This window comes from Pelodiscus sinensis, chromosome 6 (genome assembly GCF_052426305.1).
Source record: "Pelodiscus sinensis isolate ZL-2025 chromosome 6, ASM5242630v1, whole genome shotgun sequence".
Classification (NCBI taxonomy): domain Eukaryota; kingdom Metazoa; phylum Chordata; order Testudines; family Trionychidae; genus Pelodiscus; species Pelodiscus sinensis.
In genome coordinates, this window is record NC_143057.1 from 39,611,537 (window position 1) to 39,683,625 (window position 72,089).

Consider the following 72,089-nt stretch of genomic DNA (forward strand, 5'->3'; position numbering starts at 1 on the left):
AAGAAATGGATTGTGCAGATCAATGGGCAGGACTGAAAGGACAAACAAGTATGATGGCTAAAGCAGATGAGAGCTAGACTCTCTCACAAGAGAAGGTAAACCTACCAGACTTTTTGTTGCATTGACAAACCACGTGAGTTCGAATTTGGCAATTTTACATTTGTCTTCATTATAATCACATCTGAGGAAAGAAAGGGAAAGAGATATTTAAAACAAGAACTATTACTAGATTTCATGTGACTAGTCATCAAAAATGCAGGTGGGAAGCCACTGTCCGTATTTGGAAACAAAAAGAAAACACACTACCCTTCCAAATCACTGAGTAGTGGAACCGGAAAAGAAGAATCCTTTGTTGCACTAAGTTTTCACATAATGCAAGTTCTGATAAAGTTACTGCTGAGTCAGTTTATTTGTCTCCAAAACCTACCACATGTAGTCTCTACAAAAAGTTATATTTTGAGGTCTAATCTATACGGATAACAGATAGAAAGGTCACAAAGTAAAATTCTTGAAATATTTCTCTCTCATTTCTTCCTTCTTGTAGCAAAATCTTTACAAAAAGATCCTATAATGCTTAAAAAGGCCCTACAATTGCCCAAGTTTTCTATTAGATCATAGATATGACTACTTTGATGCAGATTTAAAGTGTCTAAAAATAACAGCAAACACAACCTTGACTAATATGCTTGGCTAGATGACATAATATGTGGTCAACACAATCAGAAGCAGATATAGCATCAAAAGATTAGCTAACGGATGGAAGAAAAATGTTTTGGTCCCCTACTAGACTATATCCTCAGGGACACAGCAGACAAAACAAAAAACATACCACCACAGGGAACAGAAATGCAAAGGTTAGTGAAGGAAATATAAATATGTCAAAAAAATACACTGCACAAAACTCAGATCATCTCAAGAAGCCAGATTGTGTCACTGCTAAAAATGAAAGCAATATAGTCATTGAAACTAAAGAACATAAGAATAACAGTAGATCCAAAGGTCCATCTACACCAGTATGCTGTTCTCTCACAGCTGCCAATGCCTGATGCATCAGGGGGAATGAACAGAACAGCTGCTCCATTCCCTATCCCCCATTCCCAGTTTCTGGAGGCAAGCAGAAGCTAGAGACACCATCCCTGCCCACCCTGGCTAACAGCCATTGGTGGACTTTTCCTCCATGAATTTCATAGGGTTCAAAAAAGAACTAGATATAGTCTTGGCCTTCACAATATGCCTATCTTACACAAAAGTCAGATAGGTGCCAAAGCAAAACTTCTACTATGATGGCATCATCCAAACATGATTGATTCCTTGCCTTTTTAGGTTAGTTGAGATCTTCATGCCTGTATGTAAATAACAGAGAGAAGATTATAAAAACAATTGCTGAGGTTGGCAACAAATGAGTTTTGATCTCCTGAAAATATGGTTTGTCATAAATGACATCTTTACTAGAGATTAACTGAATTCTGATACAATGAAACTCAAAACACTTCAGCAGATTTGAAAAAAAAAACAGGTAACTTTTGTGTGTGTGTCAATATTCTTCTTGTGGCATTATCTCTGCTGCACTTAACTTGGAATATATGTGGCAATAGAGCAAGAATCTCCCTCTTTGTGGTATCTGGCACAGCAAGAACAATGAAAAGCTGGATGTCTCTTGAATCACATGTGCCTGTGAGGTGCTGAGTATCATATTGTAAACAGCTTCGTGCTCTCACTTATGAAAGAGAAAGGTAGGTTTGATGGTATTGGAGATAGCTGGAGAAATACAAATGGATAAGACTTTGGGGTTTTTCTTTATGTTATGAAGTTGGTTTTGCAGAGGGTTTGGAATCAGGTCCCATTTTAACTTATCACCAAAGATCTGGGAGTTTTCTTCTAATCACTGAGTCCAATATTTGCAAAACTCTGTAGGATGTTGCATTTGTGCTGATGAGAGCTACTTAAGATAGCCTGTCAGAGGCAAGAATGTTAAGTAATGGTTAATTGACTAGTCAAGTAGTCGATGGATGGGCACTGCCATATTCCTCCTTTGAAATATGCAAGAGTCCCCGCTGAGGCTCTTGTACATTTCAAAGGATGCACACAGAGTTCCGCATTCCACCCAGGGCCAGCGAGAAGTCCTGTTAACTCCAGGCTGCAAGTGGATGCCACCTTTGAACTGTACAAGTATCCCCAGTGGGGGATCTTGTGCATTTCAAAGTGGCAGCGCAGCAGGAAGCCTGGGGATAGCAGGGGGGCTCCATGCTGCACTGCCGATTTGAAAAGCCATGCAGAACTGGGGTCAGCTGGGGACTCCCCAGTGGAACCCGGGATCAGATGGGGACCCCCCCAAGTTGACTGCAGATTCCAGGCAGCATTCACGCAGAACCCGGGGTCAGCTGGGGACTCCCCAGCTGATCCCGGGTTCCATGGAAATGCTGCACTGGAGTACGGGATCAGCTGGGCACTCCCCAGTTGATCCTGGGATGAGCTGTGCAGCACTGCTGCTTTGGAGTACCCCTCTTCCCCTCGCTTTGCTGCCTCTAATAGAGGCAGCAAAGGGGGGGGGGGGGAAATCAACTAGTCAGCAGCCCTAGTCAGAGGCAATATATATATCATCTGTTTTTCTGAACTTTCATTTACTATGCCCATAACACGTTCTCCACTAATAGGCAACAACTTATAATGGTCTTCAGTGGTTTAAATGCATAAACTACCATACTGTAATTTGCATTTTACTATAGGACACTTATTTCCCATTCAGACAAGATCTCATACTACACACACAAAATGGAGGATACTGGCAGCATTTTAAAGTCACTCAATGAAAGCTCATTAAAGTCTCTTACAGCTTAGTTAAAAAAAATCAAATTTGCATCTAGTTAATATTTACTCTGTGGTTGAATTATTGATCAAGGGTATCACTAAATGCACCACATTACATGACAGAGAGGGTATTCTTTCTTCTATCCAGTGGAGTATGCTGGCACGCCTGTAAGATTACCACTTTGGAACATAGTATTAAGAAATCATCCCAAAAGCAGTGTATCATTTATATAGCTTTTGGGGCAGGAAAGGAGACGACAATCTGGGAAAAATAAACAAACGGATACCTTTTAAAGTATCTTCCTTTAAACAAGATATGGGATGAATATAAAATTTCGCACCTACAGTAAATTTTCAGTGAATATTTCCAAACAGAATATGCACTTGGTCTCAAAAGACTGAGACTTCAGATAGGCAACCTGTCTTTGAGGTCCATTGTATTCGCCTGTCTCCAGAACAGATATCCAAGTCACACAACTTTAACTTAATGTGAATGATACTATAACAATTCACTCCCATACTATAACAATTCACTCCTGCTACCCAGAGTGTCTCACCTACCAACAGATAAAGAAAGTTAAAAATACGATGTCAGTTTTGGAAAAGCATGTACCGCCGCCCCCAAATCAGTATTGAAGGGTTGATTACAGAATGAGAGAATCAGCATTCTGGTAAACAATAATTCACAGACACTACAGCTTATATTTATTTTTCATTGAATTGAACAGTAGGCCCAATAGATTTAAAAAGTTTATCTAAAACTCCTATGAGCCACTTGCTAGAGAATGAGGGACCTGGCGCCAGGAAGCCTGAACTATCACTTCTTCACTGTTTTTTGGTTTTGATTAAGTGCTTTAATGAATCTATTTTTGGGTTGGAGCACATCACAACCATATTTAGTTGGCACTCTCTTGAAGTTCCTGAAGCTTCATGCCAGGTAAAGATGCATCATGAAACTCATTTGTGAAGTCTTCGGGTGAAAAAACAAACAAACAAAAAAAAACAATAAATGGCCATTCCTATGTTCTGTGATCAAAATGAAATACCCACAGGAAATCCTGAAAGGCTTAGGTAAAACGTGGAGTTCTCTTTCCATCTCCTGTCAGCCTAACAATACCACCTCCATGAACTGTGGCAGCAGGAGAAACTTTCCCGCTGACATGGCACTGTCCCACTAAGATAACATTGTCCACCTTAGCACACATATCAGTGTAACTTATGCCACTCTCGGAGTGATTTATTTACACTCCCGAGCAATACAGTTTATGGCGGCGTAAACTGTGATGTAGAGACAGCTCTCACTTCTCCAGAGGCAGACTAGCCTTCAGTCAGTTCAGCCTAGAGCACTGCAAAATTAACCTCAGGGAAGACATAGCCTGAGGAAAAGGTCCCATAGTGTTGGGGCTCCTTCGCTGAACTGCAATCATAACAGACCACTATTTAGCTGTTAACAGTCTCCAGCACTTAAGTTACTATTGTAAACATACTTCTGGAGACCATAACAGGCTGGACTTCTGATATCCTTAAGAAATCAAGCATGTTGGAGTATTCTCAGAGGGGCAGAGACCACAGAGGCACAGCAGGACAGAGCTTCAAAATATCAGATCCTCCACTGGTGTAAGGTCTCCCAGACTCATGAATTAGGACTGTTCAATTGCATTTTACACTTGTACTGGAACATGGTGGTCCAGTAACAGGGCACTGCAGCCTCCTGCTCACACTGAACTCTCTTACCAGCCTTTCTAAGCTCCTTGTAGAAAAATAAAATCAAACCTAATGTCTTGATTAGAAACCAAATGACGAACCTTCCCCAGAAAGTTAGAGAGATCGAAGTGTGAACCTGCCATTTTACGCTGCAAAAGGAGCGTAAAACATTCCCCTCCTGAGTTAATTGTGTTTAAACCCACTTTGCACTGCAAGGTGCAAGACTAAGGAACACCAGCTCTCTCTTACTACTGTGATTTCCTCCTCCAGTCCCCCTCAAACTTCTTTATCCAAATCTAAAGTTTTTCCTTCCACCCTGTCCACTCCATGCATTGACTCAGGGCAGAGGAGTTAAAGGGAGAATAAAACCAGGCAATCAAGGAGAGAATCTGTCAGTGAAAGCATGTAAATGCCTTATGACCCTTGCCTGCCCCAAACAGCCACTGACAGCTCCCAATGCCTGCCCCTTTCACCTCCCAGCAAAGGTGGTGGAGAGATGCAATTAAATAGTTACTGAATACCCATAGTAGCCTTGAATTAATGTGATTTGGTTAAGCTTTGCTGACAGATGTGTTTCGTCTGGGCAACAAGCTATATACTCAGAGTTTGTGACATAAAATGGACAAAATAAACTGCCAGCTAATTGATTGAAATATTCATCGAGAAATAGGATTCAGAAGAGAAAGGTTCAAGAAGAGCCCTGATTGAATTTGTGTTAGCATTTCCATTCATTCATAATCCCCCGGAGGCAATATTCCTAGTGACGAATGACATCCGCATTAGGAATGAAACCAGAAGGCTATTATATTGGTTAGCTGCGTTTAGAGAATAGCTTTTAGTTCTATAATTGGGGGTTATGAGCATTTGACACTGTTCTGGGATAAGAGGAATCCATGCAACCCAGCTACTGTATAATATACCTGTCAATCCACTGGTCATTTTGCACCCTATATTTTCTTCTCTGTACTTTGTCTAATCCTTTTATAAAAGGGTATGCTTCTTATAGGCTTGCAGGGATGGAAAAGGGTTTGTTTTGGGGTGGATGACTGGCTTAGGTGCCTATTGAACCTATTAATAATGCTGAGATTTAATTATGTTTAACAGCATGATAAGGCACATAAAGGACTTCAACAAACATTTTATGGTTATTTATCTCTAAATAAATACAAATAAAAGTAGAGTCGTAATTGCAACTTCCTTGCCACCTGGGACACCCAACCTGAAAGAGCATTGACACAGGCAGATTCCTGCCCACTAGGTGCTTGTAGCTGACAGGCCTCTGCACAGGTTCAGAGGTCTGTCTGTATGATGAGAGTTTCAGGGTCAGTGTCAGCTAGTCTATTCAGTAAGAGAATTACTACCTTGGAGGTGAAAGTTCATGTGTAATTTCCCCCACCCATTACTATTCATTCAGAGGAATTAACCCTCTCTCCACATATTTTGCTTTTGAGAGACAGCAAGAGTGATTCTCCTCCTCCCTCCCCCGCCCATTAAACCAGATGCTAAATTAAACACTCACAAAACACGCCCTTATTAAAAATTACAATAAAGAAAGTTGAGTCCCTTAAGCTCTAGTTTCATACTCACACTGGCTGGCTTTCACACCACCTTGCATTTTTTAGCACTTCTTAATTGTTATATGGGTACAAATTCTGGTGCCTTGACTCACACTGAACAGTATCTTCCTCCACTCACAGGCATTACAGATGAAAGGGAAGTGGGGGGAAAGGAAGGACAGCGGATGGGGGAAAAGATGGTAGACAGTGGAAGGAAGAATCTCTGCATGCAGAATCCTCTCTACCGCAGCTAGGGCTCTCCTGTTAAGCTGGCCCAAACCCTGCCTGCATTGGCAGTCAATCTCCAGAATCCTTCAAATACCCCCCTCTAGCATCTCCCACATCTCCCTCCCAATACAAACAAGCAGCCCTCAAACTCACAAAATACTCCTTTCAGCTCCTCCTACCCCAAACAATGTCCTCAGGCTGGGAACTTGAAATATGGTAACCCCAGATCAATGATTAGCCCAAGCTGAAAGCAAGTGGAAAAAACAAAACCCAAAGCTGCCCCACTGAAACCATAGAGACCTTGAAACCACTTTAAGATTCCTCCATTTCTAAAGCAGTATATGAAAGACCATTTATCTACACCACCTTTTTGTTCGTTTGGATTAGGCTGTAGTGTCATTTCTGAAGCAGAGGTAGGAACCTGGCAAGATTTCAACACAGACATAAAAAAAAAAGAAGCTTCAGGGAGTAGCCGAGTTAGTCTGTTACAGAAAAAAAACCCAACCCCCCCCCAATGTACCTCAGGAAGGTATCTTTGCACTATGTATGCTAGTATCACATTTTGAAGCATTTCTTTGCAATTGTAACATACTTCATTTATTTAAAAACATGAGCTGAGACTGGAGAGCAATTCAAAAGACCATCTCCATAGCGACTTTCTGTACGTTTTGCACAAAGTGTGACACATGTTTGCATACACCTCTTTATTATGAATAATACTCTTGGTACACTGAAGTAGTTTGTTCATAAAAGTGCTTGAACTCTTTTTTTGATACAGAAAAAAACAACAAATGGTCTGGGGGTTTTGGGGGGGGGGTTGGGTTTTTTTATTCATATATCTAAAGACTGAAAAGATTGAAGCAGGAACCAGTCATAAGAGAGGGATATTATGAGACCCTGATTCCCAAATTCACAAGGGTATTTTAATCAGAATACAAAGAGAGAGTTAATTATATTTGATATCGCATCAACCTATTATATATTTTAGACATATGCTTCTCTCTCCATACATCTGTGAATCCATTTGTTCAAGCACTCCTCCAAAACGGTAAGAGGTAGGACCACTTCATTTGGTGTTCAGCTTCCTCTGATCAGAACTTAAATTAAGATCAAGCTTTGGTTGTGCTAGGACAATGGGATGTGCCTGGAATTCAAAAATGGGAAGGGGTGGGAGGTCTGGCAGAAGGGGCAGTTACGCTGCAGAATGGCATGGGGAAAGAGCAACAAGGGGCCAGAGATTGGGACTAGGACAGCTATAACCCCATTTGGCCAGCAGGGGGCAGGAGTGGAGAAAGGGACAGCTATCTACTATCTATTCAGTTTGTCTGTGTGTATATCCCCTGGCTGGCAGACATGCACCCCTCCCTCAGCTGTGCCTACTGCAACTGCAGTGGCCACGGACAAGCATCTCTCACCAAGCCACCATTCCACAGCCCCACCCCAGAACAATAATTTAAATGAAGTAAAATAATCTTGGAGGTAAGGACCAGAGTAACACTAGTTAAATCTTCTAGTATGTGATATATTACGCTTGTGCTCTATTAATAAGGAGGCAGCATAATTTTCAGCCTAGATAAAGCATAACACATTAGATTCACAACTGCCAGTAACATAACCAAAGCCACACAATTTCTAATGAAAGTTCTGACAAAGAAGCTTTACTCCAACATTATTCGGGGTGAAATTCTGGCTTCTTTACTCACACTGGTATCTTTGGTCACACTATGCTAAAAACTGAGTCCTTGCAGGGACATGGTAGACTGGGACAAGAAAAGGAGCTCCGGTGTAGGTGGTTTCATGGAAGACAGGCAAGAGTGGGTGAAGGTCACAGACAGACTAGTAAAACAGACTGCTTGGATGGAGGTAAGGGCGAGCAAAAGGAAATGAGAAATAGCCAGGAGCTAATCTGTGCAGGGCCTAGAATCCAAGGACAGGGGCAGATTTATACCTGTGTGGGAACAGCTGTGAGCACAATGGCAGAGGAGAGGCAATTTATCTTATCAGGGGCTTTCAAGAGCCAGAACCGTAAGTTACAACTCTACTTCCATGGTCCTGCTAACCACTGCAGGGTCACCAACCCTGTTCCACTACTTCCTTCTCCTTCCTTTAGCCAGCCCCTCCCCTCATATGTACTTACTCTGCAGGCCCTTTGCACCAGTACAAAGTAGTCATAGTGCAAAGACAAATCAGGCACTCAAAGTTTAAATTAGATGCAGAAGGCCAGTGAAGAGATTTTAAGAGGAGCCCTCTTAATTGTGCAGCAACACAATCAACCTTCTGTTGTTCACATTTGTACTTAATTTGTATTTAATTTGAGAACAGTAGGTGGAAATTGGGAGCTTACAGGCTTTAGGTTCTTCCCAACCCATGGCATATTTTAGCTAGGAAGATTATTATCCAAAAATGACAGGGCCTTGCACAGCTCAAGTTTGTTGTTTTGTTTTTGTTTTTAAATAAAGATGCTGAGGGAGATACCCATGTTTTCCCATAGATACCTTTACAACATTGTGATGCCGGCTGCTCTAGTATGCTGATCTGAATAGGCTCTCATTGGAAAGCTTTCAAGCATTCTTTTAATACAGTGGTCTCCAACCTTTTTAAGCACAAGATCACTTTTTTAATTTAAGTACAATCCATGATCTACCTCAAACCCAAATGACTTGCCTCACCTCCTCCGTGCCCCTGCCTCTATTCACTTTGTTCTCTCTCCCTTTCACCAGGCAGGAACAGAGGTTTGGGGCACAGGATCTCGTCTTGAGCTAAGGAATCTGGAGTGAGAGAGAGGCTGTGAGCTGAGCCTGGGGCAAAGAGTTGGGGTGTAGGAGGGGGCTCAGAGTACAGGCTCTATAAAGGAGTTTGTATCCAGGGGGCTCAGGGCTAGGACAGGGGATTGAGGTATCAGAGGGGGTTCATGATTGGGGCATGAGTTTGGAGCTGGCTCCAGCTGGGCACTGCTTTCCGCAGATGGCTCTTGGGTGGTGGTGCAGTGGGGCTAAGGCAGGCTCACCCCTAACCTGGCCCTGCACTACTCCCAAAATCAGCCAGCAAACTCCCTCCATCCCAAGCCCTGTTGTATGTCTTCCCCCTCCCCCCCACTGTTCTGTGGAGATAGAATACAGGGTGGAAGGGGGCACCTTACATCAGCACCCCCTCCTCTCCCTGCACAGCAAGCAGAAGGCCGGGGGTGGGTGGTGAGGAGGCGGCAACTCTGTGGCAATGGGTAGGAGGTATGTCACAGTGAGGGAAAAGGCAGCTGAAGTGCTGTGCTTTGTAGCCCCTTGGCCAAACCAGTCAGGATGACCTGTCAGAGGCCCCAAGATCTACTGGTTGGTGACCACTGTTAACATGATCTGCCAGATAACATGGTGAACTTTCAGTGCTTAGAAAACGGGAGAACTGATAACACAGGAATTAGTAATTTGTACAAGTTACCTTCCCCATACTAAAAACAACCTCCCCCCCCCCCCCCCCCCGCAACTTACTTCAGCTCTTTTACTAATTCTAGGCAATTTGTTTATTACATTTCCTTTCAGCTGAAAGGAAATGTAAGTGATGAGCTGAGCTGACAGCCTTGCCAGCTCATTCTTGAGGACAGATTAAAGCTTACACATACTGACTTCCTCCTCCCTCCCCCATATTCCAAAAGCCTTCTTTGGAAGAGCCACCAGACTTTATGCCCATTCAGTCCTTGAATTCTTAATGGGATTGCTAACAAGGGTGCCAAATCTAGAGCCAGTTTCAAAGCCATCAGCAAATATTCAAATACAACTGAAGTACCCCTTTACCTAGGTTTTTATGCACATGTGATTAAGTTTATACTTCACTTAATCAACAGGTGTGTTCAGGCAGGCAAATCCCTAAATAACTCACTTTTGTTCTTAAAGATAGTCTGAAAGGAGCTTTTAAAAAAAGTCATGAACTTTTATGCCTTTTAATCATTTTTACAGGGAGCCTCAAAGGTGTGTTTGTGGGAGGAAAGAGGTTTAGTTTGCTTTACCACCTTCAAACTATCAGGAACATTTGCTTTAGTCTTCACTTTTTCTGGAAGATTTCTGGAAAGTCTCAGGAATGTTTTTCTGAACTCTGATACCTTAGGGCTACGTCTAGACTGGCCACATAAGACGGAATAGGCATGCAAAGCAGGCAAGTCAGAATAGGGAAATCCACGAGGGATTTAAATATCCCCTGCGGGATTTAAATAAACATGGCCGCCGCTTTTTTTCCGGCTTGGGGAAAAGCCGGAAAAGAACATCTAGACTGGCGCGATACTCCGGAATAAAGCCCTTTTCCGGAGGACCTCTTACTTGCAAGCAGGAATAAGAGATCCTCCGGAAAAGGGCTTTATTCCGGAGGATCGCGCCAGTCTAGACACTCTTTTCCGGCTTTTCCCCAAGCCGGAAAAAAAGCGGCGGCCATGTTTATTTAAATCCCGCGGGGGATATTTAAATCCCCCGCGGATTTCCCTATTCTGACTTGCCTGCTTTGCATGCCTATTCCGTCTTATGTGGCCAGTCTAGACGTAGCCTAGCTGTCCCTATCAGGGTGCTGACTTTTAAAAATCAATCTACTCACAAAGTTCATTAGTCATTACCGTAAAATACAGTAGAAGTTCATTTAAGACAGAAGTAGATGCAAACAATCCAACCAAAAATTGCTTTGGATCTCCCTTTGTTGCTGAGGGCTCGATAGTGCTTTACCCCAAGCACAGGAAAGTGCATTACTAGAGCAAACTGGAAAAGAGTAATGCTCTGCCTTCACAGACCCAATGTCTCTTAAGATGTATACCTAGCATAGCGTACTTCCTCTGGCATGCTAAGGTAGCTACAGTTGCTGGTGCTTTGAGGACTGCAGATCCAAGATTTTACCCACTTCCTTCCCCACCAACTCTTGTAAACATGCACTGTTAGAGGTGAGGGTTGTAGGCCCAGGAAGGCTGATTTCCTCCATTGCTCCTCACAACACATGCAGTTTCTACAAGTGACCACACTGTGTTGTCACACCAGCCAGGCCAAAATCCAGCACTAATTTTTTCCACTCTGTGGGCTCTTTTGGTGTAACCATTTTACTATTTCTCTAGTCACCAGTGTCTCCCAGCATGGAAAGGAGTTGTATTTCTAAGTTTAAAAACAAAGGAATAGAGAAATGGAGAAGAGAACAACCTTAAAACTCCACAACCTTCTAGATCTTTGTACAGTGTAAAGAAACAAAAACAGGCACAAGCTTCATTCCCACGCACATCACAGGTCACCTGTAAGAAATTAACAATAAACATGTATCTTGACATATAAGGGTTTTCCAATTGAAGAAAATTCTAACACTACCAGAAACAAAAAGAAATGGCTGTCTGGAACTAATTTATTAACTTCCCCTCTCTCCCCTGGCCCAGAAAAAACCATTTTGGAGCTGGTTTAAAGGTGACAAAAGTTAGCCCTCAAGTAATTTCTTTACATGGTCATAAAAGGGTGTGTGGGTTGGGTGAAGCACATAGAATGGAATAGCTCTGGTTTGTCACCTTCCCTTACTGTTCTCCCACATAAGAACAGTTGAGAACATTTTAGTGTACAGTTAAATGAAATCATTTTTAAACAACTGGTCCAAGTTTTAGTCTCTGTAGTCAAAATGTATCTGTAGAAATATATTCTATTCAAAAGCTTTGTTAATAGAAAGTTAAAGAAATAAGGGCAGTTTTAAAGTAGTAAGTCCAGAGTTTCATTAAGACTATTCTGGCCTTATACATACAAGCTCTAGGGCTTTTAAGGAGTCTAAGAGTGCTAGGAACCTACATCCAATTTTTTCAATTTTTTTTTTGTCACCTCACTCCTTTTTGTTGTTGACAGCAGAAGCAGCAAGAAGTGCATTTGTTTGGTATTTAAACTAAGTGGTTTTTTCCCTTCTATTTATTTGTGTCCATGGGTCATGAGATCAGATTGTAAAGTCTGACTCAGTGGTCAGTGCAAGAGTCAGTCCCAGAGTCAAATTCAAATACCAGAATCAAGGCTAAAGGAAGAGTCAAAGCCAGGAATCAGAGCCAAGGCTCATAATGGGATTACCTGGAGTCAAGGAAGGCAGGAGTAGAACTGGTTTTAGGACAGGACTGGAACAAAGATAGAGATAGGGCAGGAAGTGAGTTTGAAATGAAGCAACTCCAGGCCAACACAGAATCAAAAAAGACAGGCACTGATCTGCTGCAGCTGCTGAGATTTAAGAGCAAGCCACCTGACTGCCTTAGCTAATCAGATAGTTCTGCTGTGGCCCAGCTGCACTTATTTGCTGCCTGGCAACTGGACAGGCCCAGCTGCAGGCTTTGGTTCCTGACACAATGAGATAATGAGCCCAATTGAAATTTCATACTGGGTTTCTCTCCATCTAACTGCATTTACTGGCAAGGACAGACTCTGGTGTAATTAGATGCAGAATCAGGCCCTCAGAAAGTGGTGTGCTGGGAATAAAGAAAAAATGCATTTGAAGCAAAGTTAATTTTTATTCCTTCACTCATTCTGATTGTCTTCCTTGAAAAAGGAAGATGAGGATGGTCCCCTATTACATGGGAACTTGTGTTCAAGGTGGAAAACAAACAGCTCTGACTTTGAACTAGTAATTAACTAATTGTATCCATCCATGTATTTGGTGATGCTTTTCAGTTAAGATCTTCTTTAATCAACTGATCCTACAAGCTGCTACATTTGCTTTCCAGATAGACAACTTCCATAAGGCAACCTAATTTTGTTAATAAGATATCAGTTTCCCATAGCGAGTCCACTGGAAAGAAAACATTTTAGTTTCAAGATTAATTTGAGTTTTGGCAAAAGAAAATCATTTTTAAAATTTATGTTGAGATGACAAGCCTTCAGGAGAACAGAAATAATTTGTTTTAAGCAGAAAAGACTAATTTCCAAGCACCAAGTGTTTATAATGTTATTATCTGCTGCCCAGTCCATTGTAAAATAATATATCTCATGACATGCAACATTCATTCTGAAATGGCTTTATAATAACAATTTGTGTTTTTTTATGTGGAACATTTAAACCATAAATCACAAAGCACTTTACAAAGGAAAATAAATATGATTTTTTCCCATTTTACAGATGGGAAATTGGAGCACTGAGAGGAGCCCAAACCACTGAGAGGAGAAATGAGCTGCACCTCCACGTGCCTCTCAAAGAGGCCAGCTGCTGGGGCCAACATGTGCATCTTTGCACTGTGTGGGCCCATTGAGGGGAGAAGAGGCTCCATGTGCTGCCTATTGGCAACAAAAATCCTTATAGCCCCTATTGACTGGAAACTAACTAATGGGGGCTTCCTGGGCCATGCTTGCAGGCATAAGCAGCCTGCAGAGCCCCTCTGAGGGTGTGGTACACAGAGATAGAGACGCAAATGCTGGCCGCAGATGGACACTTTCAGTGGCACGTGGGGGCACGGCAGACAAGGGGCCTGCCCAAAGATCCCACTGGGCTGCCGGCCATGGGACAGTAAGCACCTCCCTGCCAGAGCCTAAAGTGGTACCTGACCCTCTCCCACATCCCAGCTCTCTGCTCCAGGTCACAGCCCAAACCACCTGGACACTGTTCTCCCAGGTCACAACTCCTTCCCAGGTCAGAATCACCTGCCCTGGGGTCAGAATCTGCTCTTGAACTCATGCCCCTCTCAAACCCTGCACCCTGCTCCTGCAAATTCTTGAAATGCTGCCCATCAAAAAGTATTGTCTCCTCACCCCACTCTAAGGCTACGTTTAGAGTGCAAGCCTCTTTTGAAAGAGGCTTTTATGAAAGAAACTTTCGAAAAAGAGCGTCTAGACTACAACCAGTACTTTTGAAAAAGCAAGCCGCTTTTTCAAAAGAGAAAATCCAGGTAGTCTGGATGCTCTCTTTTGAAAAAGCATAGTTTGCATTACATAGCTGCCTTTTTTCGAAAGAGCACTTTCGAAAAAAGGCGTTCTTCCTCGTAAAACAAGGTTTTCCGTGGTAAAAAAGCTGCTGCATTCTTTTGATTTACTTTCGAAAGTACACGGCAGCAGTCTAGATGCAGGAGACTTTTTTTTAAAAAAAGGCTACTTTTTCGACATCCCCCCTATAGTCTAGACAAACCCTAAATCATGCAGCAGATCAATAGCAAGCCAGGAATAAAACCTGTCTAGTGCCTTATTTTTGGCATCCCCAGTGCTTCTTCCACAACTTTCAACAAAGGGGGTTATTTAAATGTTGGTAAATTATTATGATTGCATATACATTTAAGGTGTGCCCTCTGGCCACATTTTACATAATTTAGAAATACACCAATTCATCACAAAATAGGGCTGAGATACTATTTTTCTTCCCATCATCCAGCAGAGGCTGCTTTCTTAACAAAGGAACATAGCCAGGTGGTTCCAACATCACTGTGCACTTAGAGGAAGAGTAGACAAAGGAGAGGAGACTTGAATTGTATCCTAAAATGAGAAGATTCAGGGGTAGGCAGAATTTCACAGATGAACATCTTCTATTTCTTCTTGTGTCCTTGTCACAGACCACACGTTTTTCCAAGGAGTTGGTAAATGAACAGGTGCTCCATGATCTGCATTTCGCCATCGTTAAATGTATTTGTGTCATTAGAGTAGCCCTATCTGATCAACCAGTTTGTGTATGTGGGCAAATCAGACATCGTCACTTCAACCAATCCATATTGGCTCTTCTGGGAAGGTCTTCCTGGGATTCCAAATCTATTTCACTGTGTCCAACCACAAGTTGCTTCTCATTCCATATTCTCAGTAATGCCTTACCAAATGCACAACTCTGGTTTTAAAACTCTTTCATAACTGAAGGCACTTGGTTATTCTTACGTGACCATATAATGGATGCCTTATGTCTTCCACTGAGAAAACCCTGCCCTCTATTCCCACATGGCCCACTCTATAGACAGAGAGCCTAAGCATTCTAATTTATCACTACAGATGATTTGGGATGCTGTTAACGAGAAAGAGCATGAACATCATGGGCACTAGTCTACAGAGGGCTTCACATATAAGGACCAGGACCTAGAAGTGGACATGGAATTGTCTGGAACCAGATCTTATTTTCCCAGCATTAAGGAAGACTGGATAGAAAAAATTATCCAAGCTCCATCTGCTAGGACCAAAATTCTACTTTAGCATTAAAATATCCTGGCACTACTTTTCAGGGTGATTATTGCACTTCTTGGGTAGTTGAAATGTCTTGGCCTCAGGCTTTGCCTTTTATGACACCACCTGAGAAATAATATAACAATCAAAAATATAGTTGGTCATGTCAAAGTGTTTAAGTATTCCAATAAGATATATGATCTCATTATCAAATCAGATTTCTTTTTAGCTTTCCTTTATTGTCTTAAAAATATTGCATTTAACACATTTCGGAATGTGTGACAGACATTGGTCATCATTAACAAATATATTAAATTAGTCCAGAAAAGAAAAAGAATAAAAACAAAAAATGGGCCACATCCCCAGTATATTGGCATATCACTATTAATATCAGTTGTCTTAGGCTATTTTACACTAGCTGGAGATCTGGTCCATTTTGCAAAGATTACTATCCAGGCATCCATCAGTGCAAACTATAAACTAAATTCTGGCTTCTCCTTGAGGGTTCACTAGGCAGAGATGGGCAGCAGTACAGAGAGAAGTTCTTTTGCTCCTTCCCTCACATCAGTCCACAAACACACAAGACAAGTATAATGCACCAAACATTGGACTAGCCAGTATACCTGCTTCAGCATTATTGCATAGAGGGGGCTTGGACAGTCTCCCAGTATTGATCTTCCACTCTCTCTCTATGCACAATCTAGGGTCTGGTGGAACATACTTAGGGAAGTATGCAACAAGTCTAAGAAACTCTATAGTGTTCCTCACCCCACCTCTCACCTTTACCATTCTTGAGATCACCCTGAGACAATCTGTATTTTTCAGCCCTATATAATGACTCAGAGCCCCTTGTCAGAGCTGCTACAGCATTTCATCTTCTCCTTAGAACAGTGTTTCTTAAATTTTTTAAGACTGAGGAACACCAACCAAAAAAATTTTTTTTGAGGAACACCAAGGATTTTTTGTTTTCAGGGGGAAATTATTGAGGGGAAAAAAAGGTTGCCTGCCCCTTTAAGGATGGCCATTTTGAATTCTCTTGTTCTCCATGGCACACCGGTGTGCCGCGGAACACAGTTCAAGAAACGCTGCCTTAGATGCAACACTGTGATGAGGATCAGGGGAAAATACTTACCATAAACCTCAGAATTAAACACACTGGGATTAACCTTTTAGTCTAGATTACTATAACTAGTCACCAAGGTATAGCCAAAACCATTCAATAATATTAATATTTAGCAGAGAGCCCCAGCCAGCCACGCACTTCCTGGTGCAGCCACCTCCCTGTGGTCACTCTGTAGTATAACTGTCCCTGGCACTCGCTGCCTCCTGTGGACATTGCGGAGCATAGCTTTCCCTCTTATCAGACCCTCACTTTCCATGTTATGGAAAAAATCAAATTCCAAGCACACTCCATTTTCCTGCAACAATCAAACCCTGACCTTCGATTAAGTTAGGATAAGTGGAAGTTGCATACCAAATGTGGAGGTCTTAGAATTTACCGTTTAGGAGGAGTTCTTGAACAAACAGACTCACAGATAGATGCACAAACTCTCTAAAATATATATTTAGATCATGGCACTGCCCCAAAATTCTCTTTGAACATTTCAACCTTAGAATCTCAGAAATGTGTTCCAAACTACTTGAGCGAAACACCTTGAGCCAAAATCTTACTAGTGCACTTTAACTCCACTGGAACCATAGTTACATCAGTATAAAACTAGAGTAGTGCAATGGTGAATGAGAACACCTGTTTCCTCCTTTGAAAATCAAGCCTGGACAGTTCAGTCAGGAGATTCTTGGAAACTTCACACTGAAGAAAGGATGGTCCAAAGTACCACAGCTCAATCGTTCCTCATTGTAAGTGGCACACCAAGTTAAAACGTATACATGACTGTCCCTAAAATGTCCAGTATTTCAAAATGACTAAAGATTGAAGGGCAGTTAATAATGGAAACTGGGGATAGGGGAGAACGTACTGAACCCTAATGGTGTCTGTATCAGTCTTGTAGTTTGCATATCAAGCCCTCTCAGTCACTCATTTAAAAAAAATCTGAAAAGAAATGTTGGGATTGATTACTAAAAACTGTAAGGTAACAAGCAAATCAACTAATCGGGATCTGCATCACAATCCACATTCCCCTCAAACCAACTGGAAAGTTCACATCAGAAAATCATTGTCTCTTTCTGTGTTGACAATACCATTAAGAAACATCTCTCAGATTCCTTCATTTCTTTCCCATGTGCAATATAATACCTATCAACAGCCCTGCTTCTAAATAAACATAGCAATGTGTGGCCTCAACGTGGGAGCCATTCATTGCTTTGAATGCAGCATCAATTATTGTTCAAATATTCAAGACCAGATCTACATCCTAACAGTTAGCAACAGTATTTTTACTTTACTATTTCCTTTTGTGTAATCTAGGGCTATGTCTATACTGCAGGCTTTTTGCACAAGAATGGCCATTCTTATGCAAAAACTTGCCGAGCGTCTACACTACACGCTCGTTCTCGCACAAGTAAATTTACAGGGAAGTGTCAGAAAAGAGGGCTTCTTGTGCAAGAGTTATTTCTATCCCCACAAGGAATAAGCCCTCTTGCGCAAGAGCTCTTAGTGCACATACTTGGTCTAGATCATGACTAGGGCTGATCAGAAAATAAACAATTTTGAAGTTTTGGAATTTTGTTTTAATCCTTATCTGAATAAAACCAAACACCTTTCAACATTTTTCAGGGGGAAAAAAAAGAAAAGAAAAGCCACAAATTTTGTGCTCAGAGCAGCTACATAGGATGACCAAAGTTCAAGTCCCCACTGAGCCCGATTTAGAGATGGGATAAAAAACTGCTATTTTTCTTAGTGAGGAGCACCTGACTGTAGAATTTTCTTCAAACTTCTGTTCATTAAGGCTTGAATCTATTGACCTTCAAGTTGCAAGGCTCACATCTTCTCTTAGATGCTATATGTAGAGCAGAATGGGAAGGGGAGAGAGTTTTGTGAAAGATCCACTTGGACTTGGGAGCGGAGAAGGCTTAGGGCATTTGTCCGACCCCAGGCCCTAATTGGCCTGGGGGGGGGGGGGGCACCGGAGCTGCAAAAAGTTGTGAGCAGGAAGTTACAAACACCTCTAGGCTATGTCTACACTGCAGGCTTCTTGCACAAGAACTGTTTTGCGCAAGAGTTCTTGCACAAAAGTACTTGCGCAAGAGTGCGTCCACACTGCCATGTGCTTTTGCGCAAGAGATGTTGTAGCCAGACATGAACCCCATCTTGTTTCCCCCCCCCCCCCCAGAGAGCAAGAGAAAGGCAGTCAGCCTTTGATGCCCTGGGAACGCAGGTGTGCTGCCTGTCCCTGACTCTACCTTAAACAGAAACCAAACAGTAAATGGGCTAGCTGACAACTCGGGGCCTCCTGTCGCCCTGATGGCTAGTACCAGTAATTGATACGCCTGTACTGTCCCAGGAGAGGAATCTTTGCCCATCACATACCAGAGGTGCCCATTGTCTGCATTTTCCCAGGTGTGAATTATGCTTTGCACCCTTCGTGGGAAACTTGGCATTCAAAGCCATTTTTCCTAATTGGCCACTTGAGACCAGGAAGAAGCCTACATGACCCAAGAGGTATAAAGAGGGGTTTAGTAGCCCATCCCATTTGAGCTCCAATCATCTATACCTGCTAGCAGGTATTGATTGTCTCCCGAGGTCTGTGGGATGCCCAACCTCGCCCTACTTCTTCCCGAGGGATTGAGAGAAAGACGCTGGCCATGCCAAGACTGGAACGCAGGGGTGAGAATATATACCTGCTAAGTGTCTATTTTGCATGCATTTAATAAGAGCTCAGAGAACCAAAAGGGTTTCATGGTACCTGTAAGTGACTTATTAGTGTAATTTCTGTCCTGTCCTTTGTAGTGGCTGTGTTATCTGTAACACAGCAGTAGCATTTAACAGCTAAGTTTACCCTGTAACAATAAAATAGTAACTGTTTAAGCTTTAACCTGACTCCTTCAGTTGCTGTAACAGAACCAAGCACAATTTAAAAGAACTTCAGCCGGTCATAAGGAACAGGTATAGGAAGAGCTTGGGCATTTTGGATTGTGTCAGTCCCAGGTGACAGATCCATTGAGGCATCTCTCAGTCTTTCCCAGACTGCCCGCTGCGAAGGGATTTCTGTATCCTAGCAGCTAAAATCTTAGGTGTAATAAGCTCTTCCTATAAACTCGGGGCGTCTGAGAGCCTGTTGGCTGCCCTCTGCGACAGGACCCTGGTCCTAGCAGTAAAGTCACAGACGTTAAACTATTTTTCAGGGCGCCCTCCAGCCTCCTAGGCTGCCCACTGCAACGAGGCTTTGCGTCTCAGCAGTTGAAGACGGGTGTAACACACGCAACACCCTGCCCTGACCGTCAGCTGACAGATGTGCTTTTGCGCAAGAGCATCCATGGTAGTGTGGACACTCTCTTACGCAAGAGAGCTCTGATGGCCATTTTAGCCAGACGGGCTTCTTATGCAAGAAACCCCTGTTGCCCTCCACATTGCCTTCTTGCGCAAGAGCTCTTCATGCGCAAGAGACGGCAATGTGGATGGGCAACAGGTGTCTCTTGTGTAAGAACCCTTTTTGGCTAAAATGGCCATCAGAGCTTTCTTGCTCAAGAGAGTCTCCACACTGCCATGGATGCTCTTGCACAAAAGCACATGGCAGTGTGGACACGCTCTTGTGCAAAACAGTTGTTGCTCAAGAAGCCTGCAGTGTACAGGTAGCCTAAACTCTGTCCCCTTTCCATTCCCCATTCTGCTCTACATATAGCATCTAAGAGAAAATGTGAGCCTTGCAACTTGAAGGTCAATAGATTCAAGCCTTAATGAACAGAAGTTTGAAGAAAATTCTACAGTCAGGTGCTCCTCACTAAGAAAAATAGCAGTTTTTTATCCCAGCTCTAAATCGGGCTGAGTGGGGACTTGAACTTGGGTCATCTGCATCCTATGTAGCTGCTCTAAGCACAAAGCTTGTGGCTTTTCTTTTCTTCTTCCTGAAAAATGTTGAAAGGTGTTTGGTTTTATTCAGATAAGGATTAAAACAAAATTCCAAAACCTCAAAATTGTTTATTTTCTGATCAGCCCTAGTCATGATCTGGACCAAGTACATGTGAGTCAAGTGATTAAAGCACTTCATGACTCAATCCCTGTTTACTTGAAGACTTGGGAAAGTGTATTTGTCCTCATCTGCAGCTTCTGCTCAAATTTCTGATTTATATCTTAGTCCATTATGGCCATTCGCTGTTTAAGGATCATGGATTTTATCATCTGGTTCTGATTTTCTCTCATATGAGAGCTGAACAGCTAATTCTTTTGAATTCTGACTTGAAAGTTTCTTTCATTCTATACATTGTTTTCATTCAACTGTATCTTCCATCTTTATTAAGAAATATCATGTAATGTATTGTTTATTAATTTGTTTTAGTGTTATGCTGCAAAGCACTGATGTTTAAAAAAGGTGGTCTGTAGATCAATTATACTATAGTAATACTTGACACTTAAATAGGTTTTTATTTTCAATCTTCAATACACTTTGCAATAATTAATCCTGATTAAGTAATGATAATTAGTAGGCAAATAAGAAAGCGTCAATATTCCCTAGGCAAGTCAGAGGGAACCGAAATTCTGTCAGGTTAGCAGGACTACTTGCTGAATGTAGCTTATGAAGGAATAAACAATAGTTGGTTTCTGAATCATACCGTGTACACTGAAATACTTACAATGTAAGATCTTGTTTACGCTTGGAACGATAACGCAGCACAGCTTCATTGCTGCAGCTGTATTGCTGTAGCATTTAAGTGTAGATAGGATCTATGCCAAGAGGAGGAATTTTCCTATTGGCATGGGTAATTCACCTCCCCAAGAATCAGTAATTAGGTTGATGAAAGTATACTTCCATCAGTCTAGTGCTGTGTGAATCCAGGGTTGGGTTGATTTACCTACCTTGCTTAAGGATATGCCTGAACTAGCTGAGTCAAACCTAACTTGTAGATCACGCCTTAGTTTAGCTGGTATGAGTGTCATCTTCAACATGGAGAACAATTTTTATCCAGATACTAAACATTTCTTACTCACATATCTATTCTAAGCGAGCTGCATTCCTCTGCATCAACCAAAATTTACAACAACAGAAAATTCAAAAGTCAATGCATTATAATTACTGAATGTTTGGCATAGCTCTTTTCATGTTTTATTCAACCCTACCAATTTTCACAAGTGATGTCTAGACTTCTGTTATTTCAAAAATGTTCTTTGTAATCTCTGTTCATATCCTTTCATCCCCAGCCCTGAGTAAACTTGCCATTATCATCTGAAATGAAAGAAAAATCTGTAAATAAAGCTGTATGGGAATTTTTCTCCAAAGCATTGAAAAATGCTGATTTGTTGAAACTGGTGATGAAATAGTGTCAGATACAATGAATCCCAAAGAATGTTAAAAAAAAATGAAATTATTGAAATTGAAGATAATTATATGGGGGGAAGATGCACAAATAAAACAGATCAAAATCAAATTAGAACATTTTAAATAATCAAAATGAGACATTTTCATTGATCCAAATTTAAAATAATTTCTTTCCGTTTGGGAAAATGTTCAATATTGACTTTTTGTCCCAACTTGAGATGGGAAAAATGGTCAGACTCTCAAAACCATTATGACAAAAACCGTACCAGTATAACTGTATGGTAAACATGCCAAGTGTAATTGTAGCTCATGCTGACAAACAAGTGGTTTTGCCAACATAATTTATACCAGTTCCCTGAGCAGAAAAAAAAAATATCAGCAAAAGGACTTCAATGCTAGTTTAACCACAAGGGGTTGCCAGTACAGAAATGTAGAAAAATTAACTGCTCATTTCTAAGCAACATACTGTACCCAAAAAAAGTATCTAAAGTAGACCAAAAGCGGTGAGGAGTCCTGCGGTACCTTATAGACTAACTGACGTGTTGGAGCAGAAGCTTTTGTGGGCAAAGACCCACTTCGTCAGATGCATGTAGTGAAAATTTCCAGAGGCAGGTATAAATATGCAGGCCAGAATCAGGCTGGAGATGACAAGGTGGATCCAATGAAGGAGGATGAGGCCCACTTCTAGTAGCTGATCTGGAGGTGTGAATTCGAAGAGAGGAGAAGCTGCTTTTGTAGTTAGCAAGCCATTCACAGTCTTTGTTTAATCCAGAGTTGATTGTGTCAAACTTAAAGATGAACTGTAGCTCAGCAGTTTCTCTTTGAAGTCTGGTCCTGAAGTTTTTCTGCTGCAGGATGGCTACCTTTAGATCTGCAATTGTGTTACCAGGAAGATTGAAGTGTTCCCCTACAGGTTTTTGTATGTTGCCATTCCTAATATCTGATTTGTGTCCATTGATTCTTTTACATAGGGACTATCCAGTTTGGCCGACATATACAGCAGTGGGGCATTGTTGGCACATGATGGCATATATTACGTTAGTAGATGTGCAGGAGAATGAACCAGTGACAGTATGGCTGATCTGGTTAGGTCCTGTGATGGTGTTGCTGGTGGGTTGCAGATCACTAATGATGCGTTGGAGAGGTTTTCTTTCTTGGGCTTGCCCAAGAAAGAAACAAACAGAACACCACTGGCCATCACCTACAGTCCTCAGCTGAAACCTCTCCAAAGCATCATTAGTGATCTACAACCCATCCTGGACAATGATCCCTCACTTTCACAGGCCTTGAGAGGTAGGCCAGTCCTTGCCCATGGACAACCTGCCAACTTGAAGCATATTCTCACCGGCAACTACACACTGCACCATAATAACTCTAACTCAGGAACCAATCCATGCAACAAACCTCGGTGCCAACTCTGCCCACATATATACACCAGCAACACCATCACAGGACCTAACCAGGACCTAAAGTAGACCAGGCAGTCAGATTCTTGAGCAAAATATGCTTATAACTACAAAATATCATTATGCTATCTTCCTTAGTTAAAGTTTGTTCTTAGTACTATGTGCTATTGAATTTCCCTCACATTTTTGAACTGGTGCTACTGTATTTCAGATTGATTATTAGGGTATTCTGATGGATACATGTGGGGACGGTTCCTGGGATCCCTCTAATCTTAGCTGGCCAGTGTCCATCCTTCTTTACTTCCTCATTACTGCTTTCAAGTGAGCTCACTTTTTTTTTCAACTAATCACACTTCTGATATAAATATTTCCACATAGCTCTATTTACAGGGAAACAGTAACATTCTCTGTGTGGCAATTCAGTTAGCTGCATTTCAGAAAGATTCTACATTAATCCACCATGACCGCCCTTGCCTCCCTACAACAAAACAAGAACCAGACATTCTTGGGGAACAAAAGAACTGACCTTTTTTGCAGAACTTTCTTTTGTAAAGTTACTTTCCATGGCCTAAAGAATAGAGCATAGTGAAAATAAATCTTCAGATATCAGCTAGATCCAGGTTTAACAATGTGTTACCACAACTTAGTGCATGCCTGTTTTGAATGCACATGTACAGCACATTCCAATCCACATCCATTGTGGTTCTATACCACATGCTCACTATTAAGCACAGCCAGAAAGTCAATTCGCTAGCTTGCAGGCTCACTGTGGGTAGTGATAGTGATTAAGGCTGTCAAAAGAGCCCTGATCCCATCAAGTCTAGCCAAACATACGACAGATCTTCAACAAGACCCGGAGGGAGGAAACATTTTGTGCATGCATGTGTGTTTCCATAGCATCCCACCCACTGAGCCAGAGAATGAACAATTTGTACAACTCTGTCTTGGCTTTGCCATTCCAAAGGAGGCGATGACCACAACATGAAAGCATGGCCCAGATATGAAACATTAATGCCGTAAATTCCTGAGTGAAGCACTATTAAAAATTTCCAGCTCTATAAACGCTGCTATTAATCACTCCCAAATTAACCTTATGCAAGTTAAATTATTTTGAGTTCCTGTGTAAATTAAATCGTTATTAGTTCCAGGCCTGTTCTCCTTGATACAGGCAGTCGCACTCAGAAAGGGGATCTGTAGAAGCCTACTGGTTTCAATTTACAGGGGAGGTTTTGAACAAAACATTTTTTTTACTTGATTACAAGAGCAAAGCCACTTCAGAGCATTATATCACAGTAATGGTAGCCATATATCATAACCTGTCACAACTCCAGGACAACGGCCTTTCATCTGTAAATAGCCAAAAACACATAAGAAGGTAAGCAGTGAGGTCATGGAATTTTTCCCCATATTCCACTAGAGAGCAGTATTCTTTTGTACAAAGCAGGTAGGTTATTCTCTGCAAGAGAACCTGTGAGGAAAATCTCCTGCTAAAAAAGAAACAACAAGGAGTCCGGTGGCACTTTAAAGGCTAACACATTTCCTAGGGTATTAGGGCATAAAGTTTATGCCCCAATTCCTTAATAAATGTGTTAGTCTTTAACATTCCATCAGACTCCTTGTTGTTTTTGCTGAAACAGACTAACACAGCTACCTCTCTGAAACTTTCTAAAGAGGGTTTATGTGGCAAATTAAAAAGCTCATTCTTTATAGTATGGTTCTTCAAACAAGAGACAGAGACAATGTTTGCAGTAATGGTCTCCATTACATGTGCTACCTCGGGTTAGACTTTTTTTTAACAGCCACGCTGAAAAAAGCATCCAATATAAAACAATCAGATGCAAATCCTTTCCAGATAAGTGAATCTATAACATAGGTAGCCCCAGTCCCCCACAATTCCTAAGGATCCCCTCATTTTATATATAAACCATAAAGAAGTTACAGTAACATCTAATTGCTAAACTAGCTGGATTAATAGTGTGATTTCTAAAGATTTTAAACTCCTTTACCTGTACCACATTTTTAAAGATTAATTTTCACATCTGTTTATTTGGGAGAAAAGGGGTGGCTGCAGTCTTTGGACTATAAACAAAGATCTAAGGCAGAATTCTAGCTGCACTAAAATATAGAACCACAGGCAATTTGTTAGTATCTGTTTTACAGATCACTTGGCATTACAAGAAGCAGAGAGAGAGAGAGAGAGAGAGCTCTCTGTTTTGAATGTCTGAAGGTTACAAACGCTTTTGTTATATAAATGCGCTTCTAACGTTATGTCCTGATCACATATAAACAGAAATGGAAAAACAAATGGTTTTGGCTACCCTAGTGGTTTGATAAGCATAAAACTCCTGGGGAATCCATTTATTTTTTCCCCCAAGAAGGAAATGAATATGCCTGTCAAACAGCTGGGTTCAATAGAGATTCCTTTTTCAGGATAAAGAGTTGTTTCTGGTGCCAATCAGCAACAACTGAAGTGTTTTCCCCCCTCAGGGATCACAATACCACTTTTATCCAATTATTCTTAGGGATCACACGCACACACATGCACACACTTCATCCCACTGTTGCTTTGTTTTTCTTAAGATGTTGAACTGAAGATGCAGGCAATAAACAACAATGGAGAGAAAAAAAGAGATAGGCTGATGATAATGTGACGGTGAAAGAAAATTTACTTCAGTGCTCAGCTGGGTCACATCTAGGAATGCACTAAAGATTTTATTTGTTGTACATTTTGATGCATACCAATTTATATTTTTTCACTAGTTCTCTGGAACATTTTCTGGTGAGCTCTGAGACTGCGCAGCAGCTGTGTGAGGTAATAAAACTAGATTTTCTTTCACAAACAGCCCAAGCTTCCAATGGAGGAATCATAGCCAGGCATCTAGAAACTCAGTAAATAAAAGGTTATGGTTCCTAAACAAATGCAAGGGTGTGATTTAGGTGCCTGCACAGAGCCATGTATTTCGGAGACAGGAAGGGGGCTGCTTTGTAAAGTCTCTACCCCTCAAAAACAGTTTTGAGACTGCTAAGTAAAAACCTACCAGCCCCCTCATCAGTAATGACATTCATCCTGAACCTCTTTTCCAGTTTCTTAATCTTTCTCTCTCATCCCTCTAATGACTCACACAGCTACAAAGTTCTCTCATTTCCAGATGTGCACAGCACATGGAAGTATGCATCTCCACCATATCTTCTTCTCCAAAACCTAGACCGTAACTCATAGACTCATAGACTTTAAGGTCAGAAGGGACCATTATGATCATCTAGTCTGACCCCCTGCACAGTGCAGGCCACAGAATCTCAACCACCCCTGTTAGAATAATCCTCTCACCTATATCAAAGATATTGAAGCATTCAAATACTTTGAAGGACCCAACATGCAGAGAGTCCTTCAGCTGTGATCTGTGCCCAATGCTACAGAGGAAGGCAAAAAACCTCCAGGGCCTCTGCCAATCTACCCTGCAGGAAAATTCCTTCCCCACCCCAAATATGGCGATCAGCTAAACCCTGAGCATGTGGGCAAGACTCACCAGCCAGACACCCAGAAAGTTCCCTATAGCAACTCCTATCATCCCTCCATTGACCTATTTCCAACTGATAATGAATGGTCAATTAGTTACCAAGATCCTCTTATTTCATCCAACCATCCCCTTATCATAGAATCATAGAACTGGAAGAGACCCCAGAAGGTTGTCAAGTCCAGCCCCCCGCTCTAGGCAGGACCAATCCCATCTAAATCAACCCGGCCAGGGCTTTGTCAAGCCGAGACTTAAATACCTCTAGGGATGGAGACTCCACTACTTCCCTAGGTAACCCATTCCAATGATTCACTACCCTTCTAGTAAAATAGTTTTTCCTAATATCCAATCTGGACCTCTCCCACCACAACTTGAGACCATTGCTCCTTGTTCTGCCATCTGTCACTACTGAGAACAGCCTCTCTCCATCCTCTTTGGAACCTCCCTTCAGGAAGTTGAAGGCTGCTATCAAATCCCCCTGTACACCTAGCTGGGTAAGCATGTCTGAATTCAAAACATATAAAAATGAGTAAAAGATTTGGGGGGAGGACAAAACTCAAATCAAAGAAAAAGCCCACACTAACTCTATATCCTTACTTAGCACAGCACCCCCCACCACCACAACCTCAGTGTAGCCCTGATAAGAAACCTTCTCATCCAAAGATGAGACAATTAGATTACAAAGGGATACAAGTTACTATTAGCAATTGCTTTTTGTCTGAATCCCAGCCTCCACAATCAAGCCCAGGTTTAAGAGCACTGCCTATAAATGCCTGGGGCATGAGAAGGCAGCCTCTCACTTTATGATCCGTGTTTACTAAACTGGGATCCCTTGCTTTTTGGTAAGGCAACATCAGGATTTATAGCTGCACCTTCTTCAACTGAAGTTCCATAAACATTATCTGTTATTTCTGGTTGGATATGACTGAAGTTTTGGGTTGGCTCGATACGTAGGGGATACTTAACTTTATTTTCTCCTTAACCTTTTGCCCACTAAACTACTTTCTCTAGCCCATGACTTGGCTCCCTGTCAAAAGGACTGGAGCATAACACACTGAATGGAATCAATTTCTCATGTTTACTCACCAGGCCAGTTAAAAATGGGAACTGCCTGTCCAAATACACACAGCAAATTTCCATTGCTTTAAGGGTGAATAAAAACATTTCCTTTTCCATTCAGATCCCATAGCTGATCTTTTTATGGGTTTCTGACTCACAGTATCAGTTCTTCAGAAGGGAGGATGCTTATAGTTGTAGAAGGACACTTGGCATGTGTGTGTGTGTGACTATATGTGTGTTCGTTTTCTTTTTCCTGTCTTACTAATGGAAGTTGAATGGGGTATTTTTTCCATTATAAATTACAAAAGCTTTATATCTTTTGGATCCCATTCATGGTGAAAATTTGCACATAACTTGATAGAGCTGCTAGTAATTTTCCAAAAATGCCGTGTTTCTTTAGCCAAGACTGATCTGAAGGCTTTTGCCTTGCTGATGTAAGTTTGCCGAGTCTATGGTCTACTCTGATCAGGACCAGCTGTTTATGTTCTGGTTCTGCACATCAGATTTTAAATGAAGGAGAAAGGCCAATGGTCTGCAAAGCAGGCACCCAGGCTTGTGAGAAAGGGAAGAAATAAGGCCACAGCTAAAAGAGAGGCATGCCTTTCAATTCTGGTAAGCTCTTTTTTTGATCAGCAAAGCCAGTTGACTGCACCCTAATGTCAGTGTAAAATCCCATTCACTCACATATTACTCAGACCAGAGAAAGAATGTGTCTAGTGCACGATAAGCATAAATCTTTAAGTAATAAGGTTTGTTTAACAGTTTCCCTAGGTTTTGCCCAGAAGAAGGGTTTTTTTTAAAGAAACATATTGATTAGCTTTCTCTGACTTTTGGGTCCTAAAGATTATCTAAAAAATATTCATCTGCCTATTGACGCCCATTTCTTAAATTAACAAAAGGAAAGACAGAGGCAGAGAGAAAGCAGACAATCTTTCAAGGAATATTATTATTATAGACAGTGCTATGCTTCTGACAGAGCCTGGGCCCTAATTCAGCAAGACGTTTAAGTGTGTGTTTATTTTTAAGCATTCAAACAGCTCCAGTATCTTCACTGGAACATACTTAAGCACATACTCGTATTTAAGTATCTTGCCAATGGGGTATCTTACTGCATTTACTCACTGTAAACTTCCCTTGCCACTCCTTGCCACTCTGACTGCACAGGTCTAACTATCAAATTGTGCAGATAAATGAAAGAAACAGCAGCTATCTTCAGGGCTGGACAAGTTATGGCATCGAAGTTTATATTATATAAAAAAAAGGAAGTAACAAGACTCTTACTAAAACTTTCCATTTAAAGAAAGAGTTGGCATTATGTTAAGCCTATGAAGTTTAATAAGGACAAATGCAAAGTACTCCACTTAGGAAGGAACAGTCAGTTTCACACATACAGAATGGGAAATGACTGTGTAGGAGGGAGTATTGCAGAAAAGGATTTAGGAGTCATAGTAGACAACAAGCTAAATATGAGTCAACAATGTGACACTGTTGCAAAAAAAGCATGCATGATTCTGGGATGTATTAGCAGGATTGTTGTCAGCAAGACATGAGAAGTCATTCTGCTCTACACAGCACTGATTAGGCCTCAGTTGAAGTACTGTGTCCAGTCCTGGGCACACCATTTACAGAAAGATATGGAAAAATTGGAGAGGGTCCAGAGAAGAGCAACAAAAATGATTAAAGGCCTAGAAAACATGAGCTATGAGGGAAGACTGAAAGAATTGGGCTTGTTTAGTTTAGAAAAAAAAAGATTGAGAGGGGACATGATAGCAGTTTCCACATATCTAAAAGGGTGTTATAAGGAGGAGGGAGAAAAATTGTTCTCCTTAGCCTCTGAGATAGGACAAGAAGCAATGGGCTTAAAGTGCAGCAAGGGAGGTTTAGGTTGGACATTAGGAAACTCTCAGGGAGGTTAAACACTGGAATAAATTGCCCAGGGAGGCTGTGGAATCTCCATCACTGGAGATATTTAAGAGCGGGTTAGACAGACATCTATCAGGGATGATCTAGATGGTGCTTGGTTCTGCCATGAGGGCAGAGGACTAGACTTGATGATCTCTCGACATCCCTTGAGTTTTAGCATTCTATGATTCTACACTAGAGACTATACTTTCATAGCCCCTTTGTGCAGATGGTACTTGGTCCTGCTGTGAAGGCAGTGGACTAGACTTGATGACCTCTCAAGGTTCCTTCCAGTTCTATGAGATAGGATAGGTATAAATAACTGTGATGGGGCGCCGGGCTCCGCCGACACGGAGCACCTGGCACTCCGCACTCTCCAGCATGCCGAGGGCAAGAGGGGCACCGGTGGGGATACCGCGTGGCCTCCCGCGGTTGCAGAAGGTGCCGGGAGTGGGAGACGTGGCAGGGCGCAGACGGCCCTCCGGCTCACGTGCGGCACCTGCACGGGAGTGGCTGATGGCCCGGACATCACCGGGAGGGGGGAGGCCCCTGCCGCTGACATCATCAGCCCGTGCCCCAGGGCAAGGGGCGGGGCTTTAAGAGGTGGGCTCCTCAAAGGACGCCCGGGGAGGGCAGGCAAGAGGGGAGGAAAGCAACCGGACAGGCGCGGAGAGGGGGAGTCGCCCCGGCCAGAACCCGGCAAGCGGAGCACTGACTGGACGCCCACAGGAGGTGAGGGGGAAAGATGGCACCCGCCAGGGAGAGGACCAGGCGGACGAGGAGGAGGAAGCGGCCCAGGATGGGGGTTGGAGACGGTGGTGCTGCCTCCCCCAGACAGCCCCTGAGGGTTGGTGAGTTACGGGGGAATCTCCACCAACCAGGCAGCGCTACTACCTGGCTGCCTTTAGGGTCCTGAGTCAGGACCCGGAGAAGGGGTGGGCCCGCGTACCCCTCCTTCCTCGCGCCAGAGTGGACATTTCTAAGACTCTGTGGACTCCTCGTCAAGCCACGAACTCTAGGTTCTAGGGAAACTGGTAAGGGAAGCACTGGTGAGTGGAATGTACACGGGTGGACAACCCCAGTGATGACCGGGCTGTAAGCCTGAGGGTGGGGGCCCAACCGCAACCCCCCAACCCGTGACAGTAACCTATGCTCACAGGAGTCTATGAGTGTAGGAACACCAATTCCCTAAAAAAGATTATGTCTAGGGCTACCAACTTTCTAAATGCACAAACTCGTTGCCCCCACCCCATTCCCTTCCCTGAAGTCACACACTCCTGCTCACTCGATCCTCCCTCCCCTACTGCTCACTTTCCCTCACCCACTTTCATTGGACAGGGACAGTGGGATGGGGTGCAGGAGGGAGTGAAATTTTTGGCTGGGCATGCGGGCTCTGAAATGGAGGCAGTGATTAGGAGTTTGGAATGCAGACGAAGACCTTAGGGCTGGGGAATGGGGTTGGGGTGTGGGAGGAATTGGCTCAGGAGTGTGGGCTCTGGGAGAGAATTTGGGTGTGGGAGGGGCTCTCAGTTGGGGTTCACAAGAGGGTTCAGGGTGCAGGCTCTGTGGAGGACTTAGCATGTGGGAGTGGGCTCATGTCTGAGGCAGAGAGGTTGGAGTGAGGAGTGTGGGCTCTGGCCAGGCAATACTTACCTCAGGCGGCTGCTGGAAACTACCAGTATGTCCAGCTCGTAGGCTCAGGTGTGGCCAGGTGGCTCCGGGTGCTGATCCTGCCTGCAGGGATTGCCCTCACAGCTCCAATTGGCCATCGTTCCTGAACAATAGGAGCTGCAGAGTCAGTGCTTGGGGTGGGACATGGGGGCAGTGTACAGAGACAAGCTGGACATGCTGGGTGCCTCCAGAAGCCATGTGGAATCAGAGTAAGTAGGGAACTTGCCTTAGCCTCACTGTGCCACTAAGTGGCCTTTAGTCCTATTAAAATTTCCCGGATTGCTTTTAATATTCACCGGGAGATTGAGGCTGATATCAGTAGACTCCTCTCCAATGTGGGAAGACTGACGACCTTAATTATGTCAACAGACCCCTCTTCCATTGGTAGAGCTGTGACTACAGCAGAGGGTGAGGTGTGTTGGCATAGCTATGCCTGTCAGAGTTATGGGCGGGGAGGGGTTTCAAACACCTGACTGACGTAACTACGTCAATATAACATCTCAGTGTAGACCAGGCCTAAAAGGGGCAGCTTTGTGTAAAAGCAGATAGATGTACACGAATACAAAAGTGAGCACAAAGTGCCCCTAACATCAGTCTCTTTCAAATGTTACCCATTTTATCCTTAGTTAATCTTTGGGGAAGGCATTTTCAGCTTGAAATCAATAGGAGTTTGCCATTGGCTTCACTGGGTGCAGGATGAAGCCACAGATGAGTGAAATTAGCAGGGTTTACCAGTTTCCTCTCTTCTTTGGTAATGTAGGGATCCATTGTCCTTACAGCTAAAACAATACATATATGGGTTCCATGAACTGGGCCTTATTCTGGATTGTGGGTTGTGCAGCAGCCTCAGTGCCTGTGTGGAATCCTACCAAACAGAGCAGCGCTTCATTCAGGTGAAGCGCTCTTCCCATCTGATTGAATACAGAATCAGGGCCCAAGTGAGGGACTACATAAAGCAAGGGGAAATAATACTTTCTATATTAAATTAACTGACTAAATTATAGTTAAATATTATCTTGTAAGTGGTATAGGTACCTATGTACACATTTTTATTGACTTTTTTAGTATTTTCCCCCTGGGAGAGTTTCAATAAATTCCAAGGCTTTTATGCAACCCAGAATAGATGGGGAATTTATAAAGAAACTTAAATAAGCTGTTTTCTCACAAGCTTTATTTATTGATTTGAGGGCTGTGTTAGGTTGTTAAAGAGGATTCTCCTTTGAATCATTTTTATCTTGATGGGATGGATAGGTTTTGGCCTGCCCAGATGCATCTCCCTCCTACTGGCTGTTCAGGGGAAAAGTCTAGCTTCCTTCTTTTGTGTGTCATGTAAGTTTATAGATGTCAGACACAGGCAGCCATAAAATTAGCAACAATAGGGAATCAGCAGTGCAACAGGGAATAGAAACCCATTGAGCAGAAATATTGAGATCCTGTTGGAACAGCATCGTGCCTGGTTGAATCTAGAGGCAAACCACACACAGATGTCAGACAGGGAAAGGGAGGAAGAACACCAATCTCCTTATTTAAAATAAACTATGCAAGTACAGATTACTGGCACTAGAGTCTCCTCCATATACTCCCTATTGAGATACAACAGCTCACCCAGACAGCTATGAAAGCTGAAGTACAGTGTTTACATCATAAAGGTCTCTCAAAGATGACAGACCTAAATTAACAACCCAGGCATCAGTTTGGGTCTAATTTTATAAGATCATTTCTAGGCTCCCTTAAAAATAGTATGAAACAGAGGAACTGGACTTCTATTCTCCCTCATTAAATAATTTCCTGAAATCTGATTGCACAAACCACTAAAAGGAATTTTGGAAACCAATGATGTGTGGGCAAGGAATACACAGCAAGGGAAGCAATGGTGAAAAACAAACTAGATTTATGAAGAGTCTTCTCAGTATAGATAGAAAAAAAAAAGCTCAATAAAGATGATCAATCTAGTTCAATGATCAAAAAGCCCCTGGTTCTAAGCAGCACATTAAAATTAAACCATGTTTCAGGGCCCTGAAATTATGTCTAAGCTACAATGAACGGTGCAGCAATGTTACCTGATTATGTCATCATCCATTAATCTAACAAAATAATTCAAAAAATGTGACACTAGGTGCAAACATATAAGTGATGCATATTATTTGCTTTGTACCAAAACATCATTTCTGCCAGGGTTAGGAAATCCCCAAGGAGAGGGCCATTTTGGACTATGTGGCTAGTTAGGTATGCAGGGAACAATCTGAGAAACAAAAGATGCTGAAACTCTCTTATGGGAAAGAGAGGAGATGGACGTGAGGAGGAGGCAATATCCAGCTCTCTTTGGCCATGCATTAATATGTGTTTATTTCTGCTGGGACAAGGAGCTCTGCATAACAGCTCCTTTTTCTTTTGCATAGCTCTTAGGCCTGCAGGAAAAGGACTCCACTCCTCTGCACATAGGAGAACTGTAGAGAAAAGGGAGGCAATGGCATATTTGTGCCTAAATCTTGATGGTGGAAATCTGCTCCAATCCACTTAGAAGGCAGCCTCCTCTTCCACTTGCAAGCCTCCCTTCATGTTGTAAGTAATTGCTTTCATTTTTTGTACCTTCCTACCTCCGAAAAGACTTAATGGGACATGTCAAGCATCCTTGCCCTGCCTTGAACCATTAACATCTCTCTTTTGCTATCTTCTGTTCAGTTCTTGAAAGAGAAGTTCAAGAAACTCATTGAGCTCCCCGTGTGGAGAGAATACAGAAAAACATAAGGATAGGAAGAAGGCAAAATGGAAGGCAGACAAACGGAGGATCTGGAAGATGGTAGGAAATGGCTATTTCTGTGGAATTATGAAGTAGATTGGAAGAACAGTAATGAGAAGCTAAATGCATTGACTCAGAGCAGAATCACACCAATTTATCTGTAGAAATATAGCAGTCAGAGTGAAAAGTGTTTAAACCATAAATTGGCTCTTATGCAGATCAGTCTTAACTAATGGCTAAGGTAGTATGGTTCTTTATCCATGGTTTGTGGGCACAGCTCATACCAGCAAAACAAATTATTTTGCTGAAATAGCTCAAACGACTTCCAAAACAATAAGCTATACCATCAAAAAGGATTTTTTTGGTCAGCATAGTTGCATCTACACTAGAGCATTAGCAAGCATTGTTTTGTCAGTTAGGAGTTGATTTTTGCACATGTCTCACTGACATAGCTATGTTGATAAAATTTTCTAGTATAGATTATACAGTCATACAAAAATCACCAATTTTCATTCAATCTGCTAAAAAGTTAAACTGCTGCAAGAAAAGACAAAATAATTTACAAAATGGAATGGGAGTCTCTTGGATTGACAATCCCCTCCTGGATGAAAACTCCTAAAATCCGCTCCAGCTACATCTTCATTTTTTGAAGTAAATTATGAATTTGACTAGTTAAATACAAAAGTGATGACAGGACATCATAATTTGACTAGATAATGACATATGCCCATATTTCTCTTTTGTTCGAGAAAGTACAAAGAATCTTTTCAAATAATTAAACATCTTAATTCTGAATTGTCTTTAATTGCTGAAGAGGAATACCTCATATTGTTGCAATCCAGGAATGATGTTCGATGATTGTTTAACAATAGAGCTGATCTCCAGTTTCTGCATCCGAAGATTATTTATCTTCTTATTTTAATTAGAGTAATTAGGTGTTAACAGTATTCACTAATGTCCGTGAACTTGGATGGAGAGGCATAAACAACTTAAAGCAACTTTTAGGGAGTTTTTAAATCAATTTTTGGTGCTTTAAACTATTTACTTTCAACCATTTTTTTCCTCCTCACTGTAGATAGCCAAAAATTATTGTATTTTCCCTGTTCCTATATAGGCTGTATAAAAAAGCTCAGTAATATATAACTTCATGAGAGAGTGCACCAACGTAGCTAGACTAGATTGGGAAAGTCATGTCACTTCTGCACTACAGTTTAAACCACTGTAAAATGGGGTGGTATTGTATTTACTTAATAAGAGCAGCGTTCCCTTCAAGAGGAGCACTTGGGTGGCCACCCCAGAGAAATTCAGATGCCATCCACCTGATTAACAGAGTGCCTACAGCACCCATTGCCAGCACCATGTTTCTACTGGTGGTGCACATCCACATATGCCTCAGGACAAATAACTAAATTTATTCTGCACACAGATGGAAAAAATAGAGGGAACGTTGATTGTGAGACCATATTAATTCATGTTTCTGAACTATTTTGCATAAAAGGAGGAGACTTAAGATTTTATAACATTTTTTCCATGACATCTGCAAAACCTCCGTGATTCATGTTAACATCAGAGAAGACTTGGGCTGGCCCATATTCCCCTCACTCCCCCAAATAACAGATCAAGGCCTTTCAACCCCCCAGCAGAAGCTAGGCATCACTTTTCTGTTATAATTTCACTGTGTGACCCGAGTACCTCCCCTTCCTGGTGCTTTTGTAGATAGCTCATCCACCTGCTCTTCTCGTGTCACAGAGAGTAGGCCCAATCCTTTGTAAATTTTTGTAATTTTCCCTCCATAGCAACACTGTGACTAGTGGATTGTTCCCCCATCCTGCTGCTGGATAAAAGTAGAGATGCACTCTAACTTTAAAGATGAGAATCAATTTACTATCTGATCCTGCCCCTCCATCCCTTCCTCACGAACTTACACACACACACACACACACACACTGCAGCCTCTAAAACAGTGGCTGCTCCCAGTGGGGTCCTCCAAGGGGTTGTGTGTCAGGCCGAGGCCAAATGCTCCCGAGATCAGCTGCTGAGGCAGTGTTCCACCCCCAATTCAAGACTTTGCCTCCAAGGCCTGATTGAGCCCTGAGTAAAAAAACATATGAAACAAATAATCAGAAACGATCACTGAAGAATGATTGAGTGAGTTCAAAAGAAAGCAGACTATAAATACAGAAAAATAGAACAATGAAATATAGGGAATTGGCAAACTGAAAGGAGGATAATAAAAAAACCTGAAGCCAACACATCAGACTAACCAGTGCTTGGGAATAGGAGGTACTCGAGAGAGTCATCTTTTATTTCCTTCACTTTTCCTTCACCTTTTATTTCCTTCATTTTTATTTCCAATTCCTCTACACTAAATTTGAAGGTCCAAATCTTAATGGTGACAACAGAGGAGTCCAAGAACCACATAGCATGCATCAGTGACTGTTCCAACTTTTCACTTTAAAGCTATGTAGCAGCCACAGTGCTGGATTGCATGTGTCTGGATTGAATCAAATCTGATTTAGGATTTTGGCTCTTTCCAGTATCTCTTTCACAGACAATGGTAACATCCATCACTATTTCTAAATCCTCTCAATTTTGCATTAATGCAAACTGACAAATCAACAAAGCTCTTTAAAAGCTTGAAAGCCATCCTGTAGGACTCTAAGGATAACTCTAAAATGTCTTCTTCTGTGATCTCTTGTTGGCACTATCTTGATAACTTTCATGGAAATAAACTACATTGTTGTTTTCTGGCCTCAAGCTGGAGCCATTTCTTTCTATCTTTCTTTATTCCTTTCTCCATGCTCACAAGCATCTTCCATGATGTTGCTGAGAGCCAAGAGTGCAGTGCTCTTGTGAGAGCTGAATAAAAACTTGGTGGTACTTACTAAATAACACTAGAGAGTGGGCCCTCATGCTCAGTGAATGTTGATAACAGAGGGCCACTTCAAACAGATAAAACTGCATTAGAGCTTTTAAATTTGTCCTTGGGAATACGCTCATCTGGAACAATGATTGCTGAGGCAAAATCAGATGAATGCTGCTTTCAGAACTAAATTACTGCTCCAAGAGAACAGCTCTGAAAGAAATACATTTGAAGAGTCTGGAGAGTAATTTCATGGAAAACAAATTGGCAGCCAGTTAAAAAAAAAGTGGAGGGAAATAAAGAGATTGTTGAAAATATTACCAAACAATTTCTATAAAATTCTATGGTTTATCTGTGAGTTTGATTACTGTCAATTGACAGAAGGTTCAAGAAGAGCAAATTATATATGTGCTATATTTTAAAAAAATATGTATTCCTAAACCAGAAGTGTGTTCCACCAATATTACACCTCTCTCTGCACTCTATAGTGTGTGTATGAGAAGTGCGGCACAATAGTGTGATTCTTATGCCTGTGTTCAGTTTTCACTTAAAGCAGAAATGCAATCCCTTTGGGGCTTTTTGTTTTTCCTTTTGGTGCTTGTTTTTTTATGAATAATAATTCCCCCTGCAAAAAAAATTATATCGCATCATTTGTGACTAAAGATTGTGTTTAGTTTTCTGGGGACTTTTTAATCAAATGTAACACTGAGTCTATGACTAATAATTAATTTGAACATTAGAACTTCAAGAACTATTCCATGGCTTAGTTTGTTTCAGATGCCCTTTAGTAACAAGTGACATGTACATTGTCTTTCAGACGTTCCAGACAAATAAAATTCATTGCCAAATGTCATTTAAATAAACAAGATTGTAATTAAGTAAAATTTTTAACATTTTTTCCATATTCAAAATGGCCACCATGTCCTATAATTTACCATGGGAATGCAGTTACCCAGGGGCTCACATCCTTAGTTAGGGTGACCACTGTTTCACTAGAGGGTGGGTGGAGGCTCGGGGGAATGCTCGCTGTTTCACATAATTTCTAATGGGACTTAAGTCACAGGCTGCTTTCAGGGAAGATGACTGCCATTTCACTAAAGCCTGCTGCTATACAGCTGAACCTTCAAATCTGCCAGCATATGACACAAGCAATTAGAATGTGTGACAAATGGTCAAAATATAGCACAGCTGTGTTTTGTTACATATCAATAGATTCTAAGAGATTTCCTTATATTTTTTTAAATGTAAACTATGTATTATAATGAGAGGTTTAAACAATGCAGTTTTAAAATATCTAGAAATGCAAAAATTCATCACAAAGAAACAAAAGATGGCTTAGAGTTCTCCAATTAATATGTGTAAGTAATTTCAATTTTTCTATATGGTATTATCATTGACAGTTGTAACCTACAGAGAAAATAGGGTGTGTGTGTTTTCTCAAATCCAATCAGGAATGTTCTAAGTATTTTGGAAAAACAAGTTTGGTTCCTGGGGTTTTTTTCCTGCCCCACTTTTATCATTCAGAAGAGTTCTTATGAAGGTATGTCTGCAGAATATTTGTTCCCCAAGTATCTATACTTCCTCTGCCACACTTTGGGCACATCTACAATCACAGACTTGGAGATCAGCATTTTGGCGGTGGATTTAGAGGGTTCAATTTAGACCCATAAAACGAATGCTGAGGGCAGCTCCAACTGGCATCTGTTCGCTTCACAGTCGCAAAGAGTATCAGAATCTGGCGATTGCATTTGCTCCCATTGGCCTCCCACTGTGTGGATGCCAACAAGCACAGCTTACAGTAAGCAACTCCAGCTATGTAGAATATGTAGTTGGAGTTCTGTGCCTTAAGTCGATCTTCCAAGTCTAGTGTAGACCTGGCCTTTGAGACTTTCTGCACTTTCTTTTAATCTAATGACCAGAGCAGATTTTTTGTTCTCCGGAAACTAAAAAAAAAAATAATAATTTTGGGTTAATCCAAAATGAAATGTTTTTGAAAAATTCAGTGAACTGAAACTGAAAATATTGTTTTGAGTTGAACAAAACATTTCATTTGGTCTGAAATGAAGAGCTTTTTTAAGTGTTTCAACTTTTAAAAAAACAACTAAATAGATATTTAGAATTTTTAAAAAAAGATTTCATTTTCATTTAATGTTAAAAAATTGATGGACAGCATCAGCATTTTAAAAAATGAAAAAAAAATAAAATTATTAATTTTTCTACTTTTTGATGATCAAAACAGAACAGAAAATGTTTCAAAATTTTCAGTATTTGTTTCCTTTTGCCTTTTTTCCAGCTAACCACAATCTAATATATGATTTTCATAGTTTATTCCACTTTTTTCATTTTCCAAATGGAAATATCAAACATTAACAACAAACAATCCCTAATTTTGAAGCTCAAAAGGCCTACACTTTTAATTATTATGAATAAGTAAAACAATGCAATAGAGCATTTTTGAAGAAAACTGCATTTTTAATTTTCCCCTAGTTCAAAAGTGTGTGACTGGATTTTCAGGTAGTAAAAGCAAGAAAATCCAGAACTTTCATTTGAAAGATTTAGATGAAAGGGAGCAACATGGAGATTTTTGTCAGTGAAAGCATGAGATTATAAAGGAACTTACTTTTACAGGTTCATTATAGCATTCACTATAAGAAATTTTTTTAATGCTATTCATGTAACAGTTACAATAGTAGTACCCAAATTAACAGATCATTATTGTTATTGCACCAGGTAGCTAACATTTAATAATGATAATAATTCAATGTTCTCATGCTATTCATGGCAAAATGTATATAAAGGCATGATCTCTCACTCCTAAGGCAGTCAGAACTTCATTTAAAACCTGGAAAAGTTTTGACTATAGTGGAAGATCAGGTTCTGAAGGGTTATCCAAGCAATCTTTTGACCACATATAATAGAGAACAACGCTGAAATGAACACTACAAATCTAAGAAATCTTCCATAAAATAGGTATAAACAAAAGCCATGCAACTTCCTATAAAAACTCCCTATATTGGAGAGAGGGGCAAAGTTAAGATAATATTTTGTTTTTTAAAATCTATTTTTAAAAAAGGGTCCTGACCTACAGCTTTGACTAGACAATGGCATATAATATAATATCCATAGTCATAGTCAGAAATAAAGCAGAATCCTCAGACTACTGAGTGCAGAAATTCAGTTAACCAAAATAATTTGCTACGCTTTTGGCATTTTCTAGGTTTCCCTGGCACTGGAAAGCTCCATAGGCAGAAAAGTGTTGTTGGTCCTGTCTGTGTACATAAACCACACTTGCCAACATTCCACAGAAAGCCACGTAGCTAACCTAATGGGATTTTGTTGTCAAGTTAGCCCCAAAAACAATGAGGAAGGAGAAAAGATATATGTGCCACCAAACAACTCTTAATCTAATGGATTTTAACTTTTTTTTATTACATGTTTCCTGTATCAACTTTTATTAGCCAACGTACTTAATATCTGCTACCAGCTGATGTGAATAAGAGATTTAAACACTGGCAGCATCAGATTCATACAACCCATGCAATTGAGGGGAAGGGGGTTTGTGATATACTGACTAAATTACTTATTCCAGATGACATAGTTGTGGTGGAGGAGCTGAAGCATGCCTTACCTGAGTGGAGAATAGCAGTGTGAGGTCACATTGCAGAGAAAATTGCCATCTTCCACACAGTTAAGTTCACAGTTAATGAACTCTTCATAGAGCCCCCACAGGACAAATGCTGCCACTGGACATAAGTCATGATCCTGTATCCCCCTTTTCAAGTATTTGCAGGATCAGGTCCTGAATTTTCACAACTGGGTAACCCCTAAGGTGTTTATTAAAAAGGTCACATCGCTTTTTAGTTTGTGAAACAAAAGGATTAGAACTGCTGCAGAAAGCCCTGACTGTAGGGAACAAACTTTGTATCAGTGCGATCATAGAATCATAGGACTGGAAGGGACCTTGAGAGGTCATCGAATCCAGCCCCCCGCCCTCAAGCCAGGACCAAGCTCCGTCTACACCATCCCTGACAGATGTCTATCTAACCTGTTCTTAAATATCTCCAGAGAGAGAGATTCCACCAATATTTGACCACCCTGACAGTTAGGAATTTTTTCCTAATGTCCAATCTAAACCTCCCCTGCTGCACTTTAAGCCCATTACTCCTTGTCCTGTCCTCAGTAACCAAGAGGAACAAATTTTCTCCTTCCTCCTTGTGACACCCTTTTAGATATTTGAAAACTGCTATCATGTCCCCCCTTAATCTTCTTTTTTCCAAACTAAACAAGCCCAGTTCATGAAGCTTGGCTTCATAGGTCATGTTCTCTAAACCTTTAATCATTCTTGTCGCTCTTCTCTGTACCCTTTCCAATTTCTCCACATCTTTCTTGAAATGTGGCACCCAGAACTGGACACAGTACTCCAGCTGAGGCCTAACTAGTGCAGAGGAGAGCGGCAGAATGACTTCACGAGTTTTGCTTACAACACACCTGTTGATACAACCTAGAATCATATTTGCTTTTTTTGCAACAGCATCACACTGTTGACTCATATTCAACTTGTGGTCCACTATGACCCCTAGATCCCTTTCCACCATGCTCCTTCCTAGACAGTCGCTTCCCATCTTGTATGTATGGAACTGATTGTTCCTTCCTAAGTGGAGCACTTTGCATTTCTCTTTATTAAACCTCATCCTGTTTACCTCTGACCATTTCTCTAACTTGCTAAGGTCATTTTGAATTATGTCCCTATCCTCCAAAGAAGTTGCAACCCCACCCAGTTTGGTATCATCTGCAAACTTAATAAGCGTACTCTCTATCCCAATATCTACATCATTGATGAAGATATTGAACAGTACGGGTCCCAAAACAGACCCTTGCGGAACTCCACTTGTTATCCCTTTCCAGCAGGATTTAGCACCGTTAACAACAACTCTCTGACTACGGTTATCCAGCCAATTATGCACCCACCTTATCGTGGCCCTATCTAAGTTATATTTGCCTAGTTTATCAATCAGAATATCATGTGAGACCGTATCAAATGCCTTACTAAAGTCTAGGTATATGACATCCACCGCTTCTCCCTTATCCACAAGGCTCGTTATCCTATCAAAGAAAGCTATCAGATTAGTTTGGCATGACTTGTTCTTCACAAACCCATGCTGGCTATTCCCTATCACTTTATTACCTTCCAAGTGTTTGCATATGATTTCCTTAATTACCTGCTCCATTATCTTCCCTGGGACAGACGTTAAACTGGCCGGTCTGTAGTTTCCTGGGTTGTTCTTATTCCCCTTTTTATAGATGGGCACAATATTTGCCCTTTTCCAGTCTTCCATGATTTTTCAAAGATCATAGCTAAAGGCTCAGATACCTCCTCTATCAGCTCCTTGAGTATCCTGGGATGCATTTCATCGGGACCTGGTGACTTGCTGACATCTAACTTTCCTAAGTGATTTTTAACTTGTTCTTTGTGTATCCTATCTTCTAAACTTACCCTCTCTCTGCTTGTATTCACTACGTTAGGCACACCTCCAGACTTCTCGGTGAAGACCGAAACAAAGAAGTCATTGAGCATCTCTGCCATTTCCAAGTTTCCTGTTACTGCTTCTCCCTCCTCATTAAGCAGTGGGCCTACCCTGTCCTTGGTCTTCCTCTTGCTTCTAATGTATTTATAAAAGGTCTTCTTGTTTCCCTTTATGCCTGTAGCTAGTTTGATCTCATTTTGTGCCTTTGCCTTTCTAATCTTGCCCCTGCATTCCCGTGTTGCTTGCCTATATTCATCCTTTATTATTTGTGCTAGTTTCCACTTTTTATATGACTCCTTTTTTATTTTGAGATCATGCAAGATCTCCTTGTTAAGCCAAACTGGTCTTTTGCCATATTTTCTATCTTTCCTACACAGCGGAATTGTTTGCTTTTGGGCCCTTAACAACGTCCCTTTGAAATACTTCCAACTCTCCTCAGTTGTTTTTCCCTTCAGTCTTGCTTCCCATGGGACCTTACCTACAAGTTCTCTGAGCTTATCAAAATCTGCCCTCCTGAAATCCATTACCTCAATTGTGCTGGTCTCCCTTCTACCTTTCCTTAAGATCATGAACGCTATTATTTCATGATCACTGTCCCCTATACTGTCTTCCACTTTCAAGTTCTCAACTAGTTCCTCCCTATTTGTTAAAACCAAATCCAGAACAGCTTCTCCTCTGGTAGCTTTTTCAACCTTCTGAAACAGAAAGTTGTCTCCAATGCAGTCCAGAAACTTATTGGATAGCCTGTGCCCCACTGTGTTAGTTTCCCAACATATGTCTGGATAGTTGAAGTCCCCCATCACCACCAAATCTTGGGCTTTGGACAGTTTTGTTGTTTAAAAAAGGCCTCATCCACCTCTTCCACCTGGCTAGGTGGCCTGTAGTAGACTCCTAGCATGATATCACCCTCGTTTTTTACCCCTTTTAGCTTAACCCAAAGACTCTCTACACAGCTATCTCCTACGTTCATCTCCACTTCAGTCCAAGTGTGTACATTTTTAATATACAAGGCAGCCCCTCCTCCCTTTTTTCTCTGTCTGTCCTTCCTGAGCAAGCCGTACCCTTCCATACCAACATTCCAATCATGCGTCCCATCCCACCAGGTTTCTGTAATACCAATGATATCATAGCTGTATTTATTGGTTAGCAATTCCAGTTCTTCCTGCTTATTACCCATACTTCTTGCATTTGTATATAGGCATCTAAGATACTGATTTGATCTTGCCTCCCTGTTGTGCCCTGACCCTCCTTTCTCCTTGCCATTATAGGCCGTAGTCCCCCTCCATTTCCAACCCATCTCCCAGTCCTGCACATTCAGCACTTACCTATGGGCTTTGCTCACCTGTCCCCGTCGAACCTAGTTTAAAGCCCTCCTCACAATACAAGTACATTACTATTAATTCTGTATTTCTGGTCATGAGTGATCATCTCACCACAAGTTTAAAGTTTTTGTTCATAAGAAACTGGGTTAAATTGCTTTGCTTTTGCATTTATCCACAACTTAATAAACCGAGAGTTAGCCTCAATTGACACCCAAGCAACACACATATATAAAATTTCATTTCAATGTTATGGGTTTTGTTTTTTCCCCATTTTGATTGCTATGGTGATGTTTAAACTAAAATAAATAAGTTAAAACATCACACCATTCAAATAATCCTCTGAGAGTCTTTATCACTTTCAGCACCAATTTTGCTTTGTCAATTATCATCATTTTTCATGTATTGTTGTCAATTGTGAGCACAATGGGAGCTCTGTCTAATTCAGATAACCTAGGTATATGCAATTAGCTAAGACACAGAGTGGTACTTGTACCGAGGAGTCAATTTCCTTCCCCTGTTGTGTTAATCATCATCACATAATTATAAAGTAGTGGGTCATAGTAGTTCTACTTCAATGTGGAGGAAACCAGTTGTCTGTTTAATGCACTATTATCATGAAGTGAATTCCAGAGATTTATAACCTTGTTTACTACTTCCCCATCCCATCCAGTAATTGAAAAGGATTCAATTCTTTAGAGAAAATAAAGTACTCAATGGTAGTACGAAGTTTATTTGATACCATGGTAACAAAATTCTTTTATGTTAGCTTCAAACATGGATTTCCTTTATGAAATTATTGTTAAGAGGTAGTTGTAAATAAGATGCACTTGGCCTCAAAATGAACTTATTAAAACTGGGGATCTCTAGTAATGAACTTTACAACATGTCCATAATTGGTTAGTTGTAACCAAGAAAGAAGACTGGGAATTTTTTTTCTCTCCCATACTTAACCATGCATGAATCACTGGCAATTGCTTTAAGCAACACTGATTGTACAGTATACTAGTCTTCTTATTTCTCACAGTAGCTAAATTAAATTTATTATTGTTAATAGTCTTAAGGTCTGTAATCACAGACTTAGGCCCAAAAAAGCATATTTATTTAAATGCCTGGGCCTTGTACCTCCAGAGACTACTTCCAAGTCCAGAAAAAAAAAACTCTTCCCCTCCCCCCACCTTTTGAGGAATCAAGCAAGATAAAGGAGCAGTTCTGATTTCTTTTCACTTTATTTTTTAGTTTCCAGCCATTTTCTTAGATAAAGATAATGAAGTTAGGAACTGCTCCAGCTTCTATTAAAGCCAATGGACTGGAACCATAACTAGCTACAATGAAGGATAAGCAACTTGAGAACTTGCACTTCACTTATTTTAGCTTAAGAAAATCAGGATATATATATTTTTTAAATCTCTCACCAGCACAGCTGCACCTATGGTAGTAGGTGTGGGAGCTCTAATATATACCTGTCTCTTGGAGATTTTAAGAAAAATGTGAATGTAGAGAAATCAATAACAACAACAACAACAGTAGAAGTACTGGGTGTTGATAACCCTTCCTACTGGTGTTTTAATTGGCATGTCATATCAACCTCCTTTAAGAATTAGACAATATGGTAGAAATCTGTCCATTCTAGCACTCTTATCATGGTGGAAGGGTGGAATGTATTTGTGCTAGCTATAAAGACATGATTGAAACAGCAGCTGAAATTAGCTGAGGAAAATAAGCAGCATAAATCTCACAAGATGCTTGGGTAGACACAGGTCAGAGGAACAAAAGCCAAAGGAATACAACATAACTCCTTTTATAAGAAAATTATGTCTGCTTGCATATTTCTGGGTTTTGACTAAGTTGCTCAGCAAATGTGGAGACACCCTTTTTGCTCATAATGCCCAACTTCTTATTTTAACCAGAGATTGGGACAATGCTCTGGCTGCTAGATCATATCAATATACTGCAAGTCCACATTTGATTATAAGTAGTGAATGGTGTGGAACTACCAGCAAACAGTTTATCCTTCCATAAGAATCTGTTCCTTCAGTGGGAATGAAATTGATCATTTACCACCTGTGACAGACCACAACCTGTGAACTGCAAAGATCTTATAGAAGGCAGCCATATTGGGAGGTGGGTTAATGCCTTCTTGTTTCCCAGTTAGCCTCATCTGAACACAGCCCGGCAGTCAGGGCAGAAAAGGGAGGCCTAATTAGGAATCAGCCTGCAGCAGGGGTTAATTAAGCACCTGTTGCCCATTAAGGCCTCCCAGTCCCTATAAATGTTCTCCTCCCAGACAGCCGGGGGGGGGGGGGGGGGGGGGGGGGGGGGGAGGTTTAGAGGTTCACCAAGAATTAGAGAGCAAAGCAGAGCAAAAAACAAAACAAGGAAGTGGCAAACTGCAAGGACTGGCCTGTGATGAGAATGACTCGGTAAGTGGGGACACTTACCTCTAGGGAAGTCCCAGAACAATGAAGGGGGCTCCATGAGTCTCTGAGGCACACAAATAACCGTCAAGAAGCGCAGAACCCCTAGGGAGCTAACAAAGGACTTTGTCGCACCTCCACACAGTGTCTGGATAATTGAATTGTATATGGGGAAGTATGAGAAAGATGGAAACTCCATCACCTCTACTGACACACAAGTGATGAGTATTATTCCAGCCTACGAAAAGTACTATATTCCAATTTACAAGAAGACCTCCATATACAGCCATATAGGAAGCAATTCCATACTGTAAGGGGTTTGGATTACTGGATCCACTTACTAAAGCAAGGTCTCCCTTTCTTTTTCCTACATCAAACTACTGAAGAGTATCACAGAACCCCATCCATGACAAAATCTTGTTACAGATGCCCTTTCAAATGAATGTGCCACTTGCACTCCTTCATCCAGTGGAAGGACAAAGTGGTTCTCAACAGAGCCAAGAGTTCAGTAACTTTCAAACACCTGTATCCACTGCTTTTAATCTGAGATTTCTAAAACAAACCTATGTACAAAACTATAAAATTATATAATCAAGTGACAAATAAATAAAACTTCATGCTCTACAGATCAATAACTATTGGTCTGATAAGGCCTCATCTGGAGTACTGTGTCCAGTTCTCATCACTATACTTTGGGATAAATGGGCATATATTGCAGAATGTCCAGAGGAGGCAACAAAACAATAAAAGGCCTAGAAAACATGGTCTATGAGGAAAGATTGAAAACAACAGGTTTGTTTATTCTGAAATGAGAAGACTAAGGAGGGACATGTTAGCAGTCCCTCCCTACATTAAACAAGTAAAAGGCTGTTAGGATAATAAATTGTTCTCCTTTATCACTTAGGACAGGAAAAGTAGTAATGGCTTTATATTACACAAGGGAGATTTAGATTAGAAAATGTAGGGAAGTAGTGGAAAAAATTACCTGGGAAATCTTGGCCAGTGGAGATTTTTTAAGAACACGTTAGAAAAAAATCTCAGTGATAGTCTACATAAAACTTGCCTTGCTTCAGTGCAAGGGGACTGAACTAGAAGACCTTCAAAGGGCCATTCCTGTCTATGTTTCAATGATCATAATTATATTCTGTTGCAAGAGAATCCCCAAGGAGTAACATGTTGGATCCATATGAATTCTAACCCTGGATAAGTTTTAAAGTTTGGTTTGAAACTCAAATCTCCCGAAAGTTCAGATTAGAGCTGATCGTGAATATTATGTCAAAATGTAATTTTAATGAAAAATGTGGTGTCCATAAAATCAAAGCTCTTGACAGGATAATTTTGATTTTGCTGACATTTTTTATTTATCCATCAGGAAGTTCAAAACAAAATATTTAATTTCAAGTCAGGTTATTCCAAACTGTGACATTTTGTTTTTCAAACCAAACTGAAATGGTTTGTTTTATTTCAGTCAGACATTAACTTGTATCTGCCTGAGCTGCCATGGTGCCTGATAGGAGTAAACATTTGGATATACCATGGCCTTATTTTCTTTATGGGCTGGTTTCCTTGGCTGAACTATATCTTTTACAATGCCCCCCAGTCTCTCCTGTGCATATAAGACCTATGGTGCATCATGGGACTCCCATGACCACAGTGCAGCACACAAGACGAAGCTTGTCCAGGAAGGCCAGTCCATAGAAGAGAATGGGGACTTGAGACACCTGAATTACATCTTCCATGAGGCAGTAAAGCAACTCAAGTGGATACAGTTCAATGTCAAACTGGGCCAAAATAATTTTTTCAATCTAGTTTGACTTCAGTGTTTTGGTCCAGGAATGGCAAAATAAACACTTCAAGGTTTCCAAATTTGAATTTTACAGAGCTTTCCATTCCATGAAAACTTTTGATATTCAATCTTTTAAATTCATTAAGAAGTCAAACTAATGTTGAAATATCAGAATTTCTCAGGGACAGACATTCCAGTTCTTGTTGAAATCTAACTCACATTAACTGAACTTTAGCTACACTAATGACCATTTCAGTACCCTCACTGAATCTCCTTGTACATCCAATGCAGACTCACTATGTTATCATATATTATATGATATAAAAATAAGCAGAAAATTTGGGCCCAAGGAGTCAATATTAGAAAACGGATCCAAATTTTAAAAACAATTTTAATTTTTAAACCAACTCATGAAGAAATTTGGTTCATTTCCTCTCTTTATTTACAAACTGGTGCCAGGAAGCCAAAACTTAAATTTCATGGTCAGCTAGTTGATTTCACATCCCCAAGTGGGATTTGGTATCAAAACAAGTTTACAAATGATATCACACAGACTATATCATCTGGGGAATCCAAACCAGACATAGCTGCAGATTTGGAGATCAGTTTACCATAGACATCAAAAGAAGAATTAATTACAAAAGCTATATGTTTTCCTGTTTCCAAAACAAAACATCTTAATCATTATAATATGACAAACCTCCTTGACTAATTAATTCAATATTATTGTATATGGCTTTCAGTCCTCTCTAGTACTTTCCAGTTAGCCAAAATGGTTTGAATCTCCTGACAGAATATCGGGTTTAATAAACTACTGGAATGGCTACACATCGTTTAGTAGTCCTGGTCTTAAGAGATGCTGATCATCAATAGCTCCCAGGTGAAGTCAATAGGTGCTCGCAGTACTCAACATCTTACCCTTAATGTGTTTAGGATTGCACTGGAGTTTCTGCTACCCACCATACTGGGTAGTAACCATGCTTTTTACATTACTAGATGAACAACTGGTAAAATATACGGCAATTATGCAGTTTATGTCTAAAGACTTGGAAATAAAAACAAATGCTGCTAGTTTTCGTTTTAAAAAATCTGCCATAACTACACAGACTGACTGAGAGAAACTGATATTTATTTTAAAGGATATTTTTTTCTTTATGATAAACAATAACATAAGGTGTTTCTTTTGTTGAGTATCAATTTCTGGATTTACAAAACATAGCAGCACATGCTTCTAGATTACAAAAAGGACTCTAAAAAAAGCTACAAACAATAACAGGTATAGCTTATAGTAGATATCCCATTCAACAGTCATTATGCTTCTGTCATTCCTATCTATGACTCTTAAGGTTCCCATCACTGTGTGCAGGGTTTTTTTTGCTTAGACATGTAAACCATACATTACGCCATAGTGCTGGATTATTAGGAGTATTGTATAGTGTGAGAGTGTATTATAGCCATCTGCTTTTGCTGAGATTGGAGGTAGCATCTTGTATTGTACTAAGCTTAACCTGCATATCTGGATTCATTGAAGACTTCCTATTACTTTGAAGAACATTTGTGGAGTATACATAATTTATCCTAGTAGTGGTCTACTTCTATTAAAGGAGCACACTTTTGTATAAAGAACAGCAAATAAAAGCTGCACTAAGATTTTAAATCAAAACACATACTTGGAAAAACATATTTTCCTTTCTTTCTGTCAGAGCTGTAACCCCAGGCTAAATTCTTCTGTCAGATTACTTTAACAGGAATTTAACTTCCCTGTGCCATAGGTTTGTTCAAGTTAATTAAAAGCAAACTCTCATTCATCTCTTACTTCAGTTCTAAGGAATTCCATTGCTCAGTTCTTCTCAAGGAAAATCCCCTTTTGCTTCATCACATCCCTTTACAGGGATCCCAATTAAGAACATATGTCATTAATAATCTTCAAATTCAACCCTCCCTCTCTAATTTAGATTGACCTTGCTACACCACTCAGGTGTGTGAAACATTCGCATCCTTGAACAATGTAGCAAAGCCAACTTAATGCCCAGTGTAAATGCTGTTAGGTTACCAAAAGTATGCTTCCATTGATCTAGCCGCTTGGAGAGGTGGATTTAACTAGAGCAATGAACAAGCCTCTTGCTGCTAGAGAAATCATCTATACTGCAGTGCTAAAGCAACACAGCTGTGGCATTCTAGCAGTGTGACTGTAGCACCTGTATTGTAGACATAGTTGGAAATTTACCTCAGAGAATGGAATATCTTGTCCTGCCTCTGCAAAACTTTATCCTAGTGAAAGGAAAACACATTTACTCATTCAAACTTTGTATTCTCTATATGGAAACATTTCCTTTTTTATTGCCCATTTAACAACTAACTGATTAAATTTTATGGAGCTGCCAAACTAAGTTAATAATCAAATTACACTTGCCCAATATAATATTCCATTGACTGTGGTCTCCATTCACAATACAAACTTTCTACTGTTCATGAAGGAAGCATCTATACCAGTGTTTCTTATTGTGCTGTGGAGAACAATAGAATTCAAAATGGCCACCCTTAAAGGGGCAGGCGACCATTTTTTTCCTCAATAACTCCCCCCCCCCTCCCCCCCCGGTCCCTTCCTCCCTGCCCCAACTTTTATTTTTCCTCAACAAAAAGTCCTTGGTGTACCTCATAAAAAAAGTATTGTTTGGTGTCCTTGGGCTTAAAAAGTTTAAGAAACACTGGTCTATACTGCCACAATGCTCAGTCTTTGACACAGATTGAGGCTGTATCTATCCTAAAGAGTTACAGTGACATAGCAACCATGCCATAACTATACTGGCATAATCCCAGAGTGCAGGTACAGCCTACAGTGACAAAAGGAGGGTTTGTTTGCTTGTTGCATCACTGTATGTTAGTCAGGGCTGTCTTACTAGCTAGACTAATCAAGCCAAAATATAATTCCATTGAGGATGTTACGTTTTGCTAAATCATTTAGCTTTAATTGACATTTCCTCCTGAAACATCAGGGACTTTGCCACAAAATTGGCATGTCTGCTATCTTTATATTCATCATGAAGAGCCTCAGAGCTGGTCCCTTTTGAAAACTGATGAAAGAAAGAACTAAAATGTAGACTGAGCATTCTCCCATTATAATATATATTGATGCCACATAGCAAGATGCAGTTGTATGTATGCACTCTATTACTTTAGATGAATTTAGATGTGATTGTGACTTAACTATGATTCTTCCTTGTTGTTTAAAAGACAAAAGGCCCTCCCCAGAGGTAGCTAGGTACTCTTTGGAAACTGCAAATCTCAGTACTAGGTGATGTTAGCTTCTAGAGTAAAAACTTACATGACTAGTCCTCAAGCAATATGTAATTATTATCTCTGTTTTTAACAGTAGATAATTCTATTTATTTAAGGAAAATAAAAACATTTTGTCTCCCATTTTTATGTTCATTCTTATAGTCACAGATGTGAATATTATTCTCTCATTTTAACAACACTATTATTCCATTGTATTCAAAAGGGCAGGATAAGGAGGACCTAGAAGTACAAGCATCAATTAGGGTTTAATTCAACAAAATAATTAAACACTTGTGTAACAATACAGCAAGTGAATCATTTCATCAAATTAAATGGGGCTTCCATTTAAAGTTTCAAACCACACTGTATGCTTTGCTGATCATTCTGAATTACTTTGAAATATTTTTGATACAAAACAAACCTCTGAGGGGAAAGAAATATCTGGGAAGATCATGATATTTCCTGTTAGATTAAAAAAAGTGGAATGTCTATCAGTGAGAGAAAAGAACAAGGGGCTCAGTATTGTTTTTTTGTTTGTTTGTTTCAAAATTATTATAAATCCTTGAATTATCTAGCAGTAAAATCCTAGCCCCTTAAAAATCTATAGGATTTTTGCCATTGACTTCAGTGGGGCCAGAATTTCACTTTGTGCCAGTAACCCTGAATGAATATTGAAAATATACCTAAATAGATATTTGAAAAAACATTGTAAAGTTCAGCAAATAAAAATATTTGATACCATCTCCAAACTGCATACAACCTTTTTCCTATTACAGGTTGGACGTCCCTCCTCTGGCACCTTCGGGATTTGCTGGACGAGGGGAGGTCCCTCTCAACATGGATCATGGTGTCCTGATGCCCCTGGCTAGAGCTCCAGCCTAGCCCCACTGCTGCCTCCCAGGCCATGGCTACTGTTGGGGTTGGAGTGTCACAGCTGGGGTTAGGGCTCCCTGGCTGCTGCCGGGACCTCAGCTCTGCAGCTGGGGCCGTAGCTCCGTGGCCAGAATTCTGCAGCTGCCACTGCCAAGCTCCCGCTACTGCCTTGCCACAGAGGCCAGAACTCGCTGCTGCACTGCCCATCCCTCTGCACCCTGGTTCCCAGCTGCCCGTCCCTCTGCACCCCTCTGCCGCTCCTGCCCTGTGGCCCGACCTCCCTACACCTGGGCTCTGCGGTCCAGGAACATTCGTGCTCCTAGTGGACCACAGATGTTGCTGGATCAGAGAGTTCCAGTTAAGGGAGGTACGACCTGTATCAGTATAAACATCCGGCTAGATAGTCTCCGCAATTATTGACTCCACTAGTAAATGCCTGTACTGTTGAGGCAATTTTTTATATATAACTTTGAAAAATATTATTTGGCAGTGATTGCTCTTTAAACACTTATTTAGTCTTTGATCACTATGGTTCTCAAAGTTCATCTTCATAATAATGAGGAATTCTGGCTGTGATACTTAATTTATTCTCTTGAAATATCTGAGTGTCTAGTAGTGCCACAAATTAAGTACAAGTTAAATACAGAGCTTTGACTGGTTTTTCTAATTAGCTGAATCAATAAACTCAATTTGATGGTGTGGATCATTCTGTTGCATTCCGGGCTCTAATACTGTTAACTTGAAGGAGCTGTTTTATTATTGGACTTCATTTTAGAGTACTAGCCAAATATCCTGAAAAACTTATTGCTACTTGTTTTGCACCAAGAAATAAACAGATGACAAATAAATGGAGATAAATGTTTTAGAAAGAATTTTTTGTTTTCCACTTTGCTTCTGACCCTGAATTAATTGACCTTCCATCTTCTCTAATAAAACCATGATATGTCTGAAATCCTATGGAAGCCAAAACTACATTGCAGTATAGTTAGTTACTATTATACCTTTCCTAAAATGTTACATAAATACTGTCACTGCATTTGTATATCATCATATAAACTTATTTCAGCTATCTTCACTCATCAGTTAGACAAATTTTAGTTAAATAGAAGGGAAGAGATTTTTTTGTTACTTTTATAATTTCTGGGGTTTTTTTCAGCACTTTACCATGTACTATATTATGTAGTATCTCTGCTTATATTACATTAAGCCAATAATTAAATAAAAGTGTACTCTTGGGGGGGGGGGGAGGACGTGAGTTTGAAAGATTAAGTTGTTTATCTGTGCTCCATATCATTGGCATTTTATCTATTACTAGTTCACAACACATTTCTGTTTATTTTAACATGTTATAATGAATACTACGGATTACATTTTCTACACAAAGGCAGACAAAAGTCTATGCAGAGACACATAACTAGCCACATATCTGTAATCATCTCACTTGCATACACAATCACAAGTAACTGCATTATTATAAAGATGAACATTGAGTGTCATAATTAAATTAATTGCTGAACACTCTATAGAAATATAAATGGCACTATTACTCAGGTTGCTCTTAACTTCACAGTTGTGCCTTCAGTGTTAATATTGTACTTATGGCATTTTCTATATTTAGTATCTAGAATACTAAGGAAATACTAAAACACTGCAATAACATCATCTAAGCACCAATCTTGCAAAGATTTAAGTGCATGCTTAACTTTCTATACATAGCTAGTTCTGATTATTTCAATGGGACTCCTCACATGCATAAAGATAAGTGTTGCTAAGTCTCTACAGGTTTGTAATTGAACATGAAGTTTCATATAAAATGTGATATAAGTACTACCTGGCCCTCAATCACCTTACAGAGTTACTTACATGCCCTTTATCTCCATAGGATCTGAACACTTCAGTCATCAATAAGTTTTGATCCAGAGCACCTTATAAAGTATTATCATTTCCATTTCACCGATGGGGAATTGAGTCACAGGGTAGATTAATGAGTTGCCTTAGAGAACATGCATTCTGTGGAGATCTGAGACCCAAACCCAGATCTTCTAAATCTAAGGCTGCTATTTGTACAGGTGGAACTTCTATGATTTTACCCTAATGGTATGGTTAGAAAGAGGGAAGGGTGTTGGATACCAGAGATATCCCCAAAAAACTGTGCCACATCCAGGGAACGTGTTTGCTTTTCCACTTTTCTTTGCGGAAAAGCAAATGCACTCTTTCAGAAGCCACTATATTCCGAGGAAGAAGGGAGCTTCTGAAAGAGAGGGTTTTTTCCAACATTTGGCCCAGTGAAGACAGGACAAATGTTGGAAAAGCTTCTTCCGACAAAAGAATCGGAAAAAGGTAGGCAAAATGCATAGCGCATTTTGCATACCCTTTTCCGACAAAAACTCGTAGACTATCTCCAGACTGCATCCCTCTGACAGCAGAGAGATGCAAATCAAGCACTTCGAAAGTGCAAATGAGCCCAGGATTTAAATATCCCGGGCTTCATTTGCATACTCATTTGGGCACTGTGCTGATCACGCGCCCTTTCGAAAGTGAAAATGAAGTCTAGCTGTGGTTCTGCCGACAGCAGGGAACTATTTCGGCAGATCCTGTTCTCCTCAAAAAATGAGGAGTACAGGATCTGCCGAAAAAGCTCTCCGTTGTCAGCAGAGCCATGGCTAGACTTTACTTTCACTTTCAAAAGGGCGCTTGATCAGCACAGTGCCCGAACGTGAGTATGCAAATGAAGCCCAGGATATTTAAATCCCAGGCTCATTTGCACTTTCAAAGTGCCTAATCTACATCCCTCTGCTGACAGAGTGGAGTAGTTTAGACACGTCTGTAGTGTAGTCATATCCTTAGGGTGTAAACTCATAACAGCTCACTCTGGCTAGCCACCATGAGCTGAAACCAGGGAAGTTTCCAGACTCAGATTCAGAGATGCATGTGAAATGAGAATTTTGCCCATTACATATAAGCGCTGCATGAAAATTTGTATTTGAAATACTAAATGAGAAATTCATTTTTCCTTCAATGAGACAGAATAGAAAAGCAAAGCATTGAAGTCATAATAGATATTCTGTAAAGATAAACAGGACAATCTGTTCATTCAAAGAGATTTGATCTCAAAGAAGTAGATCTGTTATTATCTGAATGTATTCAACTGTGATTTGAATATTCATCCCCTATTTTCAGAAGCATATAACAATGAAATCACTATGAAAAGAGTCAAGAAAATTATACAGAGAAGGTGAGTGTTGTAAAGCATTATCAGCAACATTCTATTCCACGATAAAAAAGAAAACACCTAAACTGGGTGCACTGTTAGAAACGAATACACACAGTAATTGTACCCATGCTAAATGTAATGTGTTACTGAGCTCTCACTTCTCAGACCCAATTAATAGACTAGGCCATTACATTATATTTGTATATGCCTGGCAGATGTACCATATTCACAACAATGTACTTTATTCAAGTGTGTCTAATGGCAGCATGATCCCATGGATTGGCTATGAGACTGGGAAGCTGGCACCACCAAGGACTAATCTACGCTCTCTCACTGTGTATATGGTCTTGGGAAAGTCACTTAATCTGCCTCCCAGTTTCCTCATGTACAAAACAGAAATAAAATGTACTTTCTTTTCTCCCAGGGTGAAGAGAAAATGAACAAACTCATATCAGAAGCTTCAGGGGGTAGGCCGAGTTAGTCAGTACAGGATAAAGTTAAAAAACAACAAATAGTCTGGTAGCACTCCAGTCACCTGAAGAAGTGGGCTCTGTCCACAAAAGCTCATGATACCATCTACATGCTTTGTTAAGTCTATAAAGAGCTAGCAGACCATTTGTTGTTTTTTAAGTTTAACCCATATCAGTTACTGCCCTTTGACAAATGTAAAGCACTGCGGGTAAAAGCCAATGAAGAAATCCATGGAAAGCAGTGGAAGTTCTGACACTGACTTCAGAGAGGACCTGGCTTTTTCTACATACACTCTGTTGTTTTAAACAGTGATCTGATCTCCCAGCTACCATTTTGTCCTCTTTTCTTTTCCATTTCATAATTTCTTGCACAAAATGTATTCTGGGTGACATTTTCTTTGCTTGGTGTCAGATGGAAGTAGCATTCAAACTTGTTAAATTATTGAATCATTGAAATAATGTACTTTTCTCATAAGTTCTGATCAGAAATTTTCCTCTTCAATTACTGAAAATTGTCATAGGGGAGGTATGGCAAGTGTGCCCTACTGAGTGAAGACCTCAAAGCAAAACTTTTTTATGAATGTTTTAAATTTCATGAATGTGCAGTTCAATTTTTGAACCCAGTTGTTTGGAATGCAGCTTGGGAATGAAATGGGAATGAAATGGTTACAGTTACTGCTTGTTAATTTTAGAAGTTAATGGGCCACATTCCTTCATCAGGGCAACTTTGCACAGCAAAACTTCCCTGAAGTGGGTTTAAATTCCCTCAAGAAGATCATCTGGGGATCATCAGGTGGTAAAAACCAGTGTTTTAAACCAGGTGAGCATCTGGCTCTCAATCTATCCATTTTTTCAAATTCCACTCTAAAAGATGACAGTTTTCTGAAATTCTACAGTCATCGCTGCTCCTGCATTTTTGCATTTTCTACAGCTGCCTGTATAATATAAAGATTTGGGAAAAGAGGAGTCTTTTTAATCCTGGCACATGGCTTTTTTGGAGATGGGCATATCTCTCTACTCAGAAGGTTCAAAAGACATTTGTATATATTACTCCAATATTTTGTAAGCAAATCAAGTTTTTGTAAATAAAACAGCCTGTTTATACTTTTTATATTTAAAAGCAACAGCAAATTTCATTTTGATAGACATCATCAGCATTGGTAGAAAAATAGAAAACATTTTTCATTGAATTTTCATAAATTTTTTTTTATTTTAAAATAATCGATGTTTTATTACCTGTTATAGATACCAAGACATTCATAGTTTCAAACCCATCTAGGGGATTTAAATGAATATCCTTTATTAAAGTAATACATTTAAATTCCCCCAGAAGGCTTTGACAATCTATAAAATGATTCTAGTACACATATATATCAGGACATTTTATTTGCATCACTTAATTATTATCTTGGGGGCGGGGGGCTCAATAAAAAGAAGCAAGTAGTCCCGTTCTTTAAAAAAAAAAAAACTAAAACCCACAGCACTGTGTCATACAACTTAGAAATATATTTCAATTAAAAATCACATCAAATATATTTAGTTTCTGATGTTAATAGTTTATATACAAGAAGGGCAAGATCCAGAAAGTATGATCAAATGTCCCAATTTTATAGGGACAGTTTCAATATTTGTTTTATTATGTCTATTACCTCCCACCCATACTGATTTTTCATTCTTGCTATCTAGTCACTCTGCCAGACCAGGACTTAGATGTAGCAACACTGATTGTCACAGCACCGAATTTCTGGGTGCTTAGACAATCACCCGAATAACACTGTAATGCACAAAGCCAGAAAAGGCACCGAGACTCCCTATACAATTAATGGGGAAACAGGGGTTAATAATAATGCAATCTACAAAACTGGCACTCTAGGATGCCTAAACTAGCCAATGGAAGGTATTGTCAAGGGGGATGTGTGCTATGTCCCTCCCCTCTCTTGGACATAGGCATCTAAATTTAGTCTGAAGGAAGATGCCTTTGCTCTGTTTAGCAATCCACTACTGAGAATCTGGCACCTGGAGTCAGGCAGTTTATGTGCCTAAACCACCTCTTACAGGAATGACTTAGGCACCTGCCTCACTCCACACAAAACAGGCAGAGGATAGTGATGTTAAATCCAGGTGAAACTGGGAGGGAGCTGGAGGGGCTGGAGGAGACAGATGTTTCTACCTAGTGGTGTAGACTGTGTTTAAAGAGCTCAGACACCATTTGGCTCTCCCCATGAGACTCAGTTGAATGTCTGTTTCTTCTCAGTGAGCACTAGAGTTGAAATTGCTGATTAGCCAGTTGAGGGGGTTGAGCCTTAGACCTGGAGTTGGGAAAGTATTATGGCAAAAGATAGCGCAGAAGAGGAACCAGTAGCAGCAAGGTTCCCCACTACCCTGTGAAGTCACAAAGAACTGAAATGGTGGTGATAGTGGAATTTGGGAACATGGTATCACAGCTAAGGGCAGCAGAATTGGAAGTGGCAGCAGAGATGGAGACACTGATGAACAACCACCTCACCTTCTGCTCTGAAACTTCAAAGGAACAATGTCAATTTAATGTACCACTCCCCTTTTCTTTCCGTTGCATCACACTCACAGTTTGTTATCTGAGGTCAGTAGAGTCCACAGGCCAAGACTGCACTGTCTCTACTGCATATATACATTCCAATGGACAAACGCTTCACTTGCTTCATATAGATATCTTTGAGAGATTTTTTTTTCGAAGCTGTTTTTGCATGTTTAAATGAGCTGAACCATTTTCTTAGCTGAATCAAGAATTCCTCACTGCCTCCTTTTTTACTCCTAACTGAATTTTGGCAGACTTGTAGCTACATGCACACTAGGGAGTGTAGGACTAATGAAACCTTATGAAAAGTAATGTACCTCAAGAAACAGTAAATGATAACAATTGATGCACAGCTTTATGACTTAAGCCTTTAAACAGAAAACCACTGTCTGTAATAATAAATGTACTGTGTTATACTATGCTGCAATAACACACTAAATAACTGAACAACAGTTATAATTTTTCCTTTACTGCACAAAAATGTGTTCAGATTTGGAATAAAAAAGAGCCTTTTTCCCCTTATTGTTTCAATTATGCGTTCATTAAGCTTTCATGGCCATCTTTAAAAGATACAGCCAAATTGCAAAAATGAATTGACAAATCACAAAGACCAATGTAGGAGAAGCTCTGTCTAGCTATTTATTTAAGCATGCATCTCCTGACCATAGGTTGGTTGGTGTTTCGTATGGTTTTGGATATGTGAATTTTGCCAAGTTCGTTGGCTTTTCAGAGCAAATAAGTACAGAAAGTTCAATATGCCCTGATGTCTGCAGGTGAAGTCATAATAGGTACACACTTTACCTGTGTATGTATGTGTTAGTAGTTGGCAATGCCGAACTGTGCATTTATTCATTTGCCATATGCAAAAGAGATGCATTAACTCCCTCTTTTGACCTCTGCTGCTATGGCAAACTTAAAAACTACTGAAAAAATACGCAGCTACAAATATACATCAAATATTTGTCTAGGATGAAGTAATAGTTATTGGCAATACATATTAAGCTTGCGTCAGCTGCCATGGCATGGCAGCCTACCCAGTGAGTGGATCAGGATCTTGCCTGGTGGTTGTAGTGGCAATTTGCATAGTTACAAACAAGAACCAAGGATCAAACACTGGTTCAAGAGTGAAACTAGAATCAAGGGCAAGGAGTCAAGCTGATCATTAGAACTGAAGTCCGAAGGCAAAGCCTACACTGAAGAGTAAGCCAGTCTCATAGGCAGGGTGTATCCAAGTGTCAAAGGCAGGAGTCAGAAACTAGAATGGACGTGGAGAAGAAATAGAAAGTGAGTGCAGGTTGAAGACAGCTGCAGGCATGGTACACATTGAGAAGACCTTGTGCTGCTATGGTTACAAGCCTCAAGTAGCCGGCCATTGCTCCCCTGCGAAATCAGGAAGGCAAACATTTGGAATGGACTCATTGGGCCAATCTGAGCTTGTAGGGTGGCCTTAGGATCACTCTGGGAGCCAGCTATGCCCTGGAGAGCAATAAGTTAGCTATTGCAATACAGGCTTGACTGATTATACTAATCAAAGAATCCCCACTATGCATGTGCATGCTAAGCATCAAAACACATAGTCTTTCAAGTGACCTTCTGAGGAGAACATATCTAACCCGTTATCTAACTCAGCCATCTATCCCAGGGAAAAAGTCAGAAAGGTAAGATCTTACAATAATTACCTGGCCTGATGATTTGAATAAAATAGCATTTTTCAGGATTGAGGAGAGGCATTGTCTATTTCCTCCTTAGAATATAAATAATTGATTTGTACACATTATTGCCCATTCATGCTTTAAAAACCAAGCAAATCTATGCTTTTGATGCAACCATATCTGAAGTGACTAAAAAAGAAAAAGGCACGAATCAAAGTAAATCAGGTTATATAGGCCATGTATTTATTCATAACAAAAATCTTACTCCCACCAAAGTCAGTACAGATTGAACCTCCCTGGTCCTGCATCCTTGGGACCTAACTGGTCCCAAACAAGGGGATTTGCTGGACCAGGGGAGATCCCCTGCCACTGGCCCCTCAGCCACCTGGTGGCTAGGCTTCCAGCCCAAGCCAGTTATCCCGCTGCCAGTTCTGGCAAGGTTGCCTGCCACTGGCTCCAGCTTGGCTGCCTGCCAGGCTGCTGTGCAGCCCCAGCCCCATATCCCCTGTTTGGCTGCTTCAGAGCCTCAGTCCCGGCCTTGGCTCCCCTGATGGGCTGCTGCCAGCCCTGCCTGTCAAGGCTCCCAGCTACTGCCCTTCCGTTGCCTAGCTCCCAGCCACCAGGGTTCTCTGGCTCAGGAACATCTGTTGTCCCAAACTACAGATGTTGCTGGACCAGAAAGTCCAGAATTAGGGAAGTGCAACATATACTAAATTTGTCATTGATTTCAAATGGGATGAGGCTCAAACCACACATTTGATACAGTTTATTAAATAAAGCCAAATTTTTAAACCTAGCTTGATTTTTATAGAGGCAGTTTTGCATCCACAATTAATTGCTAGCAGAAATGCCAACATTTAGTCTTTTAAAGGCCTGATTTGTGAGTGCATTTGGGTAGTTATCACAAATTGCTAAATGCTAGCATTTGTGCAGGCAATTAATTACAGATGCAGTTAATGGTGGGTACAAGTTGTACCAGCAAATATAAAATGGGACTGAAAAAATAAGCTCATAATATTTGCATTACACATCCTCATAATTCAAAATTCCAAGACATCTAGATCCTGGTCACAGCTGAAGCCCATCTCAGATTATGCTGATATCCATGTGTGTGCCACTTCTTTAATTACCTCAACATTTCTTGACTAATACTGGAACTATTTACTACGTGATTTAAAGGTTTTATTATTCTTTCACTAAAGAACACTGGTAAAAACCAATATTTCCACAAAGTCGTATGTGCCCTTACATTGATATCTGTTGCATTCCTTATGATTACAATGGGAAATACCTCAGTTAAATGTAAGTACTAGTGACAATAAATATCTAGGTTTTAATACTTACCACTGTATTAAATACATAGTAGCTATATCTAGAGAAACCAGGAATAGATGAAGACCTATGTCAGTGCAGAAAACAGATATTCTGACTTTCTATCTATCAGAGCAAACCTCGGTAAAAGAAAATATTCTTGCAGGTAACACAATATAATATACTTGATCCTCAGCTGTTGTAAATTGAAGTAAATGGAGCTACACAAGTTTACAGGGACCTGGATATGGCTCAAGAATACGCATGGAGAATAGTATTCATAAATATATGGATAAATCTTCTCCTGGGGCCCAGTTCCATATGAATAGCTTCTCCAAAACATCAGCAGTTCACAACCCAAAGAGAAAAATTGTAATTTGCTCCCTACCTTTGAAGGTGAAATGAATTTGGGGTGCCCCCGTGCAGCACACTGCTAAGAAAGAGGCCATCTGGACGTGGGGCTCTGTTACACACACATACACACACATATATCTAGAGCAGAGGCTGGAAGCAAAGCCTGAAGCATCCAAGGGACCCATGAGTGCTGCAGCACCCCCTCAATGCTATAGTTCTCTTTCTGTGCCTATAGGCACTGTACCCAAAGCCCCCATTTGGTCAGGGACAGGCGCAGTGTGGGGCAGAACCAACAACAGGGACTGCCTCAGTCCCGACACTCTCTTCCTGCAGTCCATCCTATGCATGCCTACCCTAGTCCCCTACCTGGATTCCTGCACCCCTCACCTCAACCCCCTACCCTGACTGCCACCCCCACCCCCTACACAGACACACTAATCCAGAGCTGGGGTAATGCAGTCCGGGGGCTGAATCCAGCCCACCTAATACTTTGATCCAGCCCGTGGACTGCATATGGCTGCTTTCTATTTACCGTAAATTAGCATATATAACCCACAGTCATGTATAACCCGCACCCGTGCATAACCCGCGGTTTTTCCTGAACGTGTAAAAAAGTTTTAGATAACCTGCGGACGTGTGTAACCCATGGGTTGTATTCACGACTTTAAGGAATTGTGTATTCCAGGATAAACTGTGGGAGGGGAGCCGCCCTTGTGCCCAGGCTCTGCGCAGCCGCAGCCAGGCACAACCCATCCTCTTCCAGGAGGGGGGAACAGAGAGCACAGTGCAGGCGAGTAAAAATAAACTTGTATATCCAGCTGGGGGGGAGGCGGGGTTTGCAAAAATGTATATAACCCATGGGTTATTTACGCTAAAACACAATATATCCTGCTGTCTGTGCCACCAAATTTCCAAGAGGTGGCTACGGCAGCAGAATCCTATTTAAATGGCTCCTAGTAACGGTGGTACACCAGCAGGGGCTGGAGCCATAAGCTCTTTGCTATGTATTTACTTCAAAGTTTCTGGCCCCAGACAACTCTAGGGTGAGGCTAGTCCTCAGTCCTACCCCTTCCAGGTGGCCACGTACCAAAATTCATTAAGGGTCTCCCCTGCAAAAATTACTGCCCACCCCTGCTCTAATCCCCTGCCTTAATTTTAAGTGTGGGGTTGAGTGCAGGGGGGCTTCTTACAGGTACTTTTGTATGGTAACCCCTCCCTTCCCCCCTCCCCCCCCAATGCCCTGCCCTGGATTCCCCATGAGGGTGAGGGTGGCAATACGAAATGTAAGTTATTTTCACCCCTGCATACCTTAGGCCAAATTCTGCTCTCAGTTATTTTACTGTCCATTTGGAAGTAAAAAGTGTTTACTTTAATGTACAAAAAAGCTTCAGGGGGTAGCTGAGTTAGTCTGTAATAGTAAAAACTTAAAAAACAACAAAAAGTCTGGTAGCACTTTAAAGACTAACAAAATATGTAAATGGTATCATGAGCTTTCGTGGGCACAGCCCACTTCTTCAGAGATCATCCAACACTCCGATCATCTGAAGAAGTGGGCTATGCCCACGAAAGCTCATGATACCATCTACATATTTTGTTAGACTTTAAAGTGCTACCACACTATTTGTTGTTTTTTAAGTTTTACTTTAATTTAGAAACCCCAGATACAATGGCATAGCTGGCATTAAATATAAAGATGCTGATTTCAAACATATTACTTAGAGTTCTCATAGGCAACCAGGGCATGAGGGTCATATGAAGTATGTCTTCATTAGAATAAAAAACCTATGGCGTAGCCATGATTGGCCCAGCACAGTTAGCTTGGGCTGTGAGGCTAAAATTGCAGAGTAGATATTTAGGCTATGACCCTTCCTCCTCACTTACTCTGGCCAGTGGCACATATTTAATTCCTGTCTAGACATACCCATGAAGACTCCTGACCATTTTTTCTTTAAAGGGAATTGTTGTTTGTTTGTTTGGTTGGTTTTGATGGATGGTGTAATAAGAGTGTGGCACATGTGACCATTTGTAGGAAATTGAACTTTATTTCCTGGCTCTAGTCACCTTACCAGAGTAAGGATAAAGTGAATTACGTCTGTTACATGATATTAGTTAATCTCCATGGACTCAAATGGATTCTGTTACAGATAGGAGTATTGGTTGGTTTGGACCCTGCACCTCTATGAAACTGTATTTAAGTCTCACATATATTTTCAGCCAGTTAGAAAATCATCTCTTCTGGGATTTATCTTTTCCTTTAAAAAAATACAAATAGTAAACTAATATTGTATCCCAAGATTTGAAGCTATTATTTTATTGCTAGATGATACTTCTCTGTTTGCCTTCCCTGCTTATTGTTTGTTTGATATTGCTAAACCTCAGTAAAACACATTGTAAAAAAAAAATCAAATATTTAATCAGTACAAAATGAAAGATGATTGGAAGTTCGCCCTCCAAACAATTTTCCCCCTCCAGCTCTAAAAGTTAACACTTGTTTGTAATGAGTGTGGATTAAAAACCTCAATTATTGTCCACTTTGACATTTGTGTAAATTGTTTGGCTATGTAAGTGTGCAACTTCATCGCTGTTATTCCCATCCTTTCTCCTTTTTCCCCTATACTATATTGTTTCTCTACTGACTTGTTTCAACATGCATGTTATCATAAAATAGGCCTTAGTTCTGTAACCTGCTCTTTGCAGGCAGAATCCAAAACCAGTGACTTTGGTGGATGCCAATACAGGCAGTCCCCGGGTTACGTACAAGATAGGGACTGTAGGTTTGTTCTTAAGTTGAATGTGTACGTAAGTTGGAACTGGCGTCCAGATTCAGCCGCTGCTGAAACTGACCAGCGGCTGACTATAGGAAGCCCGAGGCAGAGTTGCTCTGCCCCGGGCTTCCTTGAATCAGCCGCTGATCAGTTTCAACAGCAGCTGAATCTGGACTCTTGGGACAGAGCAACTGGGGCGCTGCCGGGTACATCCCCGCAGCGCCGCACCTCGGAGCTGCAGAGACCAACCCGGCAACACACCAGCTGCTCTACCCCAGGTGTCCCCAAGTCAGCTGCTGCTGAAACTGACCAGCAGCGGCTGAATCAGGACGCCTGGGGCAGAGCAGCTGGGGCGCTGCCGGGTTGGTCCAGTAGCGCCGAGGAGCGGCGCTGCGGGACCAACCGACAGCGCCCCAGCTGCTCTGCCCCAGGCGTCTGCAAGAAAACTGGTCTTCTGGGGGGGCGCACTAGCTGCGCCCCCCCCCCCCCAGCAGACCAGGGAGACACAGGCGGCGGGACCGAGACACGCCGCGGTCCTGCCGCCCGGGTCCTCCACGGCTTTGCTCCACGTCTCCCTGGTCTCCTGGGGGGGGGGCTCCCAGCAGACCAGGGAGACGTGGAGCAAAGCCGCGGAGGACCCGGGCGGCGGGACCGCGGCATGTCTGGGTGGTCCCACTGCCTGGGTCCTCCGCGGTTTTGCTCCGCGTCTCCCTGGTCTACTGGGGGCCCCCGCGGAAGACCCAGGGAGATGTGGAGCAAAGCCACGGAGGACCCGGGCAGTGGGACCGCGGTGCATCTGGGCGATCCCGCCGCCCGGGTCCTCCGAGGCGAGAAAAGTCCCGTTCGTAAGTACGGATCCGACATAAGTCGGATCCGCGTAACCCGGGGACTGCCTGTACTGAGAAGGTTACTGTCTTGGGTCCATAAAGTACTTTGGTGTAGAGACTGTCTTCATAAGCTGTTGGATTTTTTTCTACAATATTTCTATTAGTGCACACAAAGGTTGTCAGAAACTAGTGCAGTCATTAGACCTGAGCATGAAATGTGCTGAGCAGCCATATTTCCCATGAGCGCCAGGCATGTATTTAGATAATGTTTACTAGCATTTATTTTTACAACTTTTGATTTAAGAACCCTCTTCCCTCCCCCAACAAAAATTGCCAGGGGTCTCAGTTATACAACATTAAATCTCAAATAACTCTAGTGAAGTTATTTTGGATTTACACTGGTCAAAGTGAGTTCAGAATTTGACCCAGAAACAGAATTAAATGTCATCTAAAATATTAAGAATTCATAAGGAACAAACAGTAAGATACAGAACAAGGTTTATGTATATTTGGGGTATTTCCCTAAAAGAGAAGTAAAACCTCATACTGCAAAGACTTAGGTTTACAGTCCAGTGAGCATCTGAGTAATCTGACTGAAGTTAAGTCTTCTCAGAAACAAAGCTTTGTGTGGGTAATGGGCACCTTCTGTGCGTGTGTCACAATATTCCTGAGATGTGTATATTCACAGGGACCTATGCCCTGCCATGGGTTATGCTTACAAATTAGCCTGAGGCAACAGTGAATTCTAAATTAAAGCATAAAACTAAAGTAAACTGCTGGCTGACCCAATTTGTCTATCTGAAACCTAATTCAAATATATGACCTAATCTAAGTGTCTGTTATATAATACTGATGTACCAAGAAATAACACTAGAATTTCAATTACAATATCATGCACTGAAAATAAATATAACCCGAGGAGTTCTCTTCTGATAACTACACAATGTCAATGAAGCAACCTGGATGCAGCCTACACAATTGGAATCACAGTTCAGAAGGCAAGCCTGCCAAAGAAAAAAATAAATCAGGAAGCATAAAAATCTAAATCTATATATTTTAGAGAATCTGTGCCTCTGTCTATCTGTGAGTCTGTCTGTGAATCTGTCACAAAGTCCTCCTAAATGGTAAGAGCTAGGACCACCAAATTTATTAAGCGTTTTCCCCTTATCCTCACTTAAGCCAAGGTCAGGGTTTGGTTGTGCTAGGACAATGGACTGTGTGTGGAATGTGATTGTTTCACTTCAACCAGAAAGAGAGGGTGTGATGGGGCTGGCCTGCCCCGCACTGAATAGGGGGGAGGAGAGCCTGTTTGTAGAATATGCCCCTCCCCCACAGCCCTCCTGGGCATGCTCCCAGTGCTGCCTCAGTATAAAAGGCTGCCGGGCTGCTCAGTTGAGGCTGACCTCCGGGGAGGAAGGAGTTCTGGCCCAAGCTGCATAGCCACAGCCGGACCTGCTGCTGGAACCAGTCGTTGGGACCGCTGCTGTTGCTGCTACCATCCCCGGGTCGAGCACGCCCACAACACCGACTCCAGGGGGCCACCCGCCCACCCCGCTGCAGTGGACAACCCCTTTGCTGCTGCCCCAGACACGGGACCTGCTGACATTGCCACCGCCACCGGTCCAACTTTGCCAGGTGGGGTCTCCGTCGGCCACAGAGCGGGGGTAGGAAGCAACCCAGGGCAAGGAGCAGGGAACCCCTCAGTGGGCTCGGTGCGTTTCGGGGAGAATTCCCCGCCGAGTCGGTGGTGGGAACCACCCACCACTAATAGGGCCCTGGGTTGGGGTCCGGTGGAGAGGGAGGGCCCGGATCCCCTACCCCATCCCCTCAGGGCATGGACTAGGCTTCAGGGCCTATGATTGTGCTGGACTAGGCCTCAGGGCTTGCTTTAACCACAGACTAGACCTCAGGGCCTGCAAATTGTGCGGGACTAGGCCTCAGGGCCTGCTTTAACCTTGTGGAGAAAAGGGCGGGGCTGGCTTGCCCCGCCACAGCGGGATTTAATAGGAGGAAGTTATACTCACCAATGACCATGGGGGGCAGTTATACTTACAAATTATCACAATGGGGTGGTAAGTGCCCCACTCCTGAGGATCAGCCACTGGCCAGCAGCACTGGTCCTGCCATGTCATCCTGCTCAGAACAGCTGCCGGCCACCAGTTGGCCCCTGACACTCCAGGCCACTCCAGGCACTGTGCCACGCGTATGGATAAGAGTGATGCTTACCGGTTACATCCCTATCCTAAACGTCCCAAATAACAACTATGTGAGTGAAGGGATGTAAGCGACTAGTCGAGTAATCAAATACCCAATAAGTATCAGAGGCAGCAAGAGGGGGAGCAGGAGCCAGTGCTGGGGGGAGCCATTTTTTAAGAGCCGGTTCCCCCAGCACTGTTTCTGCGGTGCAGAGGAGGGGCAGAGAAGGTGGAGCCACAGCAGTCCCGGGGGCAGTGTGCTGGGACTCTGCACTTTCACTGCAGTTCATGGACTGAACAGAGACACTGAGTATATTACAATCATCCATAGCCCACTAACTCCCTCTTTTTAGACCTATAAAAGCAGATGTATTAACAGGACATTCTACCTTGAAGGTCCCTTACAGGATATGTTAACTACTAAACAATCTGTTCCACCTTGTATTTTGCAGTGAGCATCTTTCACAAACCTGAAGAGTTCTGTGTGAATCATAGGGCTGAAAGAGACCTCAGAACATCATCGAATCCAGCCCTCTGCCAAAGCAGGACCAATCCCAATTAAATCAACACAGCCAGGGCTTTGTCAAGCCGAGACTTACAAATCTCTATGAATGGAGATTCCACCACCTCCTTAGGTAACCCATTCCAGTACTTCCCCGCCCTCCTAGTGAAATAGTTTTTCCTAATATCCAACCTAGACCTCCCGCACTGTAACTTGAGACCATTGTTCTGCCATCTGTCACTACTGAGAACAGCCTTTCTCCATCCTCTTTGGAACCTCCCTTTAGGAAGTTGAAGGCTGCTATCAAATCCTCTCTCAATCTTTTCTTCTGCAGACTAAATAAGACCAAATCCCTCATCCTCTCCTTGTAGGTCATATGCTTCAGCCCCCTAATCATTTTGGTTGCCCTCTGCTGGGCCCTCTCCAATGCGTCCACATCCTTTCTATAGTGGGGGCCCAGAACTGGACCCAGTACTCCAGATATGGCCTCACCAGTGCCGTATAAAGTGTGGCTTGAAAGCTTGTCTCTTTCACCAGTAGAAGTTGATCCAATAAAAGATATTACATCCCCCCACCTTGTCTCTAATATCCTGGGACTGACACAGCTACAACTATACTTCATCCAAAAACTGTACGAAAAATTGGCTGCTATGTTTTCCCCACATTACAGAATAATCCTCCAAATCTATGCTATCTCTCTAGCTGCCATCTTTACATAAAGGGGCATAGTCTAAGTGGAGAGAGGACAGAGCATATGGGCTAGTATCTGACTCTTTTGTCTTCAGCAGAATTTTTGTTTTTTACATATAATGCAATTTGCTTGTCCAACAGTTCAAAGCCTGGTAGATGGTAAAAGTATCTGTTGCAGCAAACAGTGCAGTAGAAGCACCAACAAAAGGACTGAATTATCACTATGGAGATTCTATCCCATAAGATTTCCCTGAATATTCTATTATTTTATTCAATTTCCGTTTGACCTGATTTTTGTCCCCCTGGTTATAACAATCATAGACCATTTCTCAGAATCCTCAAGGTGGCTTCCCTAATAAACCCAGCCATGCCTAAATACCACCCCCAGGCTCTTTAAAATGTAAACCTGGCTTTAAATTGATTGACTAAAATGAAAACACCCTCCTCATTCCTTATGGGATTTATCAGACAAACTCAGGTCATAATGTTAGTCCTTGACTATGTTCCCAGGGATTCTTTGAATGTGAGATGAAGAGAAGGGATGAATCTTGGTCACAAGAAAACCCTGAGGGATATGAAATTTTATTAGGTGGCAGATGCAAAACACAATTAGCCTTCGACCCAACCATTTCATTCATAGTAAAGGATCTATCTGAGTCAGGCTAATTGTCCCCACTTGCCTATAAATCTATGAAAACATCTATGGCCCATAGAAATGCAGTTCATAACCCTCCCTTATGCCCTACCTCTGGACCCTGGTCAAATCACAAATTTTAGGAGAAAATCAATACTTTTATACAGGGATGAGATAAACATATCTTTATTCAGTCATATTTTGTTGTTTCAGTTACCTGCCTTTCTGTGATAAAACATTAATGCTAATGTTCACATACAATAACTTGTTAGTTTCTTTCTGGAAATCTCATTTATTGCCTTTCATGTAGCCAATAGCTAAGCTACTCTATCCTTTGGGCATTTCAGATTTGCATGAAGAGGCTATAAACACATTCAAAAGGGTTGCAATAGAGCATGTCATGAAGAAACATTTTGGTTCCAACTTACTCCCCACAAATAACAGACATAGTGATCCAAGTTCAGATATCTATCTAATCTGACAGCATGACAGTAGCAATTGAACCTCCATGTACAAGGTAATGGGTGGTATGTAGGTAATGTCAGAGAGGGGCAACCCAATATGTCAGGAGTGATGTGTAACTTGTTTGTATCTGTGTATGAAAGCGTACCACAAGACAGCTGTCTTTGTCTGGCTTAGGGGGCAACAGATGATCCTGTTGTTGACTGAGCTTGTCTATTGTCTGAGGGTACATAGGCATAGCGGATCAGAAGAGTCTACTGACAACTATTACTGTACTTTGTTTGACAATAAACTGGGCTCGGTGCCTTTAGTCTTTATCTGATTTTGTGGTCTTTGGGCAATCTCTTGAAGTCTTGGGCAAAGTCAACATGACACACAGATGAGCACATGCACACAGCCAAATAGGTATCATTGTTGATGGAGCAGGAGACCTGCAAGGACACCACACAGGTGACGCCTGACAATTAACCTGTGTTCTTCATTTTTCAGGTATATAAAATATTCAAGCAATTAAAAGTTATTATTGTGATAGACTTTGTTCCATTTACAGGGGGGAAATCTAACTGCCAGCCCCATTAACTCATCCTTGGACCTGAAAGTCATGCTCTTTCTGGCTTGTTCATCATAGCCAGTCATTAAAAAAATCTGTAATTACTTAATTCTCATCAGGATGTAATTACAGCTAGCCAGAAAGAACTAACGCCCTTAATTGCAATACTAACACAGGCAAAAGGGTAGGCCTTATTCTCATCACAAAAGGCTTATCTGTACTTGAAAGCTGACTAAAATAGCTATTCCACAAAAGCTATCTTATTACAGACCACAAGTGCCTTTTTTAACTGTATCTACTTTGAAAGTGGATTAAACTAAACAGTTTGGAATAAGGATGTCCACATAGGGAGCTACTGAGGAATACCTATTGCATTATAAATTTGCACCACCCTTTATTCCAGAGTAATTTCCAAGTGTAGACAAGTCTGAGAGGAAGCTTCTAGTACTCAAAACACATACATAGAACAGCTGCTAAGTTTAGAATGGTAGCATTTTATGTCAATGTTACATTCTGTTCTGAAGTACCAGTAAATAACTATACAGAATTCAGGGAGATGGCAATTTCAGGCCCAGTGGACTTAATACTCAGGCCTGGCTGGTTTCTGCTGGAATTCAGTCCTGTTGAGTAACATACAGCGCCTGTATTCTGCTCATGTTGGGTAAAATATTCCATTTTGTTCTCAGGCAGTCCTGAATCAGGGGAGCAGAAAGTTGCCTTAGAGCAACCTTTGCTCTCGTTACAATTAAGGACTGAATCAAAAATGGTCAGAGTTCACAAAGCTAGGGTAGAGAGAGCATCAGGACTTACACAGAGGCAATTGTAAGCTGACACTTTCTCCTCTGTCCACAGCTAGCTCTCACAGCTGCATGTTCCACCTGTCAGGGATCCTGCAAACTTTCTGTTTAATTTGAAAGCTAAACTGAGAGCCAACCCAGCACTACAAAGTTAATGGTCCTGATTCACCATTGCCTTGCATCTTGTACAGACATTACATCTATGCACAGTGAGAGCAAAGCAGGTGTAATAAACTACCAGAGCTTCAGTTTTTAATTTTAAACTGAAAAGGAATCCTGGAATGGAGGGAAAGAGGAAAGTGGTATATGAAGTCCACAGAGGTAGGTTTTGCACCTAAAGCCTGTACTACTTACTTTAAAAATAGTACAGGCTAGCAGTTGCCTTTCTCCTATTCGTTTCCTTCACTCCTTTCTCCAATAACTGATGAGCAGAAGACATATAGGCTGGCATGAATTTCCGGAAATGCTTAAAACAGAATACTATTCCGTTTTCAGTTTTTCCGGAAAAGGAGCGTCTACATTGGCAGGCTGCTTTTCTGGAAAAGCCCTTTTTCCGGAAAAGCGTCTGTGGCCAATGTAGACGTGCTTTTCCGGAAAAGAGCCCCGATCGCCATTTTCACGATCGGGGCTTTTTTCCAGAAAAGACTACTGGGCTGTCTACACTGGCCCTTTTCCGGAACAGTGTTCCGGAATAAGGACTTATGCCCAAGTGGGAGCAGAATAGTTTTTCCAGAATAGCGGCTGATTTTGTACAGTAGAGCATCGTTGCTTTTCCAGAAATTCAAGGGCCAGTATAGACAGCTTGCAGCTTATTCCGGAAAAGTGTCTGATTTTCCGGAATAAGTGGCCCAGTGTAGACACAGCCCTCCTGTTTTCTCTATGGGTATGCCTACACTGCACACTTATTTTGAAATAGCATGTTTACACTACAGGGA